This window comes from Sceloporus occidentalis, unplaced genomic scaffold (assembly GCF_023333645.1).
Source record: "Sceloporus occidentalis isolate IW3139 unplaced genomic scaffold, rSceOcc1.0.p SCAF_1, whole genome shotgun sequence".
Taxonomy (NCBI): Eukaryota; Metazoa; Chordata; class Lepidosauria; order Squamata; family Phrynosomatidae; genus Sceloporus; species Sceloporus occidentalis.
The window spans coordinates 171,796,065-171,857,012 of record NW_028316981.1 but is presented as its reverse complement, the minus strand read 5'-3'; the positions used below and the strand labels follow the sequence as shown (position 1 = coordinate 171,857,012).

Sequence of the window (60,948 nt, the reverse complement as noted above, 5' to 3'; positions counted from 1 at the left end):
GCACTGAAATCCAACAGCTCAAGGGCGTGAGTTACACAGCCTTTAGCATAGAGATCAAAGGATCATGAGAGCTGCAATCCAAAACATCTGGAGGGCTGTAAAATTCTCACCTCTGCAACAGCTAATCCCAACTGGAATGAAAAACCCATTGAGTCAATGAGATTTACATAAATGTGGGATTAGCATTCAGAAATGGATTCAGTGAGTGTGCGCTAGTTGGAATTAGGAATAGGACTTGAGCTCTCTTTTGTAGCTCTGGGAGATTAAAAATGTTGGGGTGAGGAATAACCTTTCCTCTGAGTAGCCATCATCCTCTGGGGTACATTGAGAGGCCCCTGGTGCACCAGCACGTCCTCTTGTTCTGTTCATACATCTGGTCAGTGTTTATGTTTTGCTCTTGGAGCCAAAGTAAATAGCCTTGATTGAGACAGCAGACAGTACTTTTTGAAGAAAGCAAAAGAGGAGAGTTGTTGATGGTGGTATGTCCCCTCCCACTTTTGCCTCTGGTAAACAGGATTTGGACCTACTTGTATTGTTGCAATCATCTCACCAGTTTAAATAGTGGTATCAGTGAAACAAATGTGTGTTTACATAAGTATGGGTGAGTGGTTTCGATGGGAAACAAAACCTCTCAAATTACTTTTGGTGTCTTTAAAAGGTCCACCTAAAGGACTAGTACTCATCATGAGGCCGCCTAGAATTGTGTTTCTACATAATTGTACATACCACTGCTACTCAGATATATCAATGCTGATGCATTCAGACTTGGGCAACTTTGTCAGTAGTACACAGGCATTATTTTCCAATCACATATGTATTTCTTTGTATGGAAGCCTATTTTTATGTATGGTGTGCATGTGACGTGTACACTCAGATAATACAAACACAGCACACACAAGCCCCTATACACAAGAAAGAACGTCAGGGGAGTGGTGTCACTAGGTGGGTGTGGGGGGTTCATACTGTATTGGGTGACAGCTGGGTGATGTACATCCAGAGGGCATCACATTCCTTTCTCGCTTGCCCAGCAATTGTGTGAAACCCAAAACAGCCCTTTGGAGGCTGCAGTACTTTCCCCTTTAGGCTCCAGCATGGCTGCTCTCCTGAGCAACAGCACTAGACCCCAAAAAGCCCTCTGGAGGTTGCAGCAACCACTCACCCAGCAGCAGTCTTGACAGGCAGCAATTGGCCAGCCAGAAGACAGGCATGCAAGGCATCAGGAGGGAAGGAGGGTGGTAGGGTAGTTTGCCCCTGCACAGGGTTACAGCAACCACAAGGACACCACTGTATCATCATCAAGCCCGCAGTCTTGACTTCATTTTTTACTCTTCTCTGTCATTTATTCCCCAGATCCAGGCCACCGCCAAGGCCTGTAGATTCTTTCTCCACAACATTGCCAAGATCCGTCCATTCCTCTCAGCCTCTACTGCCAAGACTCTGGTCCATGCCCTAGTGGTTTCGCAACTAGATTATTGTAACCTTCTTCTGACAGGGCTTCCTCTCTCACACCTCCATCCTTTAATCTCTGTCCAGCATTCAGCTGCACGTATTATCACATCGGCTTGCCGCTTTGACCATGTTTCTCCTCTTTTTTCCTCCCTTCATTGGCTCCGCTTCCCCTTCCGCATCCGGTACAAGCTTTTGTTGTTGACTTTCAAAGCCCTCCATGGATTGGCCCCTCCTTACTTATCTGACCTTCTTTCTCCTTACATTCCTACTCTTACCCTCCATTCTGGTAGTCAAGGTCTCCTGTCCCAGTGTAGGACTACCACTGCCCCCTCCTGGATTCGTCCCTTCTCACTTGCTGCCCCTTACTCCTGGAAGCTTCTCCCCCCCACGTGCGCACCTCATTACTTCTCTACCCAGTTTCAAAACTGAGTTAAAGACTATATTGTTTAGAGAAGCGTTCCCAGGGGTGAGCCCCTCTCTGCCCCAGGATGCCTCCTTTTAACCATCCATTAAGAAGCCCAGTCCTCCTTCCAGTCTATCTGCCTTGGTCCAGGCCTCAGAGGTAGAGAAGAACTGCTGGACCTCATTCCCTTTCCCTCCACCACTCCCTTCTCCTTTTGTGTCGTGTCTTTTTAGAATGTAAGCCTGAGGGCAGGGAACTGTCTAATTAAAAAGATTGTATGTACAGTGCTGTGTAAATTTACAGCGCTTTATAAATAAAGGTTAATAATAATAATAATAATAATAATAATAATAATAGTATCAGGGTTTAATTCACATAAATGTCAACTTCCACTGGGTCCCTGGAACTGCTGTCCTTAATCTTACATGTGCAGAGATAAGCAGTGGGAACTAGATAGTATATAAAAAACATTTTGTGAATGCTCAGAGGAACTCTCTTCTTTGTTACCAGTTTGCATATTCTAAGGCTATGTCTTGGCTAAGAAAATAGATCTCTATGGCTAGGCCCTACCTGGGCCTGGGTCAAGCAGAAAAAAATGTTCCTCATTTAAGACAAAGAGTGAAATGTAGGGACCTAAATACTCTAAAAGCACCAGATCCTGTCTGATCTTGGAAGCTAAGTAGGGTCAGCCTTGGTTAATACTTGGATGGAAGACTGCCAATGGATACCAGGAGCTGTAGGCTACATTTCAGAGGAAAGAACTGGCAAAACCACCTCTGAGAATCCCTTGCCTAAGAAAACCAATGAAAGTTACAGTGTAACCACACGTCAACAGTTGAAGGCACACATACACACAGTTGTACAATTCATTACAGCAAGCATACATGAGGAGAATGCTTGCAGAGAATGATATGTTCCCTTTTAAAAAAATAACCTTTGTACCCAAACTATCCAAATGGGCAAAACCACAGAAAAATGATATACTAAATTAACACACATATACACATATGCTGTTCAGATATCTGTATAATAATAGTGAGATACATAAGCATAACAATGCAACTGTCCAAGCACAGAAGCAAATGAAGATGCCATCTAATGTCCTCCCCCAAAACTGTTACTAAAGATTGGTTTTCTGAAATTGGTTCCACAGCACTTGCCATATGGTGTTGCCTCCTTTGTTTGACTTTCCCCTACTCATTCCAATCTATTCTTGCATGGATGGTGTTTCCCTTCAGACCTCAGCTAGCATTTTCACCTCTGGAATCTACCTCCTGGCATTGTCCATTCTCCATGGGAATGGTAACTGAGTGTGGGAGATAGGAAATGCTACAAATAGTGGGGTGGGAGTTAGGGACATTCACAGGAATGAGATTGGAAAATACTGAAACGAAAAGCCTCGCTAAGACCCAAAGGGAGCAAGCTTTCTTTCCTTCACTTTCTTATTTCCTCCCCCTCCCCCCCACTCCCCGCTTTAATAAATGAGCTGTTTGTAGTTACTGTAACACACAGGGGCATTTTGCAGAGATAACACAGGTTAATATTTTGCTCTGTTTCTTGCTGGATGGGCTGTTGATGTTTTCTTGGCAATCACTGGTGCTGCAAATCACACGTCGGCAGTAGCAGTAACAACAACAACACTAGCTTTGGCATGCACACAACTGAAGTGAATGGCACTTAGTGGCCCACCAAGAGGCAAGAAATGTGGCCACGCAGAGCGGCAAATCAAGTGGTCCTTTGGGCATGGCCAAGGATGGCCTGATACCGTCAGAAGTCTGGGCGATCCTTCTTCAGGGTTTTGTAGTCTGTGGAGACAGCCATGAACTATGGAAGAAAGAGATGCTGATGAATGAATGTCTGCTCTCCTTGGTCCAGGACCAGCCCTTCCAGGAAAAAAGAGTGAGGGACCTGTCTCAGGTAGCAATATCTCAGGGCCGGAAGCAGACAGCTGGGTGTGCTACATGGCTTGCCCTCTACCCCTTCACCTAGCCTCCTAGAGGATGTGTGGAGGATGCTGTGCCTTCACCAGTATTAAAATAAAATTCAACTGCCAGTCTGACAATATATGGAAAGGCGGAAGTGTCACCTTGTCCCTTGCCTTAGAGAGCAAATGTCTTGGGGCAACCCAGTGGTGTCACCTGGTCAGGTCCTCCTCCCACTTCACAGTGAGAAAGGCTGATCATGCCCCTCCTGATTCTGCTGCTGCAATACTGATGTCCTCTTGAGGAGGCTAGTGCCACAGCAGCAAGAGAGAGGGCCAAGTGTTCTGTCCCTAACTTCTCCGTGGCAGCACCGGTCTCCTCATGAGGAAGCCAATGCCGCAGCAGCAAAGGAGATGGCCAAGCATGCCCTTTTGCCCACCCCCTGGCATCCACCAACAGCCTTTCCTGCACCAGATGACACCAGGGCTGGGGATGCCACTGGGGCAGCCTTGCTGTGTCCTACTAAAATTCCTGTGTCATGAGGTGATTCTTAAAAACGCCCTGTATAAAACCTTTGAGATGTGTGACTGCTCTCTTCATATTTATTGTGGTTCTACTCAAGGGTGTAGGTAGGATTGGGCACCCATAAAGGCCCATATGGGCATCCACTGCCATGCTTTGGAGCTTTCTGCTGTGGCAGCTCCTCTCTAGTTGTCACTACCTGTTCAGCATCCCTCTGCAAGCATAAAAGCAAGGACAAGTGTAAGGAAATGAAGAAGCCTCCTTGCACTACACTCTCTGTCGGGATATTTAGGTGGGGAGGACCAAGGGGGAGAAGGCAGGGGAGCAGGCAGTCATGGGCAAAAGAGGCAGCTCTTTCATTTTGGCCAGACATGAAGCTGGTAACTGAATTTTTCCCTTATGACACCGGTTCTCAAATCGTGGGGCAGGACTTCTGGTATGTGTGTGTGAGAATTGCTCAAAAGGGAGCAAGACTTGGAGGCTCTGATCCTTCTTCCTCCTTGTCTTCCCAACATTTTATGTGTAAAATTTATATGTTTGTTGAGTTAAACATTGGATTTACTTCAATAAAACTGTTCTAATTTGAACAATGTTATTTTATTATAAAATGTAAAAATATTAATATACAGTGAATTCTTGGTATCCACTGGGGTTTGATTCCAGGACCCCCTGTGGATACCAAAATCCATGGATGCTCAAGTTCCATTAAATACAACGGCATAGGAAAATGGCATCACTTATGAACTCAGCCCTCCATATCTATGAATTTTTTTATCCATGGATTCAAGCACCCATGACTTCAAAATATTTAAAATATATATAAATTCCCAAAAGCAAACCTTGATTTTGCCATTTTATATAAGGGACACCATTTTACTGAATCCTGAAACCAAACTTCAGTGCATACACGAAGGATTTGGAGATCTTTAAACAGAAGCTGGATGGCTATCTGTCAGAGATGCTTTGATTGTGAGTTCCTGCATGACAGGGAATTGGACTGGATGGCCCTTGTGGTCTTTTCTAACTCTATAATTCTGTGAGTCTATGGATACCAAGAACACACTGTATAAAATGGCAAAATTAAGGTTTCTTTTCTGGAATTTATATTTTTAAAAATATTTTCAATTTTAAAAAATATTGGAAAGTCAAATCCATGGATAAAGAACCCATGGATACAGAAGGCCACAAAATAAACAAAATATTTTTATTTATATACTACATTGAAGGGGAAGGGAGCACGAAATCCACATATAGATGTGAAGGGGAGTCCCAAGGGTAAAATGTTTGACTATCACTGCCCTATGCATTATTAGATATAGTTTTTATTCTCTTGGTTCTGAGTGTGAATGATGGAAAACATAATCCTTCACGTACCTTGTACTGGTCATTGGGACTCAGTTTATTCCATGGTTCAGGATTGTTCTTTCTATCCCAGCTGGAAATGAGGAAAAAGACATTAATTTCTATAATTATTGTTAGATTTCAATGTGCTTTTCAAAACTGTTTTAAATTAATGTTTTTAACATGCAATAAGATGGGGTTTGGTTCCAGGACCCGACATTGATACCAAAATCCATGGATGCTTAAATCCCATTATATATAATGATGTAGTATAGTGGTGTCCCTTATATAAAGTGGGAAAATCAAGCTTTGCATTTTGGATTTTTAAGCAATGTATTTTCAAGCTGTGGATAGTTGAAACCATAGATGCAGAATCCATGGACATGAAGGGCCAACTGTAAATTTTTTGTACTAGACATTGTTTTAATTTAATTCCAATCAAATGATGAGGCACCCCAGGTCTCATATTGGGAGAAAGGCTAGATCGAAAGAAAAGAAAATTATAAAATATAAATTTAAATTGTAACTAAAAATAGTAAATGACATTTATAATAAAATAAACATTATACAGTACTATGAATAAATAAATATAAGAATAAGAATATTATAATACAATAACCATGAAACATTAAAATTATAAACCAAAAAAGTAAACATAATAGCTAAACGTGCTATCTTCATTTCTCAACAGGAAAATATGTTCTCTCTTTGTAAGTGTGTGTATGTTTGAATGAGACGCTGTGAGCAATGGTCATTGGAGAACAATAATGCAACGCTTATTGTTATTGACATTACTGGGGCTGTATCTAGGGGTGCATCTACACTGTAGAAATAATGCAGTTTGAGTTTAACTGCCATGGTTCCATCCTACAGAATACCAGGAATTGTAGTTTTGTGAAGCACCAGCACTCTTTGACGGAGAAGGCTAAAAGACCATGTATAAATATAAATCCCAGGATTCCATGGGATGGAACTAGAAGACTGTGGTGCATAGACTGCATGATTTCTACAGTGTAGATGCACTCTAGGTCTTAGGTTTTCTTCCAGAAACCTCAGGAGCTCGGATGATCTTGAACTGGGAACCCGAATCCCTGCCCTGATGTAAATGTAGAGGCAGTGGCTGCATCCACATTGTAGCAATAAACCAAGTTGACAGTACTTTAACTGCCATGGTTCACAGCTATGGAATTCTGGGATCTGTAGTTTCCTGAGACATTTAGCCTTCTCTGTCAGAGTGCTCTGCTACCACAACAAACTACAAATCCCAGGATTCCATAGGATGGAGCTATGACCATTAAAGCGGTGTCAAACTGGATTATTTCTGCAGCCACTGTTATTCTTATCAGTTTATGTGCCACAACAATGGATGAAGTAGGCATACCTTACATCAGTGTCTTTGCAGCAAGGTAGTTGCTGACTCTGGCTCTATGGCAAGTCGTGCCACGTGCTGCTAACATGATGATAGTTGTAAACCATAAACTGCCAAATTGTGTTAACAATCCTCTTTTGTCAGCTACACAAACCACATAATCAATATGGAAAGAGCTTTGCTGCTGCTGTTTTTTTTTTTAAAAAAAAACCCCAAAATTGGCTTTTGAAGTGTAAACGTATTAACACTGGACAAGAAACAATTTGAAATTATCCAGTAACACAGAGGGTGGGACAGGTTTCTGTGAAAAAGTTGCTAGTTCTACAGGCTGCAAAGGGATCAAGCAGCACCTTTGAGACTAACTGAAAGACAGAAGTTGGCAGCATAAGCTTTCATAGACTTGAGCTTGAGGATCTGAGAACCCTTTTCATACTGATTTTCCAAACTAAAATGGCTCTCTTCCCCCCAAATCCCCCTGCAGAGCCCCTCCCTCCCTCCTGGAAAGAGGGGCAAAGGAGGGAGAACCAAAGGTTTCATTTGGTGGGGGGGGAGGTTGGGACTGACCAGGGCCCCCTTTGGCCATCTCTGGGGGAGCTGGGTGGAGAGGAGGAGGGGGGCTCTTCCCCAGGGCTGGCTCTAGGTATTTGACCACCCTAGGCGAGAAATATTTTGGCACCCCTGCCACCCCATATAATTATTTTCACCCCTTGATTTCCGCTGTTTCATTTGTTAAAGCTAAACATGACATAAAACTTAGGTTCCAATCTCTCATCATAGTACTGAGAATTAGTCAAAAAGCCAATTAAGTTTTTCTCCTTATCTCCTTACATAGAATACAGGGCAGCTGTGCCCCCCCCCCCCATCCCCTAAGATAATGTAACGATAGAGTACTCACCTAAACAACTAAAACTTCCTATTTACTTAGTTTAAAACTTGTCATAAGAATGCAATACAGTATTAAACGTACTAGGCAAACATTCAAAATCAAACACAAACACTGAAACACTACTGCATGATCACTACCAAAAATGCAAAATACGAAAACAGACTAGTTTGTTTGTTGTAAACAGTAAACTCAAGATGACTGGAGATCCATGTTGTGGCACCAAGGGTAAGGACGGTGGGTGGCGAGAGGAGAGGAGGCTGTTGACCTGGAGGTTACAATCAAGGTGCATGCGAAAGGTGGATGATGTACCATGTGATCATGCCACGAACACGGGGGGGGGGGCACATTTATGTTTTGGCCATTGTACAAAGAAATCGTCATACGGTAGCTTGCTTTTACGTCGCTTGCTGTAAGGAAGCCAAGAGGATGAGAGAGAGACCCCCCCCCCCAATAGCATCCTGGGAACTGGGCTGAGAGACCCACAGGATCCCCACCACAGAGAGAGAGAGAGAGAGAGAGAGAGAGAGAGAGAGAGAGAGAGAGAGACTGAGAGAAACCCACAAAAAACTATGGATGCTGGCCATGAAAACATTCGACTTCACATTGAAAATGAACAGTTTCTTATGTAACACAGCTTTCTGTTGCTGAGTAAGTGCTCTGAATGCAGTTAAGTCCCAGGTTCAATCCCTAATATCTCTAGCTAAAACAGTATCCATCAGTGGCCTATGATATTAGCAGGGGTGGGCTCACTCCACCATTTCAAGCTGAGCCTTCCAACCTAGCCTGTGGACTGTCTTGAGAACATCAAGCTGCTAATATGTACTTGTCCAGTATGCTCCAACTTTTCACTGATGAAAAACAGGACACGTGTAGCCAAGCAACATCAGAGTGTGTCCAAGACGGCAGAAATTATTGAGGAAGAATAGATAAGCTAGGACAGGCTGCAGCAGTTAGCTTTTGTCTGAACCTACTGGAAAGGGCAAGATTCTGCCCTCTTCCGTCCTATCCCCCCATTGAGTTAAATGGGTGAAAACTACTTTTCTACTTGGAACTCAATTTGCAGCAACTGAAGTAAGCTGAGAAGAAAGGGGGAAAGTGGGAGGATGAGAGAAAAACTAGGACATTTTAAAAGCAGCTGAAAGAGTGGGACTACAGAAGATTAATCAGATTGTCCTTGCCAAATCGGGAAAGATGGAGGAGATGGACGGTTTGCTGTCCCACTGAAGAGCCACTGTTTGTCACAGGAGACAGTACACTGGTAAATAGACCAATGGACCAACGCGGTGTAACTGTTTCCTATGTACTGCATGCATCTCAGTCCTTGAAAAAAAATGTGTATTTAGATTATAGCTCCTAGCTTCCTTCACCACCATGGTGACTGACTCTATGTAAAGGCATAACTGATAACTACTGAGTTTGGTGATATGCTACAGAAAATACAAATTTTGGGGACCCAACGTGGAAAGAAACCGCAGAGTGTGAAAGAGTGTGTGTAATGTGGCAGGGGGAGGCAGTGAGGACTGTCATGGGATGGAATGATAGCTGATTTTCTGAAATGTTAGATTGGATGAGTCAGTAGAGAATATACTGTCGAGAAGAATTGCACAATAAGTAAGACAGGGAAAGCTAAATGAAGCCCAGGAGGAGATTTCTAGCATAGTTGGGAGAATTTACCTACTGTACTGAAAAAGTTAATGAAAACCAAGATGCTGAGTTATTCCATGCCCAGTATATAAGGATACAGAATACTTTCTCTTCATGGTACAAGGTCACACTTCTTTTTGATAAATTTCTATTAATCTCTTGTGTGATTTTATGATCTTTTTTTTCATGGAAAGCTCAGAGGTAATGCTAAATACCTGAAGAATATCTGCCTAAAAATACCTGCCCAACTTCAAGGCCGATATACAGTAGTAGCAGGATAGAAAGATTTCCACAGATGACACTAATAATTTCTTTATTCTTGTGTGCCGCACTGGAAGTGGCTGAAATCTGATGCTTGAGGGAAAATATGAAAGTACGCATGGGACATACATGGACAAATTCATCCTCTGTAGGTCCCACTCATATTCAGCCAGTCCCACAGAATGCCTTAAATGTAAGACTGATGCCTTCATCTTCCATGAATCTGTTCAATCCAGTTTTTTTTTAAATGGAAGAACCATTATGCTATTGGCCTTCAATATCTTATGGGCAGTGAGTATTACAGCTGAATGATGTGTTGCAGGGGGGAAGTGTTTGGGGTCTGGTGTGGCTACAGCCATACCGGAGCCCAAATAAAAGGCACTGTCCTCCCTAGCAATCACAGCCTCCCAAAGGCAAGGTATGGCCTCTGGAGGGCCATTTGGGCTCTGGCTTGGCTGCAGCTCCCCACAGCAGTCTCTGCAGCTTGAGAGGATAGTGCTACGGCTTGATGGGACAGTGCTATGGCCTCCAGATGACAGTTTAGGTCCTGGTGTGGCTGCCTAAACAGAAGGCACTGCCCCCAAATAGCCTCTACTGCATCTTCTGGAGGGCCATTTGGAGTCCAGCATTGCTGCTAGGCAAGCAAGAAAGGGATGCAATGCCCTTTTTTGCTTGACCATCAGCTGTGGCAGTCCCACTGGGTGTACCTCTCCACCAGATGTATATATACCCCCTGCGGGGTGTCACTCAGTGCAGTCTGCACCCCCTGCATGTCATTAGTGATGCCATTGCTGTTAGCACCAAATCCGCAGAGCTAACCCTACCCAAAACATATGTACTGTAGACCACTGAAACACCTTAAAAGGGAGCACCAAGTAGGCTTGCTCAGGGCAATGGAAAAAGCAGACTCTGAACATCAAGGCCAAGACCTACTGAGCAAGAGGGAAAAAGGGCTGATGGAAGCAGCATCTAATAATTCCCATTTCTTTCCAAAAGGCTTAGGAAGGCAACTCTGGAAAAGATAAAATGGGTAGGATGGGGCCATGAAAGAGGAGTTTCCAGTGCCAGCCCAGATGACCAAATGACTTAAGATGGAGCAAGGCAATCTGTAAGAGGTTCTCATCATTTGGATTGCTGCTAATAAATAAAGCATGCTATTATACACTGTATTGCTGGTAGAATAAAACAAAACAGTACCCTCTCTTCAAGCATGCTGTCATTTCATTATCATTACGTCAACAAATTTAGCTTACTGATGCTCTAGTGGGACATATCAGGAGAATAGCAGTGTGAAATGAATTGCCAAGACTCAGCAATCAACAACAGCTTTTATGAATTATTTTTGTTTTTTTTTTTGGAAAAACAGCAAATTTTGTATATGTCTACTACAAAATCTGTTGGATTATCTGTCTGAAACTGAGCTGTCTAATTTCATTTTAGCATCTCCACATGATATGTGTTTGTGTGAATACATAGGTTGTAGTCTTTCGGGTTTTCCAGTGCATGGCAAAGAAGAGTGCTAGTTCAGATTCCCAAAATCTTTTCTTATTCAAAAAAGTGTTGAGTTGGTCCACATCAGAATCACAAAAACAGGTGGGAACCAAATTACGGGGCCCAAGTGCAGGCCTAATACATGTCCAGGCTATTTGAAGGACTGTATCCTCCACACAAATCTGCCCATGTTTTGAGATCTTCTGGAGAACCCTGTCTCTCTACCTTCACATGGCCATTTGATTGTAACACAGGAGAGGACCTTCTCAGTGGCTGATCATGGGCTTTGGAACTCCCTTCCAAGAGAAGCCCCAGTGGCTCCTTCCTTACTACCTTTCAACAAACATGTGAAGACTTATTTTCTTATTCCAGCAGGCCTTTGGGTATTGATTTTTAAAGGGGAAACAAGCATTGTATAATGTGCTGGAATTTTTTTAATGGTTTGTGTCTTTAACTAGTTTTAATTTTTTTATATTTGATTGCTTTTTAACTTTCATATGCTATGAATTTGTAACTGTGTTTGTTTTAACTGCTGTAACCCATGCTCAGTCCTAAACTGGGAAAAATGTGGAATAATAATAATAATAATAGCCAGAATTCCAGATGTGCTACTTAGTTGCATAGCTAAGTAGCATCTCCCAGCCCAATCCCACTCAATCCTGATTTACTGGACGGCAGCTGCTGCAAATGACAGTGATCTCTTCTCCTATCAGTTGAGGCACAGCAGACTGATGTTTCTAAACACTCTTCCATCAGTGATATCTGGCATGAGGAGGAATTTTGACAAGAATCCTGTTTCTGACTGTCGCACAAGAGGTTGTTCTAAGGAGCGGAGTGGAAACATTAGTCTGCGGCACCCCATTGATAGGAAAACACACTTCCATCACTTGCAGCAGCTGCTTACCAGTAAGTCAGGATTACGTGATTTTTGCTATTGAATACATACGGATCATGCATGCGAATTGGTTATGAATATATAACTCAAGGTCACTCATTTGTAACTTTGATCATGAATTCCAGCCAAGAACAGCAACAACAATGTAGTGACACAGATTTACTCAAAAAATTACAGAACATCATAAACTATGTAAGTCTGACCTAACCTAACCTCAGTCTCCCATCTCAATCAATAAGCAGGCAGTAATCAATAACACTTCACATCTCTTGTAAATATCTAGTGGAATATAGCTAGATGCGTGATTTACCCTGATACTCTATTAATGGACATCTGTCTGCCCTTAATTCCCCATTCCCACTCCCATTGCCATCCGTTTCTCACTTGTTCTGTAAGCGAGTCCCCTGTGAGTACCAAGGTTTTATATATCCCTGCTTTTGTCATAGAGGTTAATGAGCCTTCAAATGTTGAGCAATCAACACATATGCAATCATCACACAGCGCTGCGATGAAAAAACTTTTCAATATTGTAGCTGTTTTTAATGTATTTTTGGGTGATGAATTTGAAAAACACAATAAAAATGTCATAACACACACAGTTCTTTTACAAATCTGATGTTTTTTTTTATCAGTTCAATTGTTACTCCGCTTTGATTAAATGTGGACACTGATGTTCCAGTGTGTGTGTGTTTTTTAGTGCTTTTGAAGAGATATTTGTGTTTCATGTCAGTGAATTAAAGTCTTTTGAAAATCTGTTAGAAGACTTTAACCCCTTTCTTGCTCTTTGTAGGATCATTTCATTCAGTCACATATTATAACACAGAAACATCAAAGCAAGTTGTGAAAAAACTATAGAATGTGATGGAGCAAGTCTGAGGTCATTTTTGGATTTAGAACACCAAATCCCTAAAAAAAGTTGTTATGACCCTCAGTTTTGCAGATTTGTGTAATCAGCCTAAACTGAGCTTAAAAAAAAAAACATGTCCTAGAAGTTGTGCTTCTTAGGCAGTAAATTCAAAATGGCAACTCCTTCAGTCTACTAGGTAATTCTCTTCCAGCTCAGGTGGCAGCTGTATCCTATGGTTTAGGTTTGCCTACCCATTTGCATCCTATTGGACCTTAGAACGTTGCTTTTTTAAAATAATTAGTAACTGGAAGTTTTCAAAGATGTAGTCATGCTAATCTCTTGCAGCATAAAAAGGAAGAAGGGATGGGAAGTGGGGGGGAAAGAAGAAGGAATTAAGACTAACTGGTTTTTATTTTTCCATGCGTTTTCATGGATATAAACCCACTTCTTAATAATAACAACAATCAAATATTTATTTATATCCCGCCTCTCCCTATCGAGGATCGAGGTGGGTAACAACAGGTCAATATAACCATTACAGAAACAACAATATGCAATGCAGAGTGATATTCAGGCTTCAAGAGATAAAGCATATTTACACAGCTATGAGAGTTGGATGGAATGTAATAGGATCCAGAAAAATGTAATCATGACCCTTGTCCTAAATTTTCAAAAGGTTGCATAAGGTGATAAAGGTCTTTCAGATTTTTACAGTGGTTAGTATGCAAAAGGATCTTGCAGCACCTTTCAGACTAACTGAAAGAGAGAAGCTGGTAGCATGAGCTTTCGTAGACTAGAGTTTACTTCCTCAGATGCATGGGGAAGCAGGTGCAAGTCTATAAAAGCTCACGTTATCAGCTTCTCTCTTTCCATTAGTTTCAAAGGTGCTGCAAGATCCCTTTGCATACTGATTTTCCAGACTAATCCAGCTATGTCTTCAAATTTGCAGTGGTTAGTTATTGTTGATGTGTTGAAAGCAATACTTCTGCTTACCAAAAGCCAATTTCCTTGGTTCAAAAGCTTCTCTGAGAAAATTCCTTTTGTTATATGTGCAGCAGCGAGGACTCTTGTATTATTATTATTATTATTATTATTATTATTATTAACCTTTATTTATAAAGCGCTGTAAATTTACACAGCGCTGTACATACAATCTTTTTAATTGGATGGTTCCCTGCCCTCAGGCTTACAATCTAAAAAGACACGACACAGAAGGAGAAGGGAGTGGTGGTGGGGAAGGGACCTGTCTAGTAAGATAATACATATAAAATACATAGCAATACAGGAAATGATTCAATAAAACAGACAACAAAAGAACATCAAATAGCAAGTGACAATTATGCAATGCCTGGGAACGCTTCTCTGAACAGGATGGTCTTCAGCTCCGTTTTGAAGCTGGTTAAGGAAGTGATGGCTCTTGCTCGCAGGGGAAGAAGGTTCCAGGAGTGAGGGGCAGCGAGTGAAAAGGGGCGAATCCGAGATGGGGCAGAGGAAATCCTGGGCTGGGACAGCAGACCTTGACTACCAGAACAGAGGGCCCTAGTGGGAAGGTGAGGAGAAAGAAGGTCTGATAAGTAAGGAGGGGCCAGCCCATGGAGGGCTTTAAACGTCGACAGCAGGAGCTTATACTGAATGCGGAAAGGGAGGGGGAGCCAGTGAAGGGATGCCAACACAGGAGAGATGTGGTCAGAGCGGTGGGTGGATGTGATAATGCGTGCAGCTGAATGCTGGACAGAAATTAAAGGACGGAGGTGAGAGAGAGGAAGCCCAGCCAGGAGGACGTTACAGTAATCAAGTCGTGAGATCACTAGGGCATGAACCAGGATCTTGGCAGTAGAGGCAGAGAGATATGGTTGGATTTTGGCAATATTGTATAAGAAGAATCTACAAGCCTTGGCTGTGGTCTGGATCTGAGGGATACACGACAGAGAAGAATCAAAGATAAAACCAAGACTATTAATAGATGTAGTGTGTGATGAAGCCATTGACTTTGTTTATATTGTGCTAATGGATTAGAATTTGTGAATATAATTCAATTCAGTTGTTTTTCTTTATAGTCTTCTTTTGTAATTTCTTTGTTCAAGGACTCTGACCTTTAAAGCTTGTACTATATGTCCGGGGAAGCTGAAATGTTCTGCAACTGGTTTTTGAGTATTGCTACTTCTAATGTCTAATTTTGTCCATTTATCCTTTTGTGTAAAGACTGTCCTGTTTGTCCAATGTAGAGTAAAGAGGGGTATTGCTGGCACAGGATGGCATGTATCATGTTGGAGGACAAATAAGTGAACGTACCTCTGATGTTGTGGGTGATATTACTGGCCACTCTAATATTGCTCCCAGAGTAGATGTGGGGACAAAGTTGGCATATGAGTTTGTGGCAGGGTCTTTTCCTTGTATTGTCATCCCTGTTATGTATCCTGTTGTTAAGTGAGTAGCTGTTTAAGATATGGTGGCTGTCTGTTGGCCAATAAAGGCCTGTCTTCCAGAACTTGTGAAAGGATTGTATTATATTCTAAAACTGCTTGTAGCTTGATGATATGTTTAAGTGATCTTAGCTAGGGACTGTAGGTGACTACTAAGGGTGTTCTGTCATTTTGTGTTGTTGGTATATCCCATAATAGATTGTTCCTAGGAATTAATCTTGCTTTGTTTTTTCTTTCTTTCTTTACTTCATTAGGTGGATACTGTAGTTTGAGAAATGTCTGTAAATCCATGAGTTTTGAGTCTCTGTTTTGTGGGTCTGAACAGATGTAATTATATTGGAGGCTTGGCTGTAAACAACAGATTTTGTAGTGTGTACTGGGTGGAAACTGGAGGTGTGTAAATATGTGTAGCGATCAGTGGGTTTTCGATAGACTGTGAGTAAAGCAAGACCAGGGTGTGGTCAAAATGGCAAAAGTTATTAAGGAGGAAGAACAGACAAACCAGGAGAGGCTGTGGCAGAGTTGCACTTGCAAAGTTAATTGAATGCAAACTCATTTTGCAGCCATTGAGGTAAGCTGAGGCCAAAGTGGGAAAGTGAGGAAGACACCAAGTGGGATATTTTAAAAACAGTTTAAAAAGTGGAATGACAGAGGATTAACCAGAATTACTCAAACTGGGACAGTTAAAGGGTGTAATGCAAGGCAAGGTGCAGGACAGGGGCACCAATGTTTTTTCAGTTGCTATTTTCTCATTCACACAGGGATAAGGGGATAAGGGGACTTTTTTTGGGGGGGTGTCTGTGTTTATATAGCTAGACAGTAAATAAGGTTAATACATTTTTAAGGTGGAAATGGGCTGTTTTAAGCCAGGTAAGGTATAGACATAAAGAATGGCATTTTAATGCATATTTACCTGTCAAGCAATGGCCACAGAATGTGGTGAGGTGCCTGGGGGAAATAAACTGCATCTTTCCATTTAAATGAATATCCAGGACAACGGCTGACATGATATTGAGGCCTGACAGCGAAGGAAAGCTGCCTGTCAGCTGCAGGCTTGTCCTCTTATAATGGGGCTGTGTTAACTTAACTCTTCTCAGGTCAGTGTAGAGCCTAGATCCCATTTAAACTATAATACAATAATAAAGCAGAGCAATGGGGGGCATCACTGTCTGCAGTTACAGTGGATAGAGTGTTCTCATTTACAGAAGAAACTGGGTGAGGACTCTTTAAGATGGAGATTTTGGGTCCAAATTTTAGACTTTGAAAATACTGAGCCATCATCACTACCGACCATAAGATCTCCAGCCACTCTCCTTTCCATTCCTCCAAAGACCTCCAAAGAAAAAGCCAAATGCCCCATCCCCATATGCATTCACTGTTCTTGTTGTGCTTAAGAGGACCCTACTGCAACTTGTCTAGGGCTGCACCCACACTGTAGAAATAATCCAGTTTGGCCCTACTTTAACTGTCATGGCTCCACTTTATGGAATTCTGGGATTTTCAGTCTGTTGTGGCACAGAACTCTGTGACAGAGAAGGCTCAATATCTCACAAAACTACACACACACCAACAGCAGTCTTACTGGTTCCCAGAATTTCATAGCCCTGAGCCATGGCATTTAAAATGATGTCAAATTGGATTATTTCCGCCATGCGGATACAGCCTAGATAAAGCAATCTAGAACAAGCTGCCCTACCATTAGACAGTGTAAGACTCAGACCCAGGTCCTCACATCTGGGAACCCTGAGTTCAGCAGCGTAGTTTAGGGAGTATAGGCCAGACTGTGTGACACACAGAACTCTGCCCTCCAAAAGACCAGAATGACTAAGGCAGTGGCATCTCAGTGGTGGGTGTCAGCCAGTTGGGGGGGGCAAACTGCCCTATCACCCTCTCTGCCCACCAGCTGGCCCACCACTGCCCATTAAGACTGCTGTTGGTGTGTGTGTGTGTGTGTGTGTGTGTGTGCGCTGCAAGTTCTGGATGGTCATTTGGGCTCAAGCATAGTTGTTCAGGGCAGCGGCCATGCTGGACCTGAAACAAAAGGCACGTCCTGATTCCGCAGCCTTTTGATGTGCATTTGGGATCCAGAGCAGCTGCTTTGAGGAGAAGCTGCGTTGGGCCCCAAGCGAAAGGCACTCACCCTGCAAGCAGTGCCCACTGCTTGAGTGGCAGTACTGTGGCCTCTGGAGGGCCATATGGGATCCAGTGTGGCTGCTTGGAGGGACATGAAGCCCTTTCTTGCTCACCCAGCAGGTACGCCATCCCCACCGGGTGTACATCCCACTCTGGGTTGTCAGCCAATGTGGTCCTCACTCCCCGCACTCCCCTAGTGATGCCACTGGGCTAAGAGGTTCAGGAGGAAACAACTGCAGAAGCTCCCACTGCTGTCTACCTGAATCTGCTGCCTGAGTTGATTTCTTCACTCTGCCTAAGGGGCAGCTTTGAACAAAGTGACTCCCACATGAGCACTTCCTTACAAGCAAGATGAAATTCTAGCCTCCTTCCCCAGCGCATGTTGAAGTACTATGAACTCAAGGCAGCACACAGCAAAATGATGCTGGGGGTCTCAAGTGGCCACATTTTTGCCCACTCCTGCTTTACAGCAACTTTGTTAGTCCCCCACCTGGGTTACTTAACAGCTAGAAGAGGCCTTTTTAAAAATACAAGGATGTAAACTCCCCCCCCCCCTCACACCTACCCTATAAGTAGAGCTGGAGGAACCTATATTTGAAATTCTGCATCATTTTGAATCTCATGGCTCTAATGTCGAAAGTGACATTTCAAACAGGTCATTCAAATTCTGAATATGAATTTTTTAAATCTCAGAATGTTAGTTCTCTGTTGGCGCTTCTTGACGGCTTTGATTTTGGCAGGTGTCAAACATGAAATCTCATAGAGCTGTTCACTGTCAGATAGTAGTAATGCTACCACACATCATCTATCAATTGCTAGCAAATATCCATAATACCTTTATGTCAGCTGTAATCAAACAGAGCCAAATATAGGCCAGAATCCAACAATGGGCTGGGTCCAATTATGGGATTTCTTTTCTTTAGTGGAATGCAAATGGCTCTCCTCCTAGAGTCTTCCATGGCATCCCAAAAACTGATTTGTAGAGAGCATAAAAACCCTCTGGGTCCAGTTTTCAGTTACCATGGGTGGATGGAGAAGAGACGGAAGGAAAGGAAGGGAAAGAAACTTCTGTTGTTCTAGCTGACCTTATATATCCTCCAACTGTACTGATCTGGCAGGGACAACCCTGATTAATCCTCTGTTGTCCCACTCTTTCAGCTGCCTTTAAAATGTCCCAGTTTCTTTCTCCTCCTCCCACTTTGCCCCTTTCCCCTCAATTTACTTCAGTTGCTGCAACCTGGTTCCATAATGCAAAAGTAGTTTGTACTCAATTCACTCGAGAGAGGACAGAGGAGAGAAGGGGGCAGAATCTTAACCTTCCCAATAGGTTGAGGCAAAAGCAAATTGCTGCAGCCTCTGCTACTTCCTGTTTTCTTTCTCATTAATTACTTCTTCCATCTTGACCATACTCTGATGTTGATTGCGCATGTCCCAGTTTTTATCTGTGAAATGTTGAGTGGTATGTGACATTCAGTGCTAGCATGGCACTGGACATAGGCCAATATCTCTTTGAAACTATGTTTTAATAGGTTTTAAGTGTCATTATAGCTGTCTTTGATCATGTTTTTAATAGTATTGATATCTAATTTCTTTTTAACTTTTGTAAATTAATGTTTCAGCTGGATCTTTGAAAATCATTGTAAGTCACGTTGCATGCCATTTTGTGAAAAAAAACGGGGGGGGGGGGAATATTTATTGAATTTATTTATTTATTACATTTTTTCCCTGACTCCCAAGAGATCATGATGATAAAATCCTATCCTTTTATCCTCCCAAGAACCTTAGCCCTATTTAGGTGTAACAAAACAGCATGAAAAAATCCATGACCATACTATGCCAACCTTCTGTGGTGGAACTAGAAGGTCGGCAGAGAGGTTGAGGGGTGTTTGATTGAACATGGCTGGCTGTCTTGTTGACTAGAACATTCTGGGAGATGTAGTAAAAAACTGTGCCTGATCCTAATCTGACTCTTTCAAATCACTAGATTGAATCTCAGTACATAAATACTACAGTACTAAATTATTACTGCATGGCAGCTGTGCAAACTAATACATATACAAAACTAACATTGTATAATAGCTGTCAAAAATCATCTCATTTAAATGACTGAATACTAAAATGAAAGATAAACATCTGTCTAACACAGATGTCAAGTATTCAATGAAAACTGAGGGACAATTCATGGGTTATGGGCACAGAACCCTTATGAAAATGGAAAAACTACAAATAATAAAACACTGTTTTTTCAACTTGAGAAAACACCTCTTAGGAATCTCTAGGTCCTTCAGTGCAACTCTGTGGTCAATCTCTGGCAGAGTTGCACTAGAGGACCTAGAGATTCCTAGAGAGAATGTATTACTCAGATCTGTGAATAATCAAATCTGCAAAAGTCAAAGCCACAAATGTGGAGGGCTGACTATATTTCAATATCCAGGGAACATCTTAGTATTTTTTTACATAGTAATTCTCAGAATGTGAGTTCAGGGGAGATACTTCCAAGCAAATTGATTTCAGCTTCTACAGTTAGTCATTCTCCTAATTTTTAGTCTTCTTCCCTTTACTCTGTGTCTGGCTGCAGCTGCCTCACACACGGTGCAAGAAAATGAAGAGAAGATCTCCATGTGTGAAGCTGAAGGCATGGAACTGAGCCTTTAAAATTAACATTTAAAAAACCCAGAGAAACTCTGGTGAACTCCTCCTGTATCTATGACAACTGTCTGCTGGAGAGACCACCAGGATTGGTGCCATGATAGAACTCCATCTGATTGTAACATTGGATCCAAACAGGTGGGTCCCATGGAGAAGCCACATTTACCCTCTGACATATACTGCACATGGATCTCACTGCTAGTTATTCAATTTGTGCATTTGTCCTTACACTTTTGCATTTATGTATCTGCCTGTTACTGTTGAGGGTCGAAGATCAGGGCGAGGGGGAAGAGCATTGGCATGAGAGCACACAGCCTTGAAAAAAGTATACCATGCAATATTTCATAGAAAAAAACCAGGACGTACGTGGCCAAGCAACATGAAAGTGTGGTCATGATGACAGATGTTATTAATGAAGGACACACAAGCCAGGAGATGCTGCACCAGTTTGCTTTTGCCTGAGCCTACTGGGAAGGGAAAACTCCACCCTCTCCTCTCCAAAATGTCTGCCATTTTACCTTTCATTCTTAATTTCTCATAGTTTTATAGCTCTGTACCATGGTGGGAATCATATGTTCTCCAAATTTTGGATAACTGAAACTCCCAACATTCCTTAACATTGGCTATGCTGGCTAGGGCTGCTGGGATTTGCAGTGTTGTTGTTGTTGTGGTTATGTGCCTTCAAGTCATTTCCAACTTATGGTGACCCTAAGGCAATCCTACTGGGATTTTCTTGCAAGTTTCTTCAGCGGGGGTTTGCCTTTGCCATCCTCTGAGGCTGAGAGAGTCTGAGTTGCCCAAGTCTGAGAGAGTCTGAGTTGTCGGTTTACATGGCTGAGCCAGGATTTGAACTCTGGTCTGTAGAGTCATAGTCCATTGCTCAAACCACTATACCACGCTGGCTCACAATAACATAATTCCCAGCCCTGATCTATATTAATGGATGGTATTTTTTTTAGAAGCTAAAGGTAAAGGTGAATGTCTAGTCGTAACCGATTATAGGGGGCAGTGCTCATCTTCGTTTCTAAGCTGAAGAGCCAGCATTGTCCAAGGACTGCTCTGGTGGTCATGTGGCCAGCATCATTCCACCGAATGCTGTTACCTTCCCACTGGGAAGTGGTACCTATCTATCTACTTGCATTTGCATGCTTTTGAATTGCTAGATTGGCAGACGCTGGGACTAGTAATAGGAACTCACCCCATCATGAAATACCCAGGCCTCAAACTGCCAACCTTCTGATCTTCTGATCATCAGAATTGGCGTCTTAACCACTAAGCCACTGCATCCTAACCACAAGCAATATTCCAGCTATTCTCTCACATCAAAATATTTGATTCAGATTTTTTTAAAGGGCATTAGTAACATATTATAAGTTGAGGCACTGGTTTCTGTGGATGAGGAACAAGTCTCTGGAATTTGTTTGGGTCTGTTGGAGTACAGAAACTCTCTTTGAACAAAGAGAATAGGAGGAGGTTTGCCAGCTTTTCAGTCAGCCTCTGTAAAATGTTCCTGTCACATAAGGTGGCCAATACATTTAATATAGACTACATATCTGCAATCCTTACTATAAACCCTAAGGACTGCCATCTTGTAAACAAGCAGATATGGAGCCCTGGTGGCGCAGTGGTTAAATGCCTTTACTGCAGCCATTCACTCAAGACCACAAGGTTGCGAGTTCAAGACCAGCAAAAGGGCCCAAGCTTGACTCAGGCTTGCATCCTTCCGAGGTCGCTAAAATGAGTACCCAGACTGTTGGGGGCAAATTAGCTTACTTGCTAATTAGCTTACTTGCTGTTCACCGCTATGATCTTTGGAATAGCGGTATATAAATAAAACAAATTATTATTATTATTATTATTTATAACTGTGGTGAAAATGTTTTACCCCCATGCTATGAAAAAAGTTTACCTTCGCATTTTTGTGTATCAGGCATGCTGTAGTGGATATCCTGGGTGATAGCCATGTGACCCTCAGTGGTCCCAAAACCTTTTTGGGCTGCGCACCCTTTCTACTTGCATAACAACTCTTGTGCAAACCCTCCCTGCTATTTCTTGATGTTAGGCATACTGTTCTGCAAATTTAAAACCACCGCTGCTCCCTTTGCACTTGGTCACTTTGGGAACAGCAACCAAGCTGCTGGCTGAGCAACAACCAAGAAGCTTCTCACCCACACCAGCCTTGTGGCAAAAGCCACAAAACACACACACACACACACACACACACACACACACCTGTATATCCTCTACTACCTCTTCCCTTAGCCAATCTGAGGAAAGAAAGCAGAAGCAGGAGTGTAGCTCCAACCTGCACAACCAAGTCCCAGCAAAATTCTCAAAGCTTAAGCCAGGTCTCAAAAGTGAAAGCTCCTTTTTGCCACCACTTCTTTCATGCTGCCACATGCTTTAGCTCCTTGCTCCAGTCACTCAGTCTCTCCCAAAATGGCACTGCTCCAAGCCACAGAAGCAATGCTCTGCACCCAGGCGTTGCAAGAATTTCCTAACTGCCACTACAAGTGAAAAACACAGCTAAGGAAGTGAACTTGTGTGGGCAGGTGAAGGATGGGAGACACCACCTCATGAAGCAATCAGTGAGACTTTATGGTGATTTTAAGGGATGCTGAAAAGAAGTTTCATCAACCCTCATCCTCACCACAGTCCTAAAGGCTGCTGGATCTCCTTGATGCATCTTTTTTGTGCACCAAATCATCCTTATTTCATCTTCACAAAGTGGGAATGAGGACCCAGAAACAGCCAGTCAACAGCTGGGTGATGTGGAGATGGGGATTTATCCTAAGTTCCACATAGCACAACACCTTCATGAGGCTGGCACTGCATGGGCAGTTCTGCATCAAAGGAGAAAGTTCAGAGAGACCCTCTACGTTTTGCTTATGTATGGAGACTGAATACCCAGCCATGTTCTCCTGGCATTATTATTGCCATACATAGGCTGTCAGCAAACCATGTCCATCCTATATATCTTGCTTCTTTTGGTGGTAGCAGAAGAAGTGTCTGTCTGTCTGTCTGTCTGCCTATCATTCCTGCAGTCTTGGAAGACCTATTATGGCAGACCCTGAGGCGAACACATCATTTACCTGGGCTGGCCCCAGGCTCTGCCAGCCACCTGATTTTTGCACTGAGTGGTTAACTGGGCAAGGTCAGAGGAACTAAGTCAGAGGCTACATACTATTTCTGTATTGGCAGAGAAATGTTGTATTTCTAATACAACATGTCACTCCACTGGTACCTACTTAGGAACCATTGATCTCGATCTCCCCCTTTCACCTTTCTGTCTGTATCATGCAGTCTTCCAGAAGTCATTGGATTGCATCTCCCAGCATTCATCACTCAAGGCTTTGCTGCTTTTTCTAACCCCTTCTAGTTAGTGGTTCTAGAGCAGGGATGGCCCAAGTGCAGCCCACAGCTTCCATATGGCCTCCCAGGGTCATTTTTGTGGTCTTCAGAGACCCCACAAGGGCTGATATTTTTTTTTGCCCCAAATATCTAGGGACCATTTTCACCAAGTTTTGTAAGCTCTCTGGACAATTTTAGGCACAGAAAAGGCCTTTTAACAAACTGGAAGTGACTTCTGGACATTTCCTATTTTGGGGGAAAAAAAGGCTCTCTGGGCTCTAAAACCATGGCAAAAATGCCCTGCCACAGCCCCTAGAGGACAGGAGGCATTGGGGGGCAAAAATATTGAGTTTTCTTACAGTGGAGGGTGTGATAGGGATGCAGGCCCCCCTACAGGTCTCCTGGGGGGGAAATGTGGCCACCTGGCCTCCCAAAGGGTTCCAGCATGGTGCAGTGGTTGGACTACAACTGGAAACTAGGGTTCAAATCCTCACTTGGTCATGGAAACCCATGGGGTGACCTTAGGCAAGTCACACTCTCTCAGCATCAGAAGAAGACAAAAACAAACCCCCTCTGAACAAATCTTGCCAAGAAACCCACATGATATGTTCACACCTTAGGGTTGCCATAAGTCAGAAATGACTTGAAGACACACAACAACAACTTGCTCTCCTAAGTTGCCTAATCCTCATGCAGACATTACGGTTACTCTTTCTATCTTTACTTCCTCTCACAATCCCCTGGGAACTGGTGTTGGGAGCTGAAGTTGGATCAGAGTATCCATAACAGAATGCTGAGCATCTTTCTGAACCATGGTCCCCAAGGACTCTGTGTGGGAAGCCAGAACAGCCAAATCTGACATATGATAGTATAGATTTGCATTTCAAATATGCCTACAAGATGCAAGTTAGAGTAAAAGTGATGTGGCCCCAGAAGAAATACACTCGATAGTTTAACTGTAAGGAGAAGGGAGTCTGGTCCAGTGCCTGGAAACTTTTCAAATGTGGGGCAGGGTTGATAAATTTTCAAGGGACAGAAGAAATTAGGAGGTGAAATATTTTCTCTCTATCACATAATCTCTGGTGGATTTTTGTTCTTGTTGTTGAACCATGATGTACGTCAGAACTTCTTTCCATTTTGACTTGGAGGTGTCATTGAGCAAATAGCATGTTATGGCTTTGGGAATAGGATGAAGGGGGGAGGTTACCGTAAGTCAAAAAAATAGTGCTGGAGATCAAGGCCAGGGAAAGTTCCCACGAGAAACTCTTTGTCAGACACTCATGGGCTCCTTCCTGCTCTGCTAACACTTTGGCCCTAGACAGGAAGCAAGAGACTAAACTTTCCATGTGGGAATCAGGCTCTGATATATGAAGATGCTTGGTTTGGCACCAGCAGAGAAAGGGAGCTTGGATGTTCTTATCCAATCCCTCATCACTCTTGGGTCTGACTTCTCTCAAAGCTTCAGCTGGTGGCTGGTCCCAACTTGGGTGACAATGTGTCTGACTATACAGAAGGCTGCCTGTAATTTGAAGGGCTGTTAGATGATGGTCCTCCATGTTGGCTGAAAAAATGTGACATGCCCAAGATTACCCAGTGGGTTTCTATGCCCAGTGGGTCTCCATACCCAAGATGGGATTTGAGACCTGCTCTCCAGAGTCGTAATCCAACACTCAAACTGCTAAGCAACACTAGTCTCTGTTCTCTGCTCATAGGTACAGACATATAGGCACAGTCTTTCTTCACTATGGTGAAATGTATAACAAGATAGGAGTTTATCACATGGGGAAAATCAGGGGTTTAAACAGGCATTTTCCTGGGACAGCTGCACGATCACAGTGAAGATTTTCACATGACGTCGTGAATAAAGAGGACTTATCCTGGGAAGAACCAGGAATGCTCCAGCAACAAATCATTCACGGGGAAATCCTATTAATGATTTGTTGCTGGAGCATTCCTAGTTCTTTCCAAAGTAAGTCCTCTTTAATTGTGATGTATCTGAAAATCTTCATTGTGATCATGCGACTGTCTCAGGAAAATGCCTGTTTAAACTCCCAATTTTCCCCCATGTGATAAACTCCATAGTTGAATAGTGATGTATATTGTATCTGACATTGATTGATTGCTGTCTAATTTTATTAGATTTTTAATGATGGCATATTTTATATTGTTATCATTTTATGATGAAGGTTGGGTTGGTGTTTTTTTTTAAATCTCTTTTATATATGATATAAAGACATTTCTACTTAAAATTAAACCAGATATTTTTAACATTGTATCTGTAAATATAAATTAGCCTATGCAAAAATTGTGCAAAGCAGTGTCCTTTTTTGCCCTCTGTTTTGGTAAAGCATTAGGCAGCCAATCTAGTTGATGGCTTTTGCAAGGACTCACACTGTTAAGGGTATCCACCCTAGATTGGGGGTGCTTCCTGACTCGTCGCTCCAACTGACAGCTCAGGTGGATGCAACAGTCAAGAACGCCTGCTATCAGCTTAGTCTGATACGCCAACTGCGCCCCTTCCTGGAGCCGAGGGACCTGGAAACAGTAGTACATGCACTGGTAACCTCTCGATTGGACTTCTGTAATGCACTCTACTTGGGGCTACCCTTGTGCCAAGTTCGGAAACTTCAGCTGGTACAAAATATGGCAGCCAGATTGATCACGGGAACTTCTAGGAATGATCATATAACACCGGTCTTGAAGTCCCTGCACTGGCTGCCTATTAGTTTCCGGGCAAAGTACAAGGTGTTGGTGATTACCTTTAAAGCCCTACATGGCTTGGGCCCAGAGTACTTGAGGGAACACCTTCTTCCCTATTGTCCGCCCCGCACACTAAGGTCCTCTGGAGGAAATCTACTACAGCCAAAAAAATCTAGGCTAACATCAGTCTCCCAGAGGGCCTTCTCTACTACTGCTCCTAAACTATGGAACGACCTGCCGGAGGAGATCCGTCACATTCCCACTCTGACAGCTTTTAAGAAAGCACTCAAAACAGATCTCTTCCAGCAGGCCTTTCCAACTTAGTTACCCTCCCCAGATATAGAGATATTGTCCCCTCATTTGTCTATTCTTCCCCGCCTATGTTGCTTACTTGCTAATTAGCTTACTTGCTGTTCACCGCTATGATCTTTGGAATAGCGGTATATAAATAAAACAAATTATTATTATTATTATTATTATTATTATTATTATGTTTCTGCTTTTAAAAAATGTTTTTAATGTTTTTATATTATTATTGTTTAATTCTGTTTTAGTACTGGGTATGGGGGGGCGGTAGGTCTAGGGTTTGATTTTTAACTCTATTGTAATTGATGTATTTTATTGTTGTAACCCGCCCGGATTCTTCGTGATTGGGTGGGCTATAAATAAATTATACTAGGCATGTTGATTATTAGATGGGAGCTAGACACATACATTTCAAAAGAGATGGCAGAAGAAGTGAAAGTAAGGATTTTCACCCTGGACATACTTTCTTCTTACTGTCTGATGTTCTGAGATTAATGGTGTGACTATGGAGTAGTAAGCAAAAACGCTTTGTACATTCTTAGAAGCATGGTTTTCCCATGACTGAGGATGCAGGAGGAACAGGAGGGCCCATAGGTAGCCTTTTTGCTATCCACAGAGCTCTAGTAAAAAGTGCTGATGCTGACCCTGCTGTTGCCTGTTAGTAGGAGGCTGGTGAATGTCCCCAGATCTCTGTTCCAGTGCTGTGTACAGCTCACTTGGAGGCGCAAGGGCTCTAGAGCTGATAATTGCTGTGCTAAGTGCCCTGGGCAGCTGGTGTCAAATTGAATCAATGATCTCTTTAGCGGGAGCAAACAGATATTATAAAAGCATTAGCCGCCTTCAAAGGGGTGACTCATGGTGCACTTGCCAGAGGCACCGTGGATTGATGCTTGGCAGGCAGGCATGGGCAACTAAGAGGACGGGATGTGTAGCCATTTACCCCTTCACTCTTTCTTACTTTGTTTTCTCAACATTTTTTCTTTAAAATTAAAGCTGGAAAAAAAAAACCTTTCCCGATCAGCTTCTTTGGGCATAAAGGGACATCTGCCAAGGCCTACATACTTGAGGGGCTGCTTGGTCAGGTCTGGAGGCCTCCTGACCCTGCTACTCCTTGCTATTAGGACCTCTTCACTTGCCTTCCTTGAGTATGTAAGGAGGGCCTAGAGAAAGAAAACAGAAGAGATTCTACCACATCTCTTGCTCTTTCCCTCTGGATGGTTGCACAGACATGGTCCACAGGGGGAGGACAAGTGAGTGGATGGCATACCTTTCAACATTTCGTGGGTGAAAACCAAGACAGGTGAGTGAGATCAGAGTGAGGTCAAGATGGCAAAAATTATTAATGAGGATTAGCACACAAAGTATTTGCCTTAGCTCTTGGAAAGGGCAAGATCCTACTGTCTCCTTTCCCAACTGCTGAATTAGCTGAGTGCAAAGTACTTTTGCACTTTAATCTTACGTTAGCACCAACTGAAGTCAGTTGAGGACAAAGGGGGAAAGAGGAGGAGAGAGGAATTTGGACATTTTAAAAGCAGTTGAAAATGTGGACAACAGAGTATTAGTTGCTACTGTTCCTGTCAAATTGGGACAGTTGGAAGATAGGAGGCATCTAGGACAGAATGAGAAGGTAGGAACTGTGAGCATCTTTTCAAGTGCCCTATTCAAATCCAGCAGTTGGCACTGCTCCACATAGAAGTGAATAACTTCCAGATATCTAAATGCTGCAGTCCTCCTCAAATCTTGCAGAACCCGCATACTCCCTTCTGATTTTGACAAAAAGAACAAAAAACAAAAAAACCCACAGGCCTAAAACAACCCTCCCCCACACACACACACACACACACACAAAACTGAGTGAAATAATACCTTTCACCTTCTAGAGCAGTGCTTCTCAAAGTGGTGGCCCAAGAAACATTGCTGGTCTATGGGCTATTGGCTGCTGGTCCATGGTATGTTTCCAGGAAAGGAAGAATTAGTGGCCAAAGGGCACAAATCTGGTTCTGGTGCTGGTGCTGATACTGTGTGTGTGTGTGTGGGAGGGGAATACCCTGCTGGTTCCCCACATCAGATAGCTTAAGAAGTACTGTTCTAGAGAACGTTTTCACCTCCCTCTAGGCTTTGGTGCTGAGGACATGGGGTGGTGGTGGGGAGACCCCCTTCTTGGGCTAAGGACACAGTAGTGCCCCATGGGAAGGCTGTATGAAGGCTGTGAACCATACCTTACCTGCTCCTTGCTTGGCAGAATGACCTGAAGGTCTCCCAAATGCAGCAGGTCACATTTTGAAAAAAGTGAAGTAATATGCATTACCATCTAAAGAGGGGTGGGAGTGGGGCATAAGACCATTTGATCTAGATTTCAAAATTATCTGACCACACCACTGTACTAGACAGAGTAAAGTAACTTTTCTTGAGCTTCCTTCTCAAATTGCCTTTGCCTTTCCAAGTCTAGCTCTGGTCCTAAGATGGTGTAAACCAGCCTTACACAACCTTTTGCTCTCCAGATGCATTAGACAACAATTGCCATCATCCCATCTTGCCATGCTGGTAGAGATGATAGAGGTTGTTGTGCAAATAGTTTGGAAAGTACCATGTTGGGAAGTCCTGGTTTATGCTGGGACTAACCCACTGGACTGGATCAAAGGATGGATTTATCACAAACAAGACAGACTCCGGCATTCTGGTCTTAGGCAGAACTGTTCCACCCACTCCCAGAAATGTACCTCACATCAGGGCTGTAGATGGCCAACCTCAAAAGGTAGAGGGCAGCGCTGCCCAGTCCGAGTCCAATGAAGCCAATGAGGGGGATAAGCTGCAAAAAGAGGGAGAGAGAGATGAAAAATGCTTAAATAAAATGAATATTTATCAGGGGGACTGGAGAGTGAAAGGGAGACCTGACACATTGGAAGATTTACAGGGAAAATATGGCACAGCAATCATGTAGCCCAGCTCAAGTACATAGTGTAGCTGTCAGAATGAGTGACTGAATTAAAAGAGGGAGAGAAAAATAGCCACGTCTTGGGGAGGAATTGGATTTGGGGGAAGAGAAATCATTTGCCACTCCCCACACTTCGTAGGGTATATGTGTGTGTGTGGGGGGGGGAGAGGATGACAATGGGGCCATTGACAATTCATATGGGAATTTGGGTAAGTGAGTGGAAAAGTCTAAGGATGGCAGTAGGAAACATGACTTTTCTCCCTTTGCCTGCTGAGCCTTTAGAGAAATGGTGACAGGAAGGCATTTTGTCAACAGCACTGTGTAAATGATGGAGCAGTGGGTACGGCTCATGGTAGACTTGGGAGATGAGGTTATGAGCACCTTTCTTTGCTAAATTAAAGCCATTATTTACCACATGGCACTTAACTACCTTCCCTACATGCCTCTCCTTCCAACCCAAAAGGATTTTTCTTCATCCACTTGCCCACTCTTGACCCCTCTTTGTTCACTGTTATGTTTTCCACCTCTGTAATCCTATACTCACACTTCTGACACTTTTCTTCTTCCTTGGTTGCTTTCCTCCACCTGACTCAGTCAGCCTGTAGTTAAACCAGCTTGAGTGGAATGTGACTATGGATTAAAAGAATGCTTATTGCTGGAATGGAGAAATTCTTCCCATAAAAATCAGCACATCCACTAAGGTTCACTAAGAGAAGGCATTCTCTGCATCCCTCTATACCACCACCATCAGAATGTGATCATTGCAAACGTGGGGAAGGGCCCTCTCAGAGCATGAGAAATTGTTCTTTTTTCCTTTTGGACAGCAACTATCAGAACCTCACAACCAGCATGGCCAAGAAGAAATCTTCCTATTTCTATATCTTCCAGGACCAGCTGACAAACTTGTTTGGGCAGGACTTTAGTTTAGCCATTTGCTGAATTTCCTTGATTCCTTGTTACTAAAGGTAAAGGCAGTACCTTGACATGAATATCTAGTCATAACTACTTGCTATTGCCAACTTTTTGTATTTAACATTGTTCTAACTCTGAAGGGGGGAGAAAAATGAATAATACATACACTGAGTTGCTTCTTTTCAAGAGGAAAAACATGAAATTGCACAATAAACAATGACAAATAATGCTAAAACCTCTATTTGGGGTAGTGCGTCCAGAGCTAGAATGTATATAAAATAAATGAGGATATGATCTTGGACATGAGGAATCTTACCCCTTCTATCTTACTCAAGGTTTTGTGTATTCTGCCTTTGCCTGCAGAAATGGCTAAAGGAATCACAAATCATCATTCTGACTATTTCAGCTTTCATTTTTCATGTCCTTCTTGTTGCAAAGATTGGATTGAAGGTATGTTTGCAACACACAGTGAAATCAAGATGCTGATATGTAGGACCTCACTGACAAAGATTACCAGTGGTCAGGAGACTAAGATGCATAATTTTCTTTATATTTCCTAATGTGTTGGATGAAGAAGTGCTTTGTTTTGATCTCTGTTGAATCTACTGATAAACAAGGACTGTAGCGCAGCTTTGGCGCAGCTTCCAGACTCTTAGTACACATGCATCATTTAAATAGCATACCTCCAAAGTGACCTGAAGCAGCTTTATTTTGACCTGTCTGTACGAGGCCCAAGTTACTTTTGGATGCTGTGGTCAAACTTAATAAGTATTCCCAAAAGATTTGAGGATGGGGATATTTCAGTTTACTGGGGGATTTTTCAGAATGTTGAACTCTGGAGTGTTTACCAGTTCCTTGTCTGGTAAAGATGTCTTACAGACACTCCCTGCTCCTCCACACACACATACAAAAGTTCTTTAAAAGTGAGAGTTAGAGATAAACTTCCTCCACATCTGAAGGTAACTCAGGGGATATAGAAAGGCTTAAATATCCTAAAGGCACCAGATCCTGTTTGCTCTTGGAAGCTAAGCAGTCAGACCTGGTTAGTACTTCGATGGGAGACCACCTAATGAATACCAGGTGCTGTGGGCTATATTTCAGAAGAAGGAACTCAGTACTCCTTAAAACCTTGTGAAATGCATGGGATCACCATGAGTCAACAAACAACTTGAAGGCACATAAAAACACACACATAAAAGGGAAACTCACATGGCACACAACTTCTACCACTTTGCTGCTCCATCCAAGTAGCTGCTAACAGATATCACAGCCTGGAACTATGGCCTGTTCTCCAGCCATCAAATAACAAACTTGATGGACATTGCTGACTACTGAGTCTGTCCAATGGTTTTTGAATTGATGGCTATTTTCTGACAGCAGCCCTTCTTTTTCCCAGCTCCATGGAACACACAACCACCTCCCCACTCAACCTCACACATTTATGCACACATACGGATATGCAGGTGCACACATTCAAATAGAATACTTATGTTTGCTTGGCTCTTGGGCCTGAGCTACCACCAGTCCTATTTAACACGGCTGCCCTAACTGCCAATGGCTTTTGTATCCAATTCCAAGCTAATTTTCTTCCCAGCCCGCTCTATGAATCCCCAGGAGGCTGAAGGTGCAAAGCCTCAATCCAAACAGATACAGCAGCCGCTTGACCTTTCCCAAATTGCAATGCCCCCTTGTGCCCGGATAGGTGTTTGTAGCATAATGAACCTCCCTGTCCATTCCCCCTGGCCTCTAGGAAACTAAATAGCCAGGTGCTTATAATCCTAACCGTTGCCTTAAAAGCAAAGCAAAACCATTTTCCCGTCTGGAAACAAAGAGCAGAAGTGGGGCATGTGGAACACACCCACAAAAACATGGGTTCACTGATTAAGAAAGACTCTTATGGGGTGTGGATTTTGCCCTATGGAACTCCACAGGGCAAAGAGGCCAGTCACCAAAAACAAAATACGCAAAGTCAGGAAATGGGATTTCTGGAGGCCATCAGCAGTGTGGCACTGGAGGTAAAGGAAGAGAACAGAATAAAAACTTTTTAGAACAGAGAAGCTCATTTAGAAGTTCTCAAACACTGAACACTAAAGTTAGGATTCCCCATCACCATGTACAGATGTGACAGCTGGACAGAAAGCAGATAGAAAGAAAATCAACTAAGATGTGGTGCAGGGGAAGAGTGCTGAAGATACTGTGGATGGCCAAAAAGGCAAACAACTGGGTTCTTGAACAGATCAGGCCAGAACTCTCCCTGGAAACCAAGATGACTAAACTGAAGCTGTCATACTATGACCATTTCATGAGATGTGAAGAGAGTACTGAAAAGCACATTGTAAAGTAGAAAACAGTGAGGAGGCAAGCACCACGTGCTCTAAGGTGGTCAACTGTTTATTTAGTCTTTTAAAAAAAATTCCAACATGTTTCAGCCACAATGAGAAAAGGCCATCTTCAGGGGCTAGAAACAAATACAAATACACATATAAGTATTAAGAAGACAGGACAAAACTTAATAAACTATAAAACAGAAATACCCTGCTATTCATATTAAAATTATACATACCCTTCAAAAGAAGTCAGTGGAATTGTAAACACTCTCACTCTTTATGGTCCTGTATTTTGGAGAGTGTGTACCACTCCACTGATTTCTTCAGAAGGGTATGCATAATATTTTGTGATGCAATTGTGACAAGCTTGTGGTGTCATTGGGAAATACTAGCAGCACTTTGAACACAGATTCACTGCCTAAACCTGCAATCCACTTGATGTTTCTTGTTGCAGACATATGTGTAGAATTTTAATGTAGCACCAAATTCTTTGGTTTTATGAAAGTCATTCTCATTTCTTTATAAGAAATCTATAAAAATATGGGGATGAATGAGCAGATACAGACAATTATTAGAACCAATAACATGAAGCAGGCAATGGGGCATGGTTCACAAATAAATCATTGTTTCTTTTGCCAATGTGTATGTCCTGTCAACGACATTGGGAAAATAAAATGAAATATTGGTCTCACCCTCATGGCTGAGAGGGGAGGCAGTTAGTTCTCTGGACTGACTGAAAAATGCCAAATTGTGATCTTGGTATAAAAGAGTGGATGACTTGCAGCCCTCCAGTCTCAAGTTGTTAGTCTGGAACACCATCAGATATAAGGCTGGTGGCATTGCCCTCTGGCAGCTCCTATGTCAATCGAATGTGGAATCCACTCTGAGTTTCCATCTTAGGGTGCATCTGGACTGCAGAAATAATCTAATTTCAAACCACTTTATCTGTCATTGATCAATACTATGGAATTTCAGGAATTGTAGTTCTTTGTGGCACCAGAGTGCTGTGACAGAGAAGGTTAAATTTCTCACAAACTACAAATACCAGAATTCCATAACACTGAGCCATGGCCGTTAAAGTGGTGTCAAACTGGGTAATTTCTGCAGTGCAGATGCAGCCTTAGTTTTAAAGGAGCTCTCCGACATGCTGAATTTATTTTAGGACATTGGATAGCTCCTTTAGAATTGAGGATAAGACATGAAGCTTGATCTACTGCCCTCCTGAACTGGAAGATACCAGCCTCTAACACCAGGAGGATCACAAGTCCCATGAGTATGGTGTAAAAGCTGGCTTCTCTTTATTTTTGAGACTCACACTAATCTCATCTGCTCCACAAGTTTAAACATCTTCTTTATTAAGGTGTACGCACATCAGAGCCTGGAAGCTTGATGTTACAGTTCACACAACTGATTCTTGATCCCTCAGATGTACAGGCCTATATGTGAGACACAGGTTTGTACATGGACAGGCCTGGTCCAATGATACTTTACACAGTTTGGATAGACATAATTTAAACACATGCACATAAAAATCTGATGGCTGAAGTGACCTTGACTAATAAATAATTTTGAAAATGGCAAGGGAAAGGAGACCAAGGCAAGAAAAGATAACACCTCAGTGAAGAAGATACTCTTTCTGAAAAGGGTAAATAGCCTAAAGATGTCCCTCAGCAAGAATGTTGGGAATTTTATAATCTTTATAATAAGGGTGCTGCTGAAGCACCTTAACATTCCAGTTACTTTCACAGAACTAGTATTCCTGAGTTTTTAAATCTGCAGCAAGGATCATTTGGGAAAAAAAAAAGATTTATGGACGCCATATAAAGCAAAACTAGGACTGGAGAGACCCAAGTTCAGATTTCCACTCTGACATAAAGTTGCCCAGTTTTCAAATAGCAATAAAGGATAGTTAAAATTCATGATATGCTGAATTAACAGGAAGAAGTTAGCAACAAGTTGTTTGTGCTGTACCTAAACACCTAAGGAAAGTGTTGGTTTCAGTTAACTTAGCCACGTGTTTCTTTACAGATACTCTACTTTCATAAATTATATAATGCACTCCTTTCTGTATTTATGAAAGGCTCACACTCAAAAATATGGGTTGATATTATTATTATTATTATTATTATTATTATTATGGCATCTTGTTCATTCTATATAGAAAATAAAAGCTTTCCAACACTCAAATAGGGTTCATCCTTTACAATAAGGGACGCCAAGCAATTCAGTAAGGGAGAAGCTTTCAGGTCCTCAGACAAGGTCTTCCCTGATAATAAGGAGCACCCGACAATCCTACTTTGACATGACACTCACTCGGTGACCCTGGCCCAATCGTTTAGTTGTTGTGAGGGTAAATATGGACAGGGATGCCATGTATGTTGCCTCAAATTCCTTGGAGGAATGGTGGTTAATAAATGTAAAGGCCAACAATAACATACACTTTGAGAGAAGCTGGTGAAGCAATTTCACAAGTGAGGATCAACATGATAGAACAGAAATCATGGAACTAGCAGGGCACTAAGATGAAGAGAAAGACACAAGGTATCAGATAAGCTTGTGCAAAGCTGCACGAGGTCTGTTAAGAATAAGGCTATATTATACAGGAGATAGAAAACTGTTATCTCCATAAGGCAGGGGTGGGGATCGTATGGCTCTCCAAATTTTGTTGGACTGCATTCCCAGCATTCCTCACTATTCCTTATTCTGTCTAGGGCTGCTGGGACTTCTAGTCTACCAAGATCTGAAGGGCTGCATGAGTCTAACCCTGTCCTAAGGACAAGAGCAGGAATGGGGGGATATTTATTTTGTCCCAAGATGTTCTGGGTGACAATTTCCATAATCCTTTACCATTGGCCAGGCTGCCTGGGGCTTCTTGAGCAACAAATGCTGTCCATCCTGCATCACCCTGCTTGACATTGATGTAGAAGAGAGGCAGGGGCCCATGGCAGATGAGGAAGGAGAGGGTGGCATAAATGAGACAGAAAAACAAGCTAGGGAGTCAGGATTCTTAATAATAATTAATAATAATTTGTTTTATTTATATACCGCTATTCCAAAGATCATAGCGGTGAACAGCAAGTATGCTAATTAGCAAGTAAGTTGTTCCCACCCATGCTTTAAGTCCCCACTCCCACCAGTGGAAGACAGAACTAGAAAATCCAGAACAGCCCATCTCCCATTGAATGTTTCAGTGAGTTTGTGCCTAACACCATCTCATCCTCTTGTTGTCATCTTCTAACATGTCAGTGGGCTCAGTACCAGGTGCAAACTTTCCTCTCCCTCAGAGTTTCACTTCCTTTAGTGAATCTCACATTTAAGGCAGTAGAGGCCTATTGTGATGCTGAAGGTTAGAGTTCTTGGGAAATAATGATTCTCCTTTTAGTGCTGTGTGCCAGCTGTGTGCCAGGAAGACCTGGCAGTGGCTACTATCTGAAATACACCGGGTAATCAAGATTGACGCCACAGTCCTAGGGACTGCTGGCTCCTCTTTGGAGAGGCAGGGATTGCAGACGCATTTCACCATCTGCTGCTGGGTTATTAATACTGGGGAAACATCTGAGGATGGGCAAGTCACTGGGGATAAACATACAAATTTGGCTGCTACCTGGAAGAAGGTCACAACGGATGAATGGCAGCAAGCTGGATGGCTCGATCTCTCTGTAGAAACCATACAGAGTACAGAAGAACACAGTACTGGCATGTCTCCCAAGCAGCTTTCTTATATTCTGGAAAAGTTACAGTTCCTCTATCCAGAGATTAGAAAAGTTACTTTTTTGACTGCAACTCCTTGCTGGCTGGGAGATTCTGCGAGATACAATCCAGAAAGCATTTTTTTTCAAGTTCTGCTTCTTTCAGGCTCATTGTTGCATGCCCATTGGCTGACTAAGTTAGGAAGCAATAACAAGCAAATGCAAACCAGCCCAAATAAAAGGGCAAGATAAGCAAGAGGCAACAGGTACAAATGGGCAGAGTGGAGGAAGTAGTCTGGCTTAACTCTTGTAAAAGGGTGTAAGTCAGTGGCAGATCACAACTTTGCATATAAAAGCTCTCGGTCCAGGGGACCTCCAGATAGGGTTAGAAAGAGGCCTTCTCAGCTAGATGGACCAACAGTTAGGCTTAGAATAAGATCAATTTTACTATGCTCTTGTTCTACTGGGAACATATATACATACGCCATTTACACTAGTTTCCCCCTGCCTTTATGTCACCCTATCCAGATGATGCAGGGCCAAAGCCTCAAAACAAGTTTTGACTGTTTTCATACAGGAAGACCAGTTCTGCACTGAACCTGGGCCATCTCTGCCTTAAATTGAATTCAAAACTGGAGTACCCTGGAGCAATGCTGTGTGGCTGTTTACACAGCATCCCACTGTGCCACTCAGCACTGCTGCAAGTCACTCCCTCTGAGATTGCAATGAGGTGCCCAGCCATATAATTGATGTTGAGTGCTTCATTTTCTACTTCCGAGGGGATGATCCATGCCAAAGGTGGTATGGCTGGGTGGTACAGTGGGATGCTGTGTAAACATTCACCCCACATCGCTCCAGAATGAGGAGGTAAGAGAAGGAATTTGAGGCAGCTTTGTGGCCCGAATACTCCCAGAGCAGCCTGGAGCATTCTAGCCAATGTAGACTTGTCCTAGGTCACCCTTCCCCAAGCTGGGGCCCTGCCAGGTGTATCTGACTATGACGCACATCACCCATGGTCAGGGGTGCATCAAGATGGTGCCAGGTTAGAGGAGGCTCTCAGTAGGCTAGAGAATAAAGGCTTGTAGAGTGATGGATGCCAGCTTTTGGATAGCATTTTGTTTCTGCTGCTTCTCTGAAAAGGAGAAAGTTCCCAAACTTCACAACTACTAGGCCATGCCATGCCATGCCATGCCTTGCTGTGTTGTTGCTTCCACGTCTGCTTCTGTTACTACCATCAACATTGCTACTATTTCTTGGCTTTGCCTTGTTAGCACAGCCTATTTCTGCTCTCCTATTGGTTTCCCAGCAGAGCTGTGGGCGTTGTGAGCTATTTCAGACTCAGCTGGCCTTACATGTAGAGGTAGCATTAATCACAGGATGAGGCAGTTGGGCACTCTGGGAAGTGCAACCTCACAGCAGCAGGAGAAGCTGTTGCAGGGTGAAAATGCTGATCTACATGGATGGTGCAAACAGCTGATTGCGGATAATGGATGGCATGTCAGGAATCTCTTCTGCAGCCTGAGCTCGACCAATTGCACATCTTTCCCCCCTAATTTCTTTTGTAAATATCTGGCTGGCCCTCACACTTAACCATTTGTGCACCTTCCCAATCACTACTCTTTTCCAGGGAGAGCCCTTTGTTTCTGACATCTGTCTCCCTTTCTCTCTCCCCACTTTTAGAGTAGAAATTGGGATTTTTGTTAAAAATATAAACATGTTGGGGATGAAAGTACGTATGAAGTGGAGCTCACTGCCAATTCTTTTCTGTTCCTGTCCACAACTGCCACTGTTCAATTAGTCAGCCTTGCATTGTTGCAACTATAAATAAGGCTGAGAAAGATAACAGATTATAGAATCTTAGAATTGGAAGGGGTTCACAAAGGCCATCCATCCCAACCCCCTGCTATGCAGGAATATACAGTTATAGCACTCCCAAAAGATGTCAGTTCAACCTCTTTCTAAAGACTTACAAAGAAGGAGAATCCACCATTCTCCAAAGCAGTCTATTCCACTGTTAAACAGCTCTCAGAGTTTAAGAGTGGCCTCCTGCAGCAGTGCTACTTAGTTTTAAAATCAGGCTGAGTAAAGTGTGCAACACCCATCAGCCCTCTTACTCAGTGCTTCCCGTGTGGTGTCTGATGTGGAAAATAAGCAATTTCTCCTCCCCTCTCCCAAGTGTGCCAGGGATTGATACCATATTTATGCCTATTGGCTACAATTGTTTCTTTCTTTCCTGGAAACTCTTCCATGGACTGGCAGCCAATGACTTGCAGACTGGCTCTGGTCCAGGGACCACCACTTTGAGTGTCATGCTCTGGAACCACATAGCCAATGATGGGGCATGATAGGAACTACCATCGAACAACATTTGGAGGGGTTACATCCTTCTTACCCATTTAAGAAAAGTAGGGAGCACTACCGCTGCTGCAGATGCTGTCAGTGGAAAGTTGCCCTCTCCCTAACCCTTTAAAACCCATTTCTGAAAAATGACCTGAATACCATCCCTGAATGGCAAAGGGAATGGGGACATCATTTTTGATCAGCCAGAAACACAGCGAGATTAAACACTTTATTTACTTCCCAAGGTTTCCCTTTAAAAAAAAAAAAGAAAGTGATTATGAATAGTTTTCTACTTGTTTCATTGTTTCAGAAGCTGATGCAGTGTAAGCTATTGCAAAATAAACAAATGCAGCATTGGGCAGAAAATAGCACATAGGAGAGCACAATCATGCATAGGGTAGGCTGAAAAGAGTATAATAGCAAGAGGTGGAAGTGCACTCTGGCAGTAATTCTTGATGTGAGACGAATAGGGGTGTTTGAAGTTTAAACCTCCCTCCAGATGTGTTAGAAGTATATTATTTGCAACAGTGAAATGCCAGAGGGTGGACATTTGGATCACACACACCTATAGAAGATAACCTCTTAGCTCTCTATGGCAGAAGAATGTGACTTCACCATGGTTGCTGTAAATTGGTGGATAATAGCAATTCTTTGCTTTAAATGCCATGGGGATGGAGGGGTACTGTGGTGGTGTTATGATTGTTTTGGTAGTAAAGGATGAAGCCTTGTTAAGCATGCCTGCCTAGATTGAAGTGTAGCTACAGAATACCATGTGTGTACCCTGAGGTATATGAAGAAACAAATTAAACGAAATCCAAATCCTGCATAAAGCAAATCAGAACTCCGCAACAGATAACTTACCCAAAGGAAGCATTTATCCATATCTTCCTTTATTTTCCATAGTTCAGCCTGATCTGGGTAGGGCAAAGAAGGGGCAAAGAACTATGTAGGGAAACAAGGCCCAATCTCCCAAAAATTGTGTTGACTGTGTTTATATAAAATCACACCTTTTGAATATTCACCACAGGATAGTATGTGTGTGTGTCCCCATTTTGTGAGATCGTAACTCCCTTAGCCAGCATAGCCAATAGTGGGAGATAATGACTGTTGAATCCAGCAACATGGATTCCTGAGCTGGCAAAGGGGTGGGCTAGATTACCCTTGGGATCCCATTCAACTCTACAGTTCTGTGATTCTATAGGATGAGGCAAAGATATATAGCAGGAATTGGGAGTGGGGGGAACCTGAGGATGGCTAGATGTTTATAGACTAAAACTCCCATCACGATTCATCGAGACAGTACTGTACTACACTGTTATAGCACCATTATTTCACTTTTACTGCTATGGTTGCCTTCTGTGGAATCCTGGGATTTGCAGTTTAGGGAAGGGCATTTAGTGTTTTCAGTCACAGAGCTCTTATGCCTCACTAAACTACAAACTCCAGAATGCCTCAAGAGATGCCAGAACAATATAAGTGGAATAATAGCCCTATAACAGTGTAGTGTACTATTGTATTCTCCATCAGTCTAAGGGCACATCTGCACTGTAGAAATAATGCACTTCAAGTGCTGTAGCACCACCCTAGGGAATCCTGGGATTTGTAGCTTTAGCTGGTCTTTAGCCTTCTCTGCCAAAGAGTGCTGGTGCCTTACAAAACTACAAGCCCCAGGTTTCTGTAGAATGGAACCATGGCAGTTGAAGTGGTGTCAAACTGCCATGTTTCTGCAGTGCACCCTCAATTGAATTGTTATTCTTCACTAGAGCAGATCCATTGAATTAACGGGATTTACATCTGTTAACTCACCATTCAGCCATTAATTCAGTTGGTGTGTTGTTTTAATGTGTATAGTTTTAAAGTGATTTTATCTTTTTAATTGTATTCTATTTTAAAACAATTGATCCATTTTAATTTTGCAACAGTTTAATTCTGTTTTAACTGTCACTTTTGTAAGGTTTTAATTGTATTTTTGTAAATTTTTAATTCTAAGTTTTCAGACTGTACGCTCCCAGTTTTGGGAGAAAAGTAGGATATAATTCAATATAATAAATAAATAAATAATATTGGTCCTCTCCACTTGGGTCAAACCAACAGGATTTCAGCCACCTTTGACTATGCTGGCTGGGGCTGAAGGGAGTAGCAGACTAACATCTGGATGGCCACATGTTCCTCATCCCTGATCTCTATGCAGCAAAAAAATCCTGTGGCCTTGGAGAGGAACTGGTACTTTAAACATTTTTCCTATGTAATGAAAAAGCAGTGCTCTCTCTCCCTTCCTCTGTGTGTATGTGTGTGTGCAACTCAAATAAGGCCATCTCCCTTTCCCCTTCTTGAGCCCATGAGAAGGGAAATTGTATTTATATCAAGGCCTCACGGGCATATATAATTTATCTGGGTTTATTCATATTTGTAAACAAAATCCCTGTCATGAATTTTTGATAGAAAGCAAGACAATGGCTTTGGGAGATGGGATGAAGGGGTGGGTGGGCTGTAGGCTTTCCATTCTGTCACAGAAATTGTGAAGCATCTGTGTGTGTGTGTGTGTGTGTGTGTTTGTGCCTGTGTGTGTGGTTTAGGGGGTGATGGAAGTCAGATCACAAAGGACAAAGGAAAGAGAAAACACACACACACACACACACTTTAAGCTGGCTTTTGAATTTGGGAGGTGTGCAAGCATAGGAGAGAGAGTTGAAACCGGCTCTGTGTTGATTTATGCCTAGAGTGTAGGAAAACCCCTTAGAGGCATCAGATATAACAAGGTAAATAACAACACATCAAATCTCCTCTCTTGCCATCCGTGTGTATGCCAGCCTTGGTCAGGTAGGGTTAGTGAACAAATTATCCAGCACTGAACAAAGCAGAAGCTTGCATCTGTGCAGATGGGAAGACCAGCGCCAAAGTTTGGGTCATAAAATGAGTTTATGAGAAAGAGAATGAAAGAGGGCAAAATCACAAGAGCCCTTTAAATCCTTCCAAATAGGCGTAGGATGATTGCTCTAGTCCCTTGGGAGAAGCAGGACAAGAGTTCCAGTAGCAACAGAAGGAAGAACCTTGTGGAGCTGAAGTAAATATCTTTCTGAGAAAAGCCCTGGGAAGGGTCCAGTTTAAGGGCCATAATGATCATCAAGTCAAGTGGCCCTTTTAGAAAACATATTAGCGTAAAAGAAAGTAAGGAAAGGGGAAAAATTTCTTGCATCTTCCTTTCCTTGCAGTCCTTCTTGAGTGTATAAGGGAGAGATTCTGAGGGAGGGAGAGGTCACAGGAGGAGAAGATCGCTATTCTTTGGCATCGACCATAGAAAAAAAGTCAATTTGGGGTGAGGAGCATGCAATCTTAGCAAAGCAGTTAGGGCTAGGCAAGAAAGGGAAAGGAACTGAGGATAGCAAATGACTTGGGTAGTACAGCCATACAACAAGAGCTGAGAAATTCTTGCCTTCCAAATATGGTTAGATTTCCCATCAGCCCAGTGTGACCTAATGTCCTCCTTTCCCAGGACATGTCCTACATTTCAACCTTCTGGAACCAAAAGGGCACTCCCTCCACCTCGTTGCTGCAGTATGTAGTGGTGCCTCAACAGTGAGGTGGAGGGTTCACTGGGCCACCTTAGCAACCCCCTGGCCTTCCAAGTCCCACATGGCTATGGCCGTATGGAACCCAGAAGGCATCTGCCCAATCTCTCTGGGCTGTACTACCTCACTGGGTGACACCTCCTTCTGGGATGTCACTAGCAGGATGCCAGGCATCTAGTTCCAAACATCTGAAATGGTTTATGTCCCAGGCAGAGTTCTGCCAAATGCACAAGTCCCTTTTGCTTAAGCACCTGTTTTGTAACCCACGCTGTTGACAACATTGTTCACGCTCTTATGAAGTGGTATAGAGGTTACTATAACAAATGTTCTTCAAATACTGAGGGGATGATGCAGTGGTGGCAGGGGAGAGGAAGAGGAGGAAAGAGGAAGAGGGAAGATGAAGGAGGACATAAGAAGATATGGCAGTGGCGGGGGCAAGGAAGAGGGGCAGATGCACCAGATCATTTTGAAAGTGGAGTGCCTCCAGATTGTTGCACTATTGCGAAAAAGACAGAGTAGGTAATGTGGTGCAAAATGCACCCGGTCAAGTGGGTTTTTTGCCCCCCCCCCAAACTGCACTGAGTGCAGTTGGGGAAAGAAACGTGAATGCCTATGAATGCTGGGTTCCACATCAGGTTATTTATTAGTGTGAATGAGCCCTGAAATTGTCCTTCCCCTTCCCCATTTTGCAATTTAATCTTGAAATTGTGTGGGGTGGGTAAAAGGACTGAGAAAGATTAGATGTTTGTATAGGTCGATTCAGGGCATCATTAGCTGAAAGGGTGGCAAGGGCTTATCTCAAGAAATCTATTTTTATAGGATTATCTTTTTAAATAGTATTCTATTTTGAAAGAAATGATCTGTTTTAATATTGAAATAGTTTAATTCCATTTTAATTGTCACTTCTGTAGGTTATTAATTCTACTGTGTTTTTAGACTATAAATTGCTTTGAATGCCAACTTGGGGGGGGGGAAGCAGGGTATGAATAAAATCATCATCATCATCGAATCCAATGGAAGAGATGTCAATGGCCATGTGGATCAAACCCCTGCCATGCAGGAATACACAAGTAAAGCAGCCCTGATAGCTGTCCACTCAACCTCTGTTTAAAGACCTCCAAAGAAGGAAAGTCCACCACTGTGAGGTAGTCTATTCCACTGTCAAACAGGTCTTACCCTTGCAATGCTCTTCCTAATGCTTAGATGGAATCACTTTCCTTGTAATTTGAATCCACTGGTTCTTGTTCTAGAAAACAAGCTCTCTTCATCTTCTACTTAACATCCCTCCAGATATTTAAAGATGACCATCATGTCACTTTTCAGTCTTCTCTCCTCCAAGCTAAATATGCACATTTCCCTAGGCTTAGGTTCTTCATAAGGCTTAGTTCCAGATCTTTTTTTTAATCCCATAAACCAGCTGTGGCACAACTGAAATAACACAGCAGGCAAAATCCCCTGAGCATGTGCAGAATGCCCTTCCTTCTGAAAAACTGTACAATCAATAGCCAAAGATCCCTGAGTGTGAGGGGAAAGATATGGTTTGGCACCTGGACACCTGACCTCTCTTATTTTAGAAATAATGCATCTAGGGCACAATATCTGAAAATCAGTAAAAAAAACCAACAAAACCTAGTTGCTGCCACTCACTCTTTTCAGAGATAACACATAAATTTCACTTTTGCTTTCCAGTGCTTGCAGTAATATCATGTTATGTGTGCAGCTTACCTTTGTAGGCTTTATATACTTGATATTTTAAACTGCTTTCTCTTACTTTTTGTCTAGCACTAGGAATATTCACACATATACTGTAGGCAGACAGTTTAAAAGAGGCTCCAGAGTCCCTTTACTGCCAAGTGGGTGAAAACAGTATAAACCCCAGCTGTGCCAATTTGGCAGGAATAGTCCCAATTAATCTCCTGCTGTCCCACTTTTCCAGCTGCTTTTAATATGTCCCAGTTTCTATTACTCCCTTTCCCCCCTTTTTTCTTGGCTTACTTCAGTTTCTGCAAACTGAGTTCAAAGTGCAAAAGCCACTTTCCTGTAGGCTCAGGCAAAAGCAAACTGCTGCAGCCTTACCTAGCTAGTATGTTTTCCCTTATTAATGCTTTTGCTATTCTGACTACACTCTGGTGTTGTCTGGCCACTTGCATCCCAGTTTATTTATGTGAAATGTTGGATGGTATAAACAGCCTCTGAAGGAACACCCAGCAATATAAAGCAGAAGAGTCTCTTGGTCCAGAAAGGATCTAATGTTTTCAAGGAACCAAGTGTAAAAAGGATAAGGGACTATGAATCATTAAGATTGCTACGGGATGAGCTGAAGTCACCCAAATACATTTTGCCATCTGAGGTGAAGGACAAGATCCCCACAATTCTATGTAGAATTGAGGAGTAAATCTATGCATGACTGGGGAGTATTTGAAGGATTGGAGCAAGATTACATGCCCTTCCCTTTACTTGAGGGCAGAAGACTTGCTTTTAGGGAAGGGGATACAGCAGGCTGCCTGAAGCTGTCCTCCACCAGAGAGGAATAGCCAGGAACTGCTTTCATCACTGCTCCCTCCGTATATTTCTATGTGCGTATGTGCACTTCCACGTTGCCTGACAGCTTATAGTGACCTCATGAATTTCATACGGTTTTCTTAGGCAAGGAATAACAGAGGTGATTTTGCCAGTTCTTGCCTCTGCAATATAGCCTTCAGCGCCTGGTATTCCTTGGCGGTCTCCCATCCACATACTATCCAAGGCTGACCCTGCTTATTAATCAAGACCAGTGGGCTTTAAGGCCTTTTAAAAGGGTATTTAAAGGATACCCCCTCCACAGGGCCCAGCATTTGCTGCCTGTGGTGATTTCACCCTTCTGCCTAACAGGAGTGCTGGCCCCTGGGATGGATGTTCTAAAATAAGGCTCAAACCTGGCTAGAGGTAGGGGCAGGAATTTATCAGACTCCTAACTAAGCATCTTTTGTGAGCTGCCTTGGGTCCAAATTGAGAGAAAGGTGGCATATAAACAAACAAAGAAAGAAAGAAACAAGGGGTGTGAGGAGAAACTGGAAAGTGGCAAGGCTGCTAGAGGCACCTACTAAGGTAGGGAACATGGTTGGTTGCTACTTCTTTCTTGCAGAGGGCTCCTATGTCTTGTGTAACAGTCACCATCCTCCTCATTCCCCAAAGCAATTTATCACACACACACACCACCCTTCATGCCTAATCACAGAGATATAATGAAAGGAAACCTGCATCTTCTTACTAGGAGAAGTGGCACCTGTTGAATTTCTGCCTGAGAAACCTGGTTCAAGAGTGAGGAAGAGAGAGGAGAAAAATATGGAGAAAAATGGGACTGTGAAGTTGAAGGATTTCATCACTGGCATCCATAGTTTTTTGTGGCTTTTTTAAAGCTATGTAGCCATGTTCTAGAAGAGTTTATTCCTCATGTTTTGCTGGCATCTGTGGCCACCATCTTCACAGAATGCATTCTCTGAAGATGCCAGCCACAGATGCCAGCAAAACGTCAGGAATAAACTCTTCTAGAACATGGCCACATAGCCTGAAAACCCCCCAAAAACCTAAAAATGGGACTATTCTCAGTAGAGACTGAGGGGTACCTTAGCAAGGAGAAGAGGGTTAAAAAAATAATGACCATGGAGGATCGACATAAATTCAACCTAGGCAAGGAGGAAATTGAAATAGTTAAAAAGAGTTCCTATAACTTGGATCAGACATTGATCAGAATGGAGATGGCAAGCAAGAAATAAGATAGGATGAAAATCAGTTTGTTGGAGATGTGGTGCTAGAGAAGAGTGCCTAGGAGACAGTGGATGGCCAAGAAGTCAAACCAATGGGTCTTTGAACAGATCAAGCCTGAACTCTCCCTGGAAGCCAAGATGATTAAACTGAGGCTGTCCTACTTTGGCCGCAACATGAGAAGGCAGCATACCGCACTAGAAAAGACAATAATGCTCAGAAAGGTAAAAGAAGGCAGATAAAGAGGAAGACCCCACACCAGATGGATAGATTCAATCCGGGAGCACACAGATGTAAATTTGCAGGATCTGAGCAGAGCAGTGGAGGATGGGGGGGGAGGGGGGTCTTGGAGATGCCTCCTCCACAGGGTCGCCCTGAGTTGGGGTCCGCTTGAGGCCAGCTGACAACAACAGGAGCTTCTACAAATGGGGAATGTGTTCCATTTTTGGAAAACACTATTCATAATTCCCTGGCCAGCATCAGCACTGGGGCACTGAGAGCCAGCTTGGCACAATAGTGGTTTGAGCATTGGACTAGGACTCTGGAGACCAGGACTCAAATCCTAGCCCAGCCACAGAAACCCACTGGGTGACCTTAGGTCAGTCACACTCTCTCAGCCTTAGGGGATGGCCAAGACAAACCCTCTCAGATGAAAGTTGCCAAGAAAACCCCATGAGAGGTTCACCTTGGGCGAGTCACACTGTCTCAGCCTGAGAGGATGACAAGATCAACTCCCCTCTGAAAAAACCTGCCCAGAAAACCCCAGGAGGGAGTCCACCTTGGGGCCTGTCACACTCTCTCAGCCTTAAAGGATGGCCAAGGCAACCCCCCTGGGAAGAAACCTGCCCAGAAAACCCCAGGAGAGAGTTCACTTGGGGCCAGTCATACTTTCTCAGCCTCAAAGGATAGTCAGGGCAACAATCCTTGGGAAGAAACCTGCCAAGAAAACCCCAGGACTGAGTTCACCAGTCACACTCTCTCAGCCTCAGAGGATGGCCAGGGCACCCTCCCTCTGAGCCAAACTTGTCAAGAAAAAACCCATGAGTGGCTCCCCTTCTTAGAGTCTCAGTCAGAAAGTCGAAGCTACACGACCAGAAGCACTCCCCAAAGTGACTTTCCCCAAAGTTTTGGCGGGAAGGGGGAGAGGGGAGGAGGACAGGACTCACTCCTGGATGGCGCTTGAGTTGCCTGGAGAGCCTTCCCCGGAGGGAGGCCCCCTTGGCTGCAGCAGGGCCGGGGGGCTGCTGGGCGGCTGGGCTGGCTCCCTGGCTCTCCATCCTTTGGGCTCCAGACCTCTTCTCTCCAGAGCCTCCTCCTCCTCCTCCTTCTCGCAGGGACAGCCAGCAAAGCATCCCAGGCAGCAGAGGCAGCAGCAGCAGGAGGGACATCCCTCCCTCTCCTCCTGTCCTGCCTCCTTTTCTCGCTTCATTTCTCAGGCTGCATCCACACTGCAGAAATAATCCAGTTCGACGCCAGTTTAGCTGCCACGGCTCAAGGCTAGGGGATTCTGGGAACTGCATTTTGTGGTGGCACCAGAGCTCTGCATACAACCACCAGCAGCACCAGGATAGTAACTTCAAAATCAAGAGAGGGAGTGGGAAGGGGAAGAGAGGGAAAGGCCTTCAAAACCTTGACAACGCTGGAATTCCCAGACTTCCTCACACAGATGTGGTTGGACTACAGCTCCCAGAATCCTTGACCATGGACCATCCTGGCTGGGCATTCCAAAGGCCAACACGGAACAATTACCTGGGTTTGGGAATCAGGCCCAAAACAGAAATAATCCATAGTTTTTGTGGATTTTTTGGGCTATGTGACCGTGTTCTAGAAGAGTTTATTCCTGATGTTTTGCCAGCATGTTCTCTGAAGATGCTAGCCACAGACGTTCGTGAAATGTCAGGAATAAACTCTTCTAGAGCATGGCTACATAGCTCGAAAACCCCACAAAAAACTAGGGATGCCAGCCATGAAAAGCTTCAACTTCACATTAGAAATAATCCAGTTTGACAATGCTTTAACTGCCCTGGTTCAGTGCTAAGGGAACCTGGGAATTGTAGTTTATTGTGGACAGAGGAGGCTAAAATGTCTCAGAAAGCTACTGTCCCCAGAATTCCCTAGCATTGCACCAGGGCAGTTCAAGCGGTCTCAAAATGGATGATTTCTGCAGTGTGTTTTGGACCAAAGTGGGCAAAGAAGACTTGAGAGCCATCTCTGCTGGACATTCTTGTGTGGATTTTATCTTATATATTTTTTAAAAAACCAACCTCGTTGCAGATGAACATTACTATGTTAGGCCCAGATGAAAAGCAAGAAAGAGGCCGGGCAAAGTGTGTGCATGTTTAGATTAAGGAGCTGCTGTGGGATTATTGTTTTAAAGAAATAAAATCCATTCACACTTCTTTCCAACATAATCGAAAACTCCAAATCCCTCTGGGCCTCTTCTGCAGCTGTCCCATCTTGTTGAGCGTTAGCATTAGCATTGCCAACTGACCAAAAACAAAGAGCTTGGGCAGACCCTATGCCAAATGCAATCTGGAGAAATCACTGTTGTGGAAATGAGCATTATCATGGGCCGATACCTGCTGCTGAAAGGCACAGGGGAAGGTGTCGCTGGTAAGGAATTGGCAACCCTAGCAAGCACCAGACATGTGTTTGAGTATTTTGGCAGAAGTATCCAACTCCAGCTGAAAGGAAAGCCAGGAACTCCCAGGAGCTGGTTTAGCCATAACTCTGGAAGTACAAATCCTTATGAGAAACTGATAAGGCCAGAGGCCTCATTCCCACTTACAAATAAATCAGTTTGTGATTTGAATCGATGGATCAATTCGACAGTGGAGCATGGTTCACACTAAATTTGCCCTGATCGCATTTTTCCCCTGTAAAATAACCCACTTGTGGTTCACATTCACAAATGAATCAATTCAAAATGGACCTGCTCCAGCCGGTCGAAGGACAAATTTAAACCGATTCTGATCCGCATATGGTCCATACTTGCATGGAATTGATATATCCAAAAAGATGCGGAAAAAATCAGCGCCAAAAAGGTTAAACGGGTCTAGTGCATGGCTCCCCTCCCTGAACTGCTTCAGTGATTCAGTTCAAGTGGGAACCAGGGTCATTTGAATCGGTTTAAAAGGTAGTGGGAATCAGGCCTCTGAGAAACCCTTAGCCTGTGAGGTCACTTGGGGTGGGGACCTTTCAGCCCTTTATATGTTTCTGGGCTGCATTGCCCCTCAGTCCTCAGCCAGCCAACCCAGTTTTGCAGGATAATGGGAGCTGTAATGCTGCACAGCCAAACCTCCTCCACGCCTGCATTGGGCTGTGGGTTCTCAGCTCCAGGATGCCTCCAGCCATTACCCTGGAAAGAGTGGAGAGAGCCCTGAAGAACCCTTGGAGACCATATGGATCACTTAGGCACAAAGCTCGTATTTGGACATCATTTTATTTAGTGCGATGATGCGAATCATCTCACTCACGCATCCCAGGTTTGTTATTCATACTATAGAACCGCATCAGTGTGCACCTTTGCAAGTTTGGTTGCTCACATGTGCAAACATTTGAATAAAGATGGAGTCAAAAATGTAAATGCATTTGGAACATGTTCAAGGCATCCAGAGTTTTATTGGCAGGATACAGACTGCCCAAGAAGGGCGGTCTCCCACTGCCCTGGTTTGCTGTGCAAGGGAGCCGCAGCGGACAAACCGCGCGGCTCCCTCGCGCAGCAAAAAGAACCCACAAAGGCACCAGGACGTGCGGACGCTAAGCATCCATCACGTCAAAATGGCGTTGCCCGTATGTACAGGGCGCCGCCATTTTGACGCCCCCGTCATGTGCTAGGGGTGAGGCCGGTATGGATGGCCAACCCCTAGCACGTGACGGGGGAAGTGAAAAAGGCCCATTTAAATTGGGCCATTCTGAGTCTATTTGGGTATATTCGCATTGCTTATTCACACTACTGCCAATGCAGATCATTTTTAAAAACTCAGGGAAAAAACCAGTATTGATTTAGTGGATTTTTGGCAGACCCCCCCCCCCCCTGCCAACTTAATTGGGTGCATTCAGGATGCGTGTGAACAACAGAGATTCAACTTGGATTCATCCTGGATTGTTTTCACAGTGTGAATAACCCCAATTGTGCCTAAAACACACAGCCTTCCAGATGTTGCTGGCAGCATTCCTCAGTGCTGGCTAGAGCTGCTGGAATTTGCAGTTTGCTAAGGCTGCATGATTTCCACCCCTGGTCTCAAAGCTTAACGTGAGGATTGGTCCTGAATGGGAGCCATAAATGTTCCATAAATCCTACCACAGTGTGTGTTTAGATTAGAAATTGGAACCACAGCCTGCTAAATCCCTTTCAAGTTGTTAATGTTTTAATCGTTGTCTTGCAGTTCATTTTCTCATTTGTTTTTCCTAATGGGGAAGGAAAGAAAAGGCAAGAAATGCACTTCCCTGAACAAACATCTCTCAGTGTAAGAGCCAAGGTACATTATGTTATGGTTGTCATGCTACTTTCACTGTGAGTAAGGTGACAAGTAGCTGGGATCTGTGCCTCGTTTTCATAGTGCTAGAGAAGTCAGTTGTGAAGACGGTTACTCATGCCAGCCTTCAGATATCTACAGTTTTGATAACCACTTCTGCCTACCCCTTGCAGGGCTGAGCTGGGGATATTTGCCAAGGCCGACAAAATGCACGTTTCCCCACCATATGCCAGCCTGCAATCAATTTATTTTTCATACAAACAAAAAGCAGGTATGTTTGCTGCTGGGTCCCTACATTTCACACTAGGCGGGGGTGACATTTATAACTGATGGGGCCATCAACCTGCGTTGCTTATATATGTGATCTGTGATGTGTGTGTGTGTTTCTTTTCTTCCACCTCACTGCATGGATGGAAATAAACCTTTCCTTAGTTATAGTTAACAGCAGGCTTGCTGTTGCGGGTAAGGACTGCAGCATCTAGCAGTTAGAGCATGGAGAAATTCTGTGGATTGGTCTTTCAGCCTCTTGAAGATACAGTCAAGCAACAACAACACAAACACAAGGTGACCAAACGTCCTCCTTTTCCAGGACATGTCCTACATTTCAGCCTTTTGTCCAGGAGGAATTCAAAAATGTCCTCCATTCTGAACATAACTAAGAAGCATGAATTTTTGTTTATATTAGTGTGTATAGATTTTATTTTGCAGCGCCCTGCATTTTTCTTGAATGCCCTACATTTCATGGTGCCTTGTCTTCTTTTGTGCTTAGGACATCTGGTCATCTTCCACATGAACAACATCAACAACAATAACAGCACAAGATTCTTAGTCTTTTACATCCCCCTAGGTCATGTAGAAGATAAATGTATATTTTTATTTTGGGGACTTGGTGGTCAGAGAGACAATGGGAGCAAAGAGATGCTGTTGTTGTTGTGTGCCTTCAAGTCATTTCTGACTTATGGAGACCCTTAGGTGACCCCATCATGAGGTTTTCTGGGGCTAAGAGTGTGTGACTTGCCCAAGGTCAACCAGTGGTTGAGAGGGGAATCGAACCCTGAAGTCATAGTCCAACACTCAAACCACTACAGTGGACCCTTGTTATATGCTCAGGTTTCATTCCAAGATCCCCTGTGTATAACAAAATCCATGTACGCTCAAATCCCATTAAATATAATGACATAGCAAAATGGCGTCCCTTATAAAAATGGGAAATCAAGGTTTGATATTTGAAATTTATACTTTTTTGAAACATTTTCAAACAGTGTATGCTCGAATCTGTGTATAAAAAATCCGTGTATAAGAAGGGCTGACTGTACATCATGTTGGTTCTGGAGCAAAAGGATACTTGACTATTTCCCCCAGTTTGGGTATTGAAATGGTATTGAACCAAAGCTTGGAATGACACAGAATCTCCCAGCTAGCATAACCATGCTTGGAAACATTACCTTTTTGGGTGACAATTCAGAGAGAATCCCCCAGGCAAAGGCTGGATGGGAGATTCTGGGAATTGTCATCCAAATGGATAGAGTGTCCATTCTCTGAATTGCACAAATGGAACTCTAGATAGTGTTGGAAATTGAAAAGGCTAGATTCAGCTGTCTGGTGCTTTCTGGAGTGCCACCTTCTCTCACAAACATTAAGAAAGTTTGAGAGCAGGTCTCAGCAATGGGCTCTGCTAGGCTGCTGGAGCCTTGGCACTGGCCCCCAAATGCCAAATGCTGTTGTCGTCCCTACAGCAGAATCTGATTGGAGTAGTCAGAAAAGTGGTGAATGTATTATTAGTCCTACAAGGTCAGACCTAACATCAGACAGAGTGATGCACGCATCTTGGGCAGAGTTTGACAGCAAGTGGTTGTAAATAACTTTGTTGTGTGTGTGCCTTTGAGACATTTCTGACTTATGGTGACCCTAAGCAAACCAATCATAGGGTTTTATTGGCAAATTTCTTCAGAGGGGATTTGCCATTGCCATCCTTTGAGGCTGAGAGAATGTGACTTGCCTGAGGTCACCCAGTGGATTTCCATGGCCAAATCCATTCCATGGACTTGAACCCTGGTCTCTCATCCTAGTCCAATGCCCAAACCATTATACCACACTGGGCCATTACAAATAACTAGAAACTTGAAATGGACTCCTTTACATAGTAACAATGGTATAGCTAAGTTATATTACAACCATATTAAGAGACCGCTTCATTCCTTTTGCAGTGTGTATGTAATGTCTTAGTTTGGGGTGAAGAGCCAGTGTGGTGTAGTGGTTTGAGCTTTGGACTACTCTTCTGGAGACCAGGGTTTGAATACCTGCATGGCAATGGAAATCTTGGGTGACCTTGGACAAGTCGTACTTTCTGATCCTCAGATGATGGCCATGGCAAACCCCTCTGAATAAATCTTGCCAATAAAACCCCATGATAGGTTTGCCATAGACTGGAAACAACTTGAAGACGCACCACCATCACACAACAAGAACAAGAACAACAAAGTTATGGGGTGTGTGGCTGCACTAAATGATTCATGAAATCCATCATATGGTTCTGGCGCATGCTGATAGTTCATGTTCTGTTGGGAATGCTGACATAATTATGAGGTGGACAGAAGGAGACTGTTTTGTACCACAAACCAATAGTTGCAGCATTCAGGTTTTATTTTAAAAAATAACAACAACAGATGCTGGTGAAATGTCAGGAAGAAATTCTGCTAGAACATGGCCACATAGCCCAAAAAACCCACAAAAAACTATGGATGCCGGCCATGAAAGCCTTCGACTCTGCAATAACAACAACTACTTAAACTCTTTTGAGAAACAGTATGGGAATAAAGAATTTTTAAAAACTGCAGTAGTAACAGTAACTACAGTACTTTGGAAGAACCTGTGGGACTGTTTATGTAACCAATTAAATGTAAACATTTCAAAGTTCTTAATCTTTTTAAAACAAAATTTCCATTTGTTAATCTATTTTTACCACCAAATGAAACACCTTTTAGATGTAAAAAAAGACCCAAACCTCAGGAAGCCACCAAATTGTCTCAGGCTATTTCGAACCTCTTGGGTTCAGCTGTCAGCTCTGGGATGGGATCAAAGTGTAGAAGGGAACAAAGTCAGAGGTTATCATAACCAGTGAAGTGAAGTAGACAGACTATTCCATTTCATTATCAAAGATCACATCCCTCTTTCACTCATCATGAAGCCCATCTGATGCCCCAAGCAACTCACTAGCTCTCAGCTTCATGTTGCTTGTGGATGTGCTGGGAAGGCTAAATCATAAGAAATGTATACTGCAAAAGTGCTATGATATTGTACAGATGGGGATGATGCTTCCTCCCTATTGCAGTCCTCCATGCACTCTCAAAATATGCTTTGAGGGGGCAGAGATCCTCTCTAGTTTTCCAGGTTGTGCTAAGGGCAGAAGGGGAGAAAGGAGGGAAAGAAAGTACCAGCATACTGGATTGGCTGCTGGTGTGACAACAAAATGATGGTTTTAATAGTATTTATGGATTGTGTCTGACAATAATACAGTGTATCGGACAAAATGTAGCTGAACAGTGTTCATTTCCAAGTAGTGTTACTGGAGGTATGACTGCCTTCCAACTGCCCCAGTTTGAGCTGGGACAGTCCCAGTTAGTCTTTTGTCATTCCACTATAATAATCAATGCAGATAAATAAAAGGTGACCAAAAAAAAAAAAAAAAAAAAGAAGGAAGAAAAAGAGAACTCTTCCACAAGATCTGAGAAGTCAAAGAGAGATTTAAACCAAGAGTGGGAATGGTTTGCAACTGGAAGGAAAACACATTACATGACTAAATAGAAATAAAAAGACAATGGAAACAATACATGGGGAAACTATATAAGAGATGAAAGTGACAGATTCATTCAAGGAAGAACCGTATGAAGATGAACCTCCAATTTTAGAAAATGAAGTGGAAGCTGCACTCAAAGGACTTGGGAGAAATAAATCACCAGGAACAGCTGCATACCAAGACCTGCTTCAGGCTACTGAGACAGAATCTACTCTAGTTCTAATTAAAATCTGTCAACAAATATGGAAAACAAAACAATGGTCCTCAGATTGGAAACGCTTAATATATATCCAAACCCTGAGAAATGAGACACCAGGAATGCAGTAACCACATGACCATCACATTAATTCCCCCATGGAAGCAAAGTGATGTTCAAAATTCTATAATAAACACTTATTATATATGGAGCGAGAAATGCCAGATATCCAAGCTGGGTCCAGAAAAGGAAGAGGCACAAGAGATCATACTACAAACATACACTGGAGTACATCACAGATTATAGCAAAGTTTATAATCTTATATAATCTATAATCTATAAACAATGGTTGATCTACATAAATCCACATAAATTCAACCCAGACAGAGGAAATCTAAACAGTTAAGATTTTCCATACCTTTGATCAAACATTGATCAGAAAGGAGACTGCAGTCAAGAAATGGAGACTAGATATAGGAAGAGCAGCTATGAAAGAACTAGGCAAGATCCTAAAGTGTAAAGATATACAATTAAGCATGGAAGTTAGATTCATTCAATCCATTGTATTCCCAATCACTATGTATAGGTGAGAGAGCTGGACAGTGAAGAAAGTGGATAAGAAGAAAATCAACTCATTTGAGATGAGGTGCTGAAGAAAAGTGCTGAGGATACTGTGGATGGCTCCAAAGACAAACAATTGAACCTTGAACAGATTAAACCTGAGCTCTTCCTGGAAGCCAAGATGACTAAATTGAGGCTGTGTACTTTTGCCACATCATGGAAAGGCATGGCTCATTAGAAAAGACAATAGTACAAAGAAAGGTAGAAGGTAGAAGAGAAAGAGGAAGACCACCCACCAGATGGATAGAATTACTTAGAGAGGCCACAGGCCTAAATCTATAGAAGCTAAGCAGAGCAGTGGAGGATAGCGGTGTTAGGAGATGTCTTACTGACAGGGTTGCCATAAATTGGGGTTGACTCAAGGGCAGTTAACAACAATGAGGAACCAGAACTGTCTGACAGATCAAGCTGAATACCTCACCAAACTACAAATCCCAGGATTTCACAGGATGATTTATTTCTGCAGTGTGCAAGAGCTGACTGATTTTCCATACCTTGGCTCAGTCATTAATTGGAATGGAGACTAGTCAAGAAATCAGAAGAAGGCCAGGACTTGGAAGGGCAGCTATGAAGGAATAAGCAAGATCCCAAAATATAAAAATATATCACTGAATAGTAAAGTTAGGATTGCCCATGACATCATATTTCCAGTTTCTGTGTATGGTTGTGAAAACTAGGTAGTGAAGAAACATGACAGGAAAAAAATCAACTCATTTGCAGTTTGGTACTGGAGAAGGGTTTTGCAGATACCATGGACTGCTAAAAAGACAAATAAATGTGTCCTAGAGCAAGTCAAGCCTTAGCTCACCCAAGAAGCCAAGATCACTCAACTGAGGTTTTTGTACTACAAAAGACAATAATGCTTAAAAGGTTAGACGGCAGTAGGAGAAGAGGAAGACTGCATTCCAGATGGATAGACTCAATCAAGGAAGCCACAGCTCTGAGTCTGCAAGACCTGAGCAGGGCTGTTGATGCTAGGGTGACTAGGAGATCTCTCATTCATGGGGTCGCCATAAGCTGAAGTTGACCTGATGGCAGTTAACAACTACAACTTTCCACTATTTAGCTACTTTTAAAATGCCACTGTTTCTCTCTCCTCCTCCCATTGTCTCTTTTACCTTGCCTTACCTCAGCTGCTACAAACTGAATTCAAAGTGCAAAAGTAGGTTGCACTCTACCAATTCAGCAGGGAGGAAAGAAGGGGAGATCAGAGTCTCGCCCTTTCCTGTTAGGTTCAGGCAAAAGCAAACTGCTCCCAGTTTCTCTATTTGTCCTCACTTTTGCCATCTTGACCATACTCTGATGTTGCTTGGGCCCATATTTCCAGCTTTTCATCTGTGAAATATTAGAAAGTATGGGGATGTACTGTGTATTCCAAATAAATGACTGATTTGTACTTGCATTTGTACAGCATTCTTTCTCCTTTGTGCAGTTAGCCACCTTACAGTTGCTTTGCCCTAAGATATCAGAATGATGATCTTATGTGCTTCCATTATGTATGTGAATATTGGTAGACCAAGCTGATCTCTGGCTTCTCCCCAATCAATCCCACTCCACCGGCAAGGCAGGTGAGCCTGGGGCTGCAGTGCAGCTGTGGGCCTCAGCCTGTTTGGTTCTGGCCTCAGAACTGCTACTGGGTGAATGCAGCTGTATGAAGAGATTGGCTGCAGTTATGTCCTTCATGGTATTCTTCATTTGGTGCATTTCATTTATGCTCTCCCCCTGCACTTTTCTTCATTTCTTTTTCTTTCACATTTTCTACTTTCCTTTGGAATCCCCTTACAAATAAAAATAATCAGATGAAATAATATTCTTCTTGCAATCTCCTGTATCAGTGCCTTATGGTAAAAAAGGGACCACATTTTACTCACTGTTTCATTCATTCATTTGTTCATTGACACAATCATAGGGTACATTCATTCAACTCAGATATGACTGTACACTTGAGGGCTATTGAGATGTTGTTTGCCTTGTCTTCTTCAACATGCAAGCATGAGAAAACCTAGCCCCATTCCCTGCCATGGTCATTTTTTTCCATGCATCTGAAAACCAGAGGTTGCTGTTTGGAAACGTCTTTCCACATGAACAAAAGCCCTGATTCCCCCTGATTCTTGCTTGCATGATGGGGCTCCATGTGAACAGGAATGTCTCACCTGCAGAAAAGAACGTGCATGGAGAAAACAATAGCAGGGATGCGGGTGAGCTAGCAATGTGCCTGCCCACATTCTGAACAAAGTCAGGGGAATAATGACCCAGAGGAGTTTGGCTTTATACTCTTCATTAAGTAGGATTGGTGTGTGTGTGTGTGTGTGTGTCTTGAAGTTGCCTGTCAACTTATGAAGACCCCATGAATTTCATGGCATTTTCTTGGGCAAGGAATACTCAGGTGGTTTTGTCAGTTCCTTCTTATAAAATATAGCCCACTTTGTCAGTCTTCCATCCAAGTATTAACCAGGTCTGACCCTGCTTAGCTTCCAAGGTTAGATAGGATCTAGTGCCTTTAGAATATTTAGGCCAGCTTAGGGGTGTGTGTGTGTGTGTGTGTACACACGTGTGCCTTTCAGTTGCCTGTTGACTTATGGCAACCCATGAATTTCATAGGGTTTTCTTGGGCAAGGAATGCCCAGAGCTGGTTTTGTCAGTTCCTTCCTCTGAAATATAACTTACAGCACCTGATATTTGCTAGTTGTCTCCCATCTAAGAACTAAGGAAGGATGGCCCAACTTAGGCCCTGTGCATACTGGCAATTAAGACTGGCCTGGGGCAAGAGTCAGGGTGTGGTGTCCACATGGCACACGCCCTGACTCCGCCCCCAGGATGCTATGATGCTGCATGCCACTCCACACAGTGCGTGGCATCATGAAGCTCCTCTGGCACTGCGGTGGGTTACAGACCGCCGAAAAGCGGTGGTCTGCTGCCGCCGCCAGTTGCAGCGTCCAGGAACCGCAGCAGCCAAACGAAGCGGTTCCCGGATGCTGCAAAGAAGGAGCGCGAAAATCGCGCTCCTTTCTGCGCCCCGGAAGAGACGCTGCAAGTGCTGAAGCGCACACTCACGGCGTCATTTCTGGGGTGCGACGTGCGGACACAGCGCGTCTGCTACGTTAAGATGGCGGCGGCCATGTGGAACGGCCGCCGCCATTTCATACGGACTCAGTCCGTACTAGGGTTAGGGGCATCTGGAAGAGATGCCCCTTTCTAATACAGTACGGACTGAGTCCATGCTAGGGTGCCTGTTTGTAACGGGCCTCTATCCACATGATGCAGCACCAAAGGAATGCCTTAAAGTCATGGTGCTATCACTCCCTTTCCAGGGTGCAAAAAGTGCCCTGGAAAGGCCAGATTGGAGCTGCAGTGTGCAGTTGTCACAGCCCTGATCCAGCACCCCTTAGTTTCCAAGATCAGCCTTTGGGTCATTCAGGCTGTGTGCATATGAGCACGTGTGTGTGCCTTCATGTTGCCTGTGGACTATCGTAGCCCCATGGATTTCACAGGGTTTTCTTAAGGTAAAGAATACTCAGAGGTGGTTTTGCCAGTTCTTTCCTCTGAAATATAGCCTACTACAGCACCTGGTATTCATTGGCAGTCTCCCATCCAGGTACAAATCTGGTATGAATACATATAGACAGATTTCCCCATAATCGGCAGAAAGAACATGCATAGAGAGCGAGCGCATGGTCAGTGTAATTTAGAAATCCTCCCCACAAGTCATTGTTCAGTCCCATAGTCATGCAGTGTGTAAACCCATCTCCAAATTTGCTCTTTTGTTTCTTCTGTTCTTTGCACCAGTGACTCACAGTTAGTCGTGCTTCTGCTATTGCAGTCTGTGAGGGAGCTGCAAAGGGATAGCTGGGAGCACCCTCTTTCTCTGGACATTATTTTCTCCTTCTGTTTGTCTCATCAGCATTTGATCTCTTTTCTTCCCCCTTCCCAACCCCCCTCTTTTTTTGATAAATGACATAATACGCAAATTACATTTAGCCATGCAAATTTTCCTGGCAGTAACAGATGTTGCTGTGCATATGGAAAACAGCTATTTGTATCCATTTACTCTTAACAAAAGATTTGTAGATTGACAGAATGTGTGCCTGAAAGGAGGGCTGTTAAACTATTATATGAGCAAGGAACAGAGGCCCAGTTTGGCTTTAAATGTAGCTCTAATTAGTTTTTTTTAATATTCTACGTAGCCACCGGATAATATCTCTTAATGGGTATTTACAATGGGATGAGGGAGAGGGGGGTAGGAGGCACTGATAACATAGCGGTAGCAGGAGCATGTGCCGTGCCTGTTCCTGTCGCTGGGGTACACCGAGGATCATCTGTTAATATGCACATCACAGGTGGACATGTGCCAACAAGGGATAGAACCAGGCACCATGCCAGGCAAGGTCATCATGTTCAACTCATGCCTAAATACTGGCTGGCAGCTTGTGTCCGTCCCCAGGTGTGGATTCTGTTTTCTTTCCATTTCTTCTCATGGCCCTCAAAGCCAATGTTTCCCACTCCCTTCTCTCCAGCCTGGTGCCCTTTGGTTGGGGAGGGTGAGATGGATTCTCCCTGGACCAGAGAAACTACTGTATATACTCAACTATAAGTTGACCTCATGTATAAGTTGAGGACAGGTTTTGGGGCCAAAATTATGGACCTATGGATAAGTCAAGAGTAAAACCTAGGAGCATGTAACAAAGGATGCAAAGGATGAAGCAAAGGAAAACAATGCTGAAGAACTTACAAATTCCAGAAGGCATAACTGTTGGTGCTCCCTGTAAAGGCTGGATGGATGAGAGAGTAGACGGGGTCAGTACTTCTTTCAAGTGCTCCCAGGACAGACTATGTTCTTGCTTTTCACAGCTCTACTCTCAGAGAAGAGGATGATTCTGTACAATAGTTGTATAGGTATATACAGTGAAAGACGCACTGGGAAAAGGGGCAGCGTGCAATGGCTCCCCCGTGTAAAGGAAGGACGGACTGTACTTATATACATATACTTATGTACTTTGTATACATTGACCCATGGATAAGTTGGCCAAGGATTTGGGGGTCAATTTTTTGACTAAAATTTCCAGACATATTCATGAGTAGATGAGGTTACCTGCACTGAGTTGTTGCTAAAGTGGCTAACCTGAGCCTGGGATGTCTGTGCTCATATATAAGTGTGTGTGTATACTGTGTGCACTTATTTCCCTACTTTTTCCTGACCTTTAGTTTCCTGTTGTTTTCCTTATATAGATCAGGAGTGGGCAACTGTCCATGGGTAAGGATCATTTTTCATCCCCACCTCTACTCTCTTAGTGGGCCATGTTTTTGTTGTTGTTATTGTTGTGGGCCTTCAAATTATTTCTGACTTTTGGTGACCCTAAAGTGACCCTATCATGGGGTTTTCTGAGGTTGAGAGTGTGCGACTTGCCCAAGCTCACCCACTGGTTTTCCATGGCTGAGCAGGGAATCAAACCTTGATCTGCAGAGCTGTAGTCCAACACTCAAAACCCTACACCATGCTGGCTTCCATGATAGAGCTGGCCCCTGCCTCAGGCCAGACCAGGTGAGAACAGTGACCAGAAGCTATTTCTGGTCAAAATGTTTGGCTTCATGTAATGGTGATGTAAAATGTGTATATGTGTGTACATGTGTTGGAGATGTGAATAAAGGCAACATGCCTCAGTTAGACATTTGGGGTGATAGGAGAGAGGAACTTGCATGAGAATTTTTGAAAAAATATTTTGTGAGTATATGAGTTTTTAGGGTGTGTATG

General features: G+C 43.2%; 1 protein-coding gene across 2 annotated transcripts; it reads right to left on the bottom strand.

Moving 5' to 3' along the window:
- Positions 1-2,217: 2,217 nt before the first annotated feature.
- COXFA4L2 (cytochrome c oxidase hypoxia associated subunit FA4L2) lies at positions 2,218-47,428 on the bottom strand. Of its 2 annotated transcripts, none has more exons than XM_089509212.1 (4): positions 47,275-47,428; positions 29,313-29,401; positions 5,671-5,731; positions 2,218-3,676 (listed from the first exon to the last, which is right to left on the bottom strand). In XM_089509212.1, the coding sequence occupies exons 1-4, from the start codon at positions 47,383-47,385 to the stop codon at positions 3,620-3,622; spliced, it is 318 nt and encodes a 105-aa protein (XP_089365338.1). In that variant the 5' UTR covers positions 47,386-47,428; the 3' UTR covers positions 2,218-3,619. The 2 variants fall into 2 exon arrangements, with proteins under 2 accessions (XP_089365338.1, XP_089365348.1); XM_089509222.1 differs by having other exon boundaries at positions 29,340-29,401.
- Positions 47,429-60,948: the final 13,520 nt, after the last annotated feature.

Bases quoted from the DNA above. Each gene is read 5' to 3' on its own strand.
- COXFA4L2 (XM_089509212.1), bottom strand. From the start codon at position 47,385: ATGGAGAGCCAGGGAGCCAGCCCAGCCGCCCAGCAGCCCCCCGGCCCT. The intron at 5,732-29,312 runs GTACATTTCTGG...CCTCATTTCCAG, and splicing joins ATCTACAGCCCTGATGTGAG to CTGGGATAGAAAGAACAATC. The intron at 3,677-5,670 runs GTACGTGAAGGA...TTTCTTCCATAG, and splicing joins GTCCCAATGACCAGTACAAG to TTCATGGCTGTCTCCACAGA.